We start from the raw sequence: 72,089 nt of genomic DNA, 5'->3' as shown, positions 1-72,089 counted from the left end.
GCGCCGATCGCGACTACTGGGATTAATATCCCAGCAAACCTTGCCGCAGTGGTTGCGAGCCCCGCAGTCGCAGCAACTCCAGCCTCTGCGACAGGAGGAATTGACCAAAGCATGCTTCTGCAAGCTTTAAAGATGCTCGAGCATAAAGGTACTTCTAACCCGATAGATTACTTAGAAAAATTCAATACTATAATGGAAGTAGACCAAGTACCGCAACTCGCGAAGTGCCGCATTCTTGCGGCAACACTCGAGGAAAATGCTCATGATTGGTTCACCCAATTACCTGAGGCATCGATATCGACGTGGGAAACCTTCGTCGACTTATTCCTCACGCATTTCCAGGCCACAATGACGTATAGGCCACCCTATACGACTTTGGCCAACATCAAACAAGAACCTGGTGAGTCTTTACAAGACTATTTCAAGCGTTTTAACGCAGAAGTAACAAAGGTCGAGAAGGCCCCCGAGTCTTCGCTTGTCTGTATGTTGATAACAGGTATCTTGCCGAGGACCGACTTCTGGAAGGAACTGCAAGCTCGAAGGCCGGAGTCCTTAGTAGAGTTCTTCGCCATGGCCGAACCTCACAAGAGAATTGAGAACTCTCTAGCCGAGTTAGAGAAGGGGAAGGACAAACGTCGGTCACCCATACCGCGGTCACGATCTCGCAGTCCGCGAGGGAAGAATTCCAGGGGCCGAAGCCCGAGAAGACGTAGCCCGCGCAGACAGCGAAGCCCGAAGTTGGCTAAGTCACCCCCAAAGAAGGAGTCCTCGCCGAAAAGGAAGGGAGGACCTCGCTTCGTCAACTATACTGAACTTGCCGTACCTCGAGACCATATCTATGCGATTGAGGAAAGGAACGGGGTCTTCAAGAAGCCGCCCCCCATCAAGGGGAATCGCGACCGGAGGGATCCTAAAAAATTCTGTAAGTACCACAAAGACATTGGTCATACTACTCTTGAATGTTGGGTCTTGCAGGATGAAATAGAGGAACTGATCCGAAGAGGGAAGTTCGACAAGTATGAAAGAAGCGAGGAAAGTCATCCCCAAGCGGATGGCAAAGGAGAAACCCAGAACGCGAGTGGCTCCAGAACACCTCGCAATATCCTAACTATTATCGGAGGACCACATCGCAGGCGACTCTCGCAAATCGCAAGAAAGGTATGCCAGAGAAGCCAAGGAGAGGCCGCTAACCAATGTGAACAATCTTGGTGAACGGCCAGAGAAGCTCTTTAAGAAAGAATGCGACAACATCATCTTTATGGAGAGCGACGCGAGATGGGTCCATCACCCGCACTCTGATGCACTGGTGATAGTCGCCAATATTGGTGGAGACAATGTCCATCGTATACTGGTTGACAATGGGAGTTCAGTGAATTTGCTGAATTTCCAAGCCTTCAAGCAAATGGGGTTGCAAGAGAAGGATTTGCGACCTATGACATCAAGCATCTATGGCCTTTCGGGAGATGTCATAGCAATTAAAGGAATGATCAAGCTCTCAATCACTTTGGGAACTGCCCCAGTAACAGCCAAGTCGATGGCCGACTTCGCAGTAATCGACCAATACTCAGCGTATAACGCCGTAATTGGTCGACCAATTCTGAAGGAGATGAAGATCATAACCTCGATCTATCATCTGACGATGAAGTTCCCTACTCCCGCTGGAGTAGGTTCGGTGCGAGGAGTCCAATCCGACTCACGAGAATGTTATAACACAGCTGTTAAACTCGCAGAAAAAAGGACGGTAAATGTTATCTACCTTTTGGATGCACCACCGCCTTGCCAGGAGATCCTCAGGATCGAGGAGGTGCCGCACATGGACGAACCAGACTTGGATCCGAGAATCCTCGATCACACCGCCGTAGCCCAAGCCGCGGAAGACACAATCGAGGTACCTATAGATCCTATAGATAATAACAAGGTTTTAAAAATTGGTTCTAAATTAAATATACAGTTGGGAGAACAATTAACGACCTTTATAAAGCAAAATCTTGATATTTTTGCCTGGAAACATTCAGATATGGTCGGGATATCCCCGCAGGTCATGTGTCATCGCTTGAACATTGACCCCGAAGTGCGAGATGTCCGACAAAAGCGCCGTAAAATGGACCCCGCGAGGTACCAAGCGCTGAAAGAAGAAGTCGACCGCCTCCTTGCCTGCGGCTTTATACGAGAGTCATTTTACCCCAACTGGTTAGCTAACCCAGTACTCGTGCCAAAGCCTAATGGCTCATGGCGCACATGCGTTGACTTTACAGATCTAAACAAAGCCTGTCCCAAGGACAGCTTTCCTCTTCCTAGCATTGACCAGCTTGTCGATGCCACTGCAGTTCACGCGCTTTTGAGCTTCATGGATGCGTACTCGGGATACAATCAAATCCTGATGTATGAACCAGACCAAGAACATACCTCGTTCATTACTGATCGAGGATTATACTGTTACAAAGTAATGCCTTTTGGTTTAATAAACGCAGGTGCGACTTATCAAAGGCTAGTGAATATGATGTTCGCAGATCTTATTGGAAAGATAATGGAGGTATATGTTGACGATATGCTCGTAAAATCGCAACATGCGGAGGATCATATTACCCACTTGCAGGCCATGTTCGACATATTGCGGCGATACAAGATGCGTCTAAATCCGTTGAAATGCGTCTTTGGGGTGGGCTCTAGGAAATTCCTTGGTTTTATGGTAAATCAGCGAGGAATAGAAGCCAATACTGCGAAGATCAGGGCATTGGTAGAGATGCCATCACCGACTAAGCCAAAGGAGGTTCAAAGCCTCACAGGTAAAGTCGCGGCTTTAAACCGCTTTATATCCAGATCCTTTGATAAGTGTAAAGAGTTTTTCCAGACTTTGAAAGGCAACAAAAGGTTTCATTGGAACGAAGAATGCGAGCAGGCCTTCCAAGCTTTAAAAACGCATTTGGGGCAACCTCCAATCTTATCGAAGCCGTTGTCCGGAGAAGTTTTGTCTATCTATTTGGCCGTCTCCGAATATGCGATTAGTTCAGTACTGATACGCGAGGACCAAGGACGCCAATACCCGATGTATTACGTCAGTAAGCGATTACTAGACGCCGAGACGCGTTATCCTCAAATGGAGAAATTGGCTTTCGCCTTGATAATATCCTCAAGAAAATTGCGACCTTACTTCCAGGCTCACAGCATTGAAGTTTTGACAAACTTCCCCTTAAGACAGGTTTTAGCGAAACCAGAAGCATCGGGGAGATTGTTAAAGTGGGCGATGGAGTTGAGTCAGTTCGACATCAAGTATAAACCGAGAACTGCGATCAAGGGGCAAGCCTTGGCAGATTTTATACTTGAATTCCCAAGCACCGAGGTGACAGTTGTAGAGGATAGAAATGACATTGTCATGGCAGGCAAAGAAGTTTGGACATTGTACGTCGATGGAGCTTCAAATAACGAAGGTTCTGGCAGTGGGATCTTGTTAATCAGGCCCAATAATTTCAAGGTACACGCTGCTTTACGTTTTGAAATTTCTGCATCTAACAATGAAGCCGAGTATGAGGCTTTAATCGCAGGATTGAAACTGGCCCTCGAGATGAAAGTCGAGTATCTACAGGCTTTTAACGACTCTCAAATCGTGGTATGCCAAGTGAATGGAGAATACCTAGCAAGAGGCGGAAGATTAGTTCAATACTTAGCCATCGTTCGTGAAATAATGCAGAAGTTCAAAAATGTAGTTGTATCTCGAGTACCGCGTGCTCAAAATGCCCACGTAGACGCATTGGCCCGTTTGGCCTCAACTAGGGAAGCCGAATTACTCGATGTGATTCCGGTAGACGTATTGGCTCACCCAACCATAGATCGAGAAGTAATCATGGAGATCGATGATGTTCAGGAGATTACCTGGATGACTCATATCCTCGCATACCTTGAAAAGGGGCTCCTACCTGATGATAAAATAGAAGCGAGGAAAGTGCGAGAGCGAGAAGCCCGTTATGTGATATATGACCAAAGGTTGTATCGCAGAAGTTTTAGCCAACCACTTCTCAAATGTATCAGTGGAGAAGACTGCAGTTACATATTGCGTGAAGTACACGAGGGGATTTGTGGCAATCATACCGGAGGTAATTCCCTTGCCTTAAAAATTATGCGGCAAGGATATTACTGGCCAACATTGCGACAAGATGCTCTCGCGTTTGCAAAGAGGTGTGATAGATGTCAGCGAATAGCCACTTACACACATCAGCCTCCGAATAACCTCCACTCTATCACAAGTCCATGGCCCTTTGTAATATGGGAAATCAATTTAATCGGCGAGTTACCCAAAGGAAAAGGCGGAGTCAAATATGCGGTAGTCGCAGTCGATTACTTCACGAAGTGGGCTGAAGCCAAAGCACTCGCAACCATCACTGCAACGAAATTACGCGAGTTTGTCTATACCTCCATCATTTGTCGTTTTGGCATTCCGCATAAACTCATTTCAGACAATGGAAAACAGTTTGACTGTAAAGAGATGCGATAGCTATGTGACGATTTGGGGATTAAGAAGGCTTTCTCCGCAGTTGCTTACCCGCAGAGTAACGGACAAACTGAAGCCGTTAATAAAATAATTAAACACACCATAAAGGGAAAATTAGAAGATCGCAAAGGGGCTTGGCCAGACGAGTTATCGCAAGTCCTATGGTCCTATAATACGACCCCTCGATCTACAACTGGCGAAACACCCTTCTCACTTTCTTACGGGTGCGAGGCCATGTTGCCAGTTGAAGTTGGGGCAGGTTCCCTTCGCAGGGATATTTTCAACATCTCGCAGAACAACGAGAATCAGCTATTCTGCCTTGATCTTTTGGAGGAAAAGCGTGATAAAGCGCACCTAAAAAATGCGGCTTACTAACAGCGAACTGCAAGATACTTTAACTCCAAAGTGAAAGTAAAACCCCTGCGAGCAGGAGACTTGGTCCTTAGAAGAGTAATGCCAAACACCAAAAACCCGTCGCACGGGGTCTTCGGAGATAATTGGGAGGGACCATACCTCATCGCAGATAAAATTGGTGATGCAACGTATCGACTCGCAACACTCGATGGAATTGCGATTCCACGAGCATGGAACAGCGAGAGCTTGAAATTTTATTATCAATAGTATTCGCATTATTCGATTATGTTCATTCTTGTACTTATACTTAGATATTTTTCATTCAACAAGGAAAAATCCTAAGTATAGGGGGATATATGCCCGAATGTACTATTGATTATATGAATAAAATTACTTGTTAAATTTTCAAAAATTTTACCAGCTTTGCAAATGTTCCTACTTATTACACCAAGCTGTAATTGAAGTCGCAAATATATATATATAAAAACGCGAGTACCCGTGTACTGCGTAAATGTTAAAGGATAGCTATCCCCGCGAGGATAGAAATTTGTCCAAAACAAAAAGTAAATTCATCCAAGTACATAAGCGCGAGTACCCTTGTACCGCATATATAAAAAAAAGATAGAAGTAAAATTAAAAAAAAAAACAACATAAGGATAACTAAGCATCTGAAGCAGCAGGAGTAGTCTCATCCGGAGCAGTCTCGTCCGCGACTTTGCTGATGACCTCATTCTCGACTTCTTCAGCTTGTGCGCCCTCGACCTCGTCAAGAAGGTTACCTCCCCCACCCTGAGTCTGAGTAGGCGACATGGCGCGAAACGCCTCGGCCATCTCAGCGGCTTCTGCTCCAAGAAGAGAAAAGTCGAAGTCTGGGACTTTGGAAAGAGTGGTATAGATATAATCAGACACTGCCTGATCATACTGCTTCTTCCAATTCTCTTTCTCAGCCTCCAAATCGCGGGCCATCTCCACGATCACTGCCTGCGACTTCTTGACTTCAAGCTCCGCCTGTTCCTTCGCCCTGCTGAGCTCTTCGAGCTCCTTCTCCTTGGCCTTGCTGAGTTCCTCGAGCTCTTTCTCCATCCTCGCCACTTCTTGCTTCAGCTTTTTTATATTCTCCTGAAAATGAGCGTTCTGCCTCTTCAGCGAGTCGGCTTCCTTCAAAGGAGTAGTCGCAGCTTTTATGAACAAAGCCATTGACTGCGCGGCCAGTTCAGCAGATCGCGTAACAAGATCCTCATAAGGAATCTCAGCCAGGAACTTCTCTTGCATGGCCAGGAATTCGCGAGCTCGAACAGGTGGATCAATTACGACTTTCTTCCCCTTGTCTTGTGTGGTCTTGGCCAGCTTCTTGGAAGAGTCCGCGACAAGTGTAGCTATCGCATCGCTCTTCCTCTTCTGAGCGACAACCGGCGAAGTCGTCGCTGTTCCACCCTTTGGTTTGATCTTCAGGACAGGGGCAGACTTCAGAAAAGTCATATCTGCGAACATAAATGAAAGATAAGTATAAGTCAAAATCCTACCTGTTAGTTTATAACGAGAGACGAATTACCTGAAATTTGTCGAGGAGTTTGCTTAGAAAGACGCTTGTCTATTCGTTCTTGCTGCTTCTCGGATGGTTCTTTGTATACTGGCTCCCTTTGAAGACTTGCGTTCTCAGGAATCAACTGATGTTCTCGCAACTTCGCAGTTGTACACAATAATCGTCAGTCGCGATCTTGTACCGGAAGGCTCCCGAGAATTTCAGCTGTCTCCTTGCTAGTCGCGTTAAGGGTCGGTCGAGCTGGTCTATCTGCGATGACAACAAAGAGCGAGTGAGCAAAATATTTCAAAAGTAATGCAAAAAAAAATGTCTAAGTCAAGAAATACGCGACATACTAGGTCTGCGATTAAAGTCAGTCCTAATCCCCGGAACCTTAAAGACATAATACCACTTCGATTTCCAATCACCCATGTTCGACACCATTCCCTCAACTCCGTTGATTTCAGAAGTCGCCCATTTGCTAAAGCAGTAGAAGCCGTTATGAAGACCTATGCTTTTTATGTCGTAGAAATAGCTGAATTCTTCTACTGAAGGAGCCCTATGGACATACTCCATGTACATCGCATAGAAGGCTAGGACAGTGCGATAACTGTTGGGAGTTAGCTGAAAGGGCGATACATCATATCGCCTGAGAATGGCAGCGACGAAGGGGTGAAAGGGAACCGATACACCACACCGAAGGATGGGTATTGAGACTACCACATCCTCTGTGGGAATGATCGCAGGGTTAGTAAATGGAAGGTGCGCTCTCTGAGACGGTTTAGGACGTTGAAACGCGAGTCGCAGCAAATTCAACCTCACAAAGGTGGTGAAGTCTGATTTGGCAACCCTCGAGATTAAATCCTCGCACGCGAAGGGCTCGTTCAGCTGGGAATTGTCGACCGAATCTGTCCCACTCCCTTCCGCCTCCTCCTCTTCCCCACCTGACTTGCGAGCTGGAGTCGTCCATTCCTCGTCCATCTCCTCGACCTCGACGTCGGGAGCATGCCTCGTATGTATAAGGTAGTCGCGTGCCGACACTGTGGACTCGCTGTCCCGGATATCGATGGTCCCAGGTTCTGCGAGTTCCTGCACCATCCTCTCGATGTCCACAGAAGACATCGGACCTAATTCTATTTGAGCGGCCTCCACTTCGGAAATGTCCGTGGGGAGAAAACTGTCCCTCTCCTGGTCAGTCTCACCGTCAAATGCATGGCCTCCCGAGCCGAGCTGTTGGCTATCCGATAGATCGCTCATCTGAAAGATAGAAGATCTTTTCAGCGTGATGGATGTGTGAAAAACAAAGTGAGTGATCTCACCCGCAGTAGATTATAAAGTCGCACTCGACAGAATGGTCAGCCTCCTTGCGAATACTGACCATCCCATCAATGTGCGAGAAGAGATAAAACTATCTTGGGCAAGTAATTCACGCATCCTCGGCTAAGCGGTATACCTCCAGAAACGGCTGGGAGTTTCCCAGTGACTCAAGGGGTATGCATTTTCGAGCATAATCCTGAAGTTACTGGGAGACCCCCACCGTTCCGAGACTACCTATCAACCAAAGAGTACGCTCATTCAAATATTAACGCATGTCACAAATGGCTGGGTGTATCACAGTATCTCAAGGGGCATATAACCGCGTATATGGCAATTAGAATACTGTGACACACCCACCATTTGGAATAGCGATTAATACCCTCGCAACTCAGCTCGCGACATATAAAAATCCTAAAAGATCTAGCTAACAGTCAAATGGAAATAAATCTTAGCAATATGCGAGTATTCAAGCTGTTCATCTGAACACCCGCGAACATTCAAGTTGTTCATCCGAATATCCACGAGTATTCAAGACGTGGAACAGTGCCTATGAATTGTGTGCGGTTATGTCAGTTTACAGGTCATATCCTACGAATTTACCCAGGTTTTCTTACCTAAAACACATAGCCTCATTAACACCCACTAGCATACATTCCTAAAAAAACCTTTAAAATACCCGAACCCAGAAAGGAAAGCATATTTTCTCCAAAACAACAAACGAAAGTGCAGTGATTTGAAAACTAACCTTTAGTTCTGACTTCTGCGATTGCTCTCGATCACTTCTGAGATTGAGAATGTTGTGGAAAAATGGTAGAAAATCTGGGAGTGGATTTTTGAAGTGTATGTAATGGAGGGAAAGAAGAAGTTAAGAGTAAGAGGGAAAAATGGGAATTTTAATTCGTATCAAAGTATTTAAATACCCATATCCCTTATTAATTGGGATTGTGACACGTGGCAGCCAGAATGCCTAAGGTCGCCCAATCTAACGGCCAACGATGGCCACGCCTACACGAAAACCAAAGGGTTTTGTGACGTGGCACCATAAAGGTAATAATTACTAATAATTACAGCCGTCATTTTTCGAAACCCTCGATGGGACAACCAAAAGGTCACCTCCTCGTGACAACCTTTCACCTGTCTCTCGAATAATAGTTTCCCTCAGTGACCGCTCCTGTCACGTCGCGAAACTAGGGGCATGTGTCATAGTGAGATTTCTCTCACCTAGAAACTCGAGACCAGACTCCTCTTTAAAGGACACGTGTGTTCAGATTTCCAATGAAAGCTGAAATGTCCGTGAGAGACTTCTCAAAGTTTAGACCTCGCTCAGGATAAAACCAGCGAGATATTGCGAGTGCGACCTAAGTCGAACCACGTAACCATAATTCTCGTTATGCAGGGTAGATCCAACTCGCATGTGTCAGAACATGTGCGAGTGTCCCCTCTATATTTCCGCGAAAAGCATAGAGACCAACTCTCTATGATGCAATTTGGTGCCAATGATCCAATAGCCCTGACAAGCCGATATAAATTCGCATGTCAAAGTTCTACCAGCTCAAACATGCGATGTATACAAGAGGCGATTACCTAAGGGCGCAGACGTTCCAAACATACTGATGACCCTGCGAGCTCAACAAACGGAACATGAACAGTCAACTCGCAGATGCAGAAGACGCATACGTTGATGAACTTAGTAACTGTTACGCATTTATTGATGTTAACGTTGTTTGGGTTTACTTATTGCAATTCAATATGTAAATAATGGATGAGCAATGAATGTGATCCTTGTGTAACCGATTGGACACCTACTTTGTATATAAAGGGGTGATCCACCATGAAAATGGCACCTACGAATCCTTTGCTACAGTGGACTAAGCAGATCACAATCTGACTGAACCACTATAATTCTTTGTCTTATTTACATTTTCCAGCCTTGTTGTTTGTTCTTGCATTCCCAGTCTAGTACTCGCCATTCTAGGTCGAATACTCGCACTTGTCACTTCCCTGAAAATTCTCTTTTATATTAATTAAATAATACATTTTGGTGTTGCGAAATTCACTCGACAACAGGTACCCTGCTGAAGGGAACCAAACAAAAAACCCTACCTCTACCCCGGGGCGAAAGAAAAAGGCGCAGGATCCGCGAAAGGTCCGCTCAGATTTCCCTAAAGGGAAAGGTGCGCAGAGGGGCAAGCCCCAAAAAGGGAGCTTTGGCCCTCAGGATCGAGAGGACCGAAAAAGCGTTTCCGTGCACCAAGAGCCCAGGGTAGAGGAAGAAGAGGACAGAGGTGTCCTCCCGTTGATCTGAGAAATCAAATAATTGGGAACCAAGGTGATCTCCGGGATCACCTTGACCAAAAAAGATACGGACCCGGGGTCTCCACGGGTACGTTAAATGAAGGAATTATGGCGGAACTCGCCATACTTCGAAAAGACATTGCCCAAGTCTCCCGAAGACAGAAAGGGGACGACTCCGACTCAGACAGCAAGGACCGGGAGCCATGTGCTAAGCACATCCTGGAGGCAGAACTCCCTAAGAACTTCAAGATGCCCGAAATGGCAGCTTATACCGGGAACTCCGATCCTAGCGACCACTTATCACGGTTCAACCGTGTCATGACGGTCATGAGAGTTAGCAATGACGCCAAATGTCTGTGCTTCCCACTTACTCTAAGTGGGTCCGCGGAGGAATGGTTCAAGAAGCTGGAACCAGGATCCGTGGGCTGTTGGAACAAGCTACAGACCAACTTCCGGAGACAATTTGTCGCCGCAAGAAAGGTCAACCTGGAGGTCAGTGCCTTGACTAATTTCAAGCAACTGCCCACAGAGACCTTGAAGAACTATATAAAGAGGTTCCGAGAGGAAGCCTCAAAAACTAAGAAAGTTGACGACGGACAACAGCTTGCGCTTCTCCAAGCAGGCATCCGTACGGGGACTCCTTTCTGAAATGAACTACAGCAAGAAGGAGCTGCTAGACTTCAGAATTTCCAGAAGAGAGTCCAAAAATATATCAACCTCGAAGAAGCCCAAATAGTGGCTTATGGAGGATACTATCCCACCGGGATAGCAGGGTACATGCCCGGAGTATCGCCCTCGGGTACTGCCCCAACCGCAACTCCACAAACAAGTGGCATACAATTCTCTGCTACCCCCGGATATAGTCAGGGACAGGCCTTAGCGCCAGCATCATCCCATTTCGGCAACCCGTCCAGAATGAATGGACAAACTCCTTCGCACTCGCTCCGCCGTGCACGCGTGCCCTTCCCAGGGCTCGAGGAGTAAAAGGTCCTCCAAGGGCAGCACCCAGACGGGGGAGAAGCGCCAGAAAAGGGGGTACACTCCCCAATACACTCAATACATGGAGCTGTCGGACTCCCAAGAGCGTGTGTACTTTGCTACTAGGCAAAATACACACTGACGGAGATCACAACCGTTGTACAAGGATAGCTCCCAGAGAGATCCGAGCAAAAGATGCGAGTACCACAACGACATTGGTCATAGCACCAATGAATGCAAGAATCTCAAGGACGAGATTGAAAACCTAATCCGGTTGGGCCACCTCTATGAGTGGATCAAAAATAGGTTGCCTCACCTTAATCCGGGCCAGGCGACTGTGGGTGTGCCTCAGCGAACACCGGGGAGTACACCAGGAGCGTTAGCTCCAACTGCTCCCGCGGGCGACGCCCAGCACATCCCCGGTCTGTCGCCTAGACCTAACGGGAGGGTAGCCATGATCTCCGGAGGTCCCCATATCGGAGGAACTACTCGCAAGGAGCTCAAACGATATGCAGGGGCCGTGAAACACAATGAGGTTTGGGAGGTTACTCAACTCCCAGCTCAAAGGCCCCGGCTGATGGACCAACCCATCACGTTCACGGAAGAAGACGCCAAGACAGTGCGCTTCCCTCATCATGACCCATTGGTCATAGAGACCCCCATCGCAAATAAAGTGGTGGCCAGAGTCTTAATTGACAATGGAAGTTCCGTGAACCTACTCTTCAAGGAGGCCTTCACCGCAATAGGCTTGACGGACCGAGACCTCTCGCCCAGTGGGTCCCAACTCACAGGGTTTAATGGGACGACACTTATCCCAATGGGAAAAGTAAGGCTCCCAGTCACCTTGTGCCCAGACACCCCCCAGAGCACATTTAAATACTGCACTTTCATGGTGGTGGACTGTCCGACCGCTTACAACGCGATCCTCGGTCGGCCTTGGTAGATTTTGGCGCAGTCACATCGATTCGGCACCTGTGCGTGAAGTTCCCTACCCAGGAAGCCGGGATCGGGACGGTGAGGGGAAACCAGGGGGAAGCAAGACAATGTTACAATGTCGCAACCCACCTGCCCGTACTAATGGTCCGGGAATCAGTTGAGCCAGAAGTGGCTGAAGAAGATGAGTTACACCCCCGTGTGGGGTCCGAAAGAATTGTGGAACTGATGGAGGATGTCGAGGAATTATCAGTGTGCGACCTCGACTCCACCAAAGTACACCGGCTGGGGAAGAACCTAGATCCGGAGGAAAAAGAGAAAATAATAAAAACACTGAAGGGCGCCATCGACATCTTTGCATGGCGCTAAGAAGACATGACTGGAATAAGCCCTCATGTCATCAACCACGTACTGAATGTCAATCCGGACATGCCCCCCGTCCATCAAAAGCGACGCCCGCTCGACTCGGTGAAAGCCAAGGCTCTGGAGAAAGAGGTGGATAAACTTTTAACTAATGGCATGATCCGCGACGTATACTATCCGGAGTGGCTAGCCAATCCGGTCCTGGTGCCCAAGCCGAACGGAACTTGGCGAGTTTGTATAGATTTCACTGATCTAAACAAAGCTTGCCCGAAGGACTGCTTCCCGCTGCCCAGGATCGACCAGATGGTAGACGCCACTTCTGGATTCAAACTACTATCCTTCATGGACGCCTATGCTGGGTACAATCAAATAAAGATGCATACGGCAGACCAGGAGTGCACTAGCTTCAGGACCGATAAGGGGGTATACTGTTACCTAGTCATGCCCTTCGGACTGAAAAACGCCGGAGCAACCTACCAGAGAATGGTCAACCGGATGTTCAAAGGCCTCCTGGGATGAAATATGGAGGTTTATGTAGATGACATGCTCGTCAAGTCCAAAGCATGCAACAGCCATGCAAGCGACTTAGAGGAATGTTTCAAAGTGGTCCGGAGATACGGCATGAAGCTCAACCCAAAGAAATGCACCTTTGGGGTCAAGTCAGGAAAGTTTCTGGGCTTCATCGTCAGTCAAAGGGGGATTGAGGCAGATCCGGAAAAAATCCAGGCTCTCCTGAGCATGCCATCCCCTAGAAAGCATAAAGATGTGCAGAGCCTGACCGGAAAGGTAGCTGCCCTAAGCCGCTTCATCTCACGGTCCACGGACAAGTGCATACCCTTCTTCAACATATTGAAGAAGTGTCAAAAGTTTGAATGGTCAGACGAGTGCGAGGAGTCATTCAAAAAACTAAAAGAGCACATGGCCAAGCCTCCTATCCTGTCAAAACCCGTTCTCGGAGAAGACCTATTTCTATATTTGGCTGTCTCCGAACACGCGGTCAACGCTGCCCTAGTCTGAGAAGAAGAGAAAACTCAGCATCCTGTGTACTATGTCAGTAAGCGCATGATAGGAGCCGAAGCGAGGTACCCAATCATTGAAAAGCTGGTCTTTTGCCTCCTGACGGCATCAAGGAAATTGAGGCCATACTTCCAAGCACATCCGATCAAGATACTGACCAACCACCCACTCCGTCAGGTCCTCCAAAAACCTGAAGCATCCTCAAGTGGGGAATGGAGCTAAGTCAATTTGACTTGCACTACATGCCCCGAATTTCTATAAAAGGCCAAGCCTTGGCGGACTTCATTACTGAATGCAACGAAGCCGAGGCAACCGCGAATATGCCGGTACCGCCAATCCCCACATGGAGAGTATTTGTGGACGGAGCCTCTAATGAAAATGGTTCCGGAGCAGGAGTGGCGATGATATCACCAACCGGACTGCGACTCCAGGCGGCCCTATGGTTCAACTTCGCAGCTTCAAACAATGAGGTCGAATATGAAGCCCTAATAGCAGGGCTGAAATTAGCAAAAGCTGTAGGAACCAAAAGAGTGGAAGTCTATAGTGATTCCCAACTGGTCGTAAACCAGATATCAGGAGAATACCAAACACGCGGCGAGCGAATGGCCGCGTACGTAACAATAGTCCGGGAGCTGCTCCACGAGTTCATGGACTACAAAATAGAAAGAATCCTCCGGGAAAAGAATGCTCACGCGGACTGTCTGGCTAAGTTAGCTTCAGATGGCGAAATCGAAGAGTTGGGGGTAGTACCAGTGGAACGCTTGGCAGAGTCAAGCATCAAAATAAAAGAGACCACAATAATGGTTGGGCAAGAACCCAGCTGGATGGTCCCCATCATAAAATACATAACAAAAGGTGAGTTGCCCCAAGAAAGGGCACTGTCTCGGAAGATTCAGTATCAGGCTCATCGTTATGTAATGATGGATCAAATTCTCTACCGAAGAGGACTCAGCATGCCTTATTTAAGGTGTGTATTGGACCCTGAAGCTAGACAAATCATGCTAGAGGTCCACGAAGGGTTCTGTGGAGATCATACGGGAGGACCCAGTCTCTCAAAGAAAATATTGAGACAGGGGTACTTCTGGCCAACAATGAAAAAAGATTGTATAGACTACGTCCAAAAGTGTGATTCGTGTCAAAGGTTCGCGAACATACCGAGAGCTCCTCCAAATGAAATCACCCTGATGACTAGTCCCTGGCCCTTCGTGGTATGGGGAATAGATCTTATTGGGTCCCTGCCAACAGGAAAAGGAGGAGTAAAGTATGCAATAGTAGCAGTAGACTACTTCACCAAATGGACGGAGGCTGAGCCCCTGAAGACCATAACTGCTAAAAAAGCACTAGACTTTGTTATCAAAAACATAGTGTGTCGATGTGGCTTGCCTCACAAAATAGTCTCTAACAATGGAAAGTAATTCGATTGCGAGGAATTTACTGACTTCTGCAACCAACACGGAGTAGTGAAAAGCTTCTCCGCGGTGGCCAGACCTCAAACAAACGGTCAAGCGGAAGCAGTTAACAAAATCCTAAAGGTCACCCTGAAGAAAAATCTGCTGGCCTACAAAAACAACTGGCCTGAAGAGTTACCAAGAGTGTTATGGGCCTACCGGACGACCCCCAGAACCACGACCGATCACTCGCCTTTTTCAATGGCGTACGGTTGTGAAGCGATGGTCCCGGTAGAAACGTTATTCCCGTCCCACAGGAGAACGACTTACGATCTAGCCATGAATCAGGCTTTGCTTCAAGAAGCCTTGGATCAAGTTGAAGAACTTCGGGACGAGTCTCAAATACGGATGGCAGCTTATCAAAAGAAGGTGACCAAGTATTTTAACTCTAAAGTTAAAAACAGAAAATTCGCTATTGGGGATGTGGTCTTAAGAAGAGTCTTCCCAGCCACCCAGGAACCCGGAGTGGGGGTACTTGGGCCAAATTGGGAAGGACCATATGAAATCGAGGACGAAATCGGCTCAGGCACTTACAAGCTAAAAAGAATGGATGGAACCATTGTGCCAAGGGCCTGGAATGCCGATCACCTTAGAAAATATTACCAATAGCCAAGAATGCAACTCAGACTTTGTTTAAAGAGTTTGTACCGTCCAAATGTATACAGCCTCCACATGTTGAATAAAACTGAGTGCCTTAAAAACAAAGTTTCTATGCCACTCAGGGGGTACTAGGGTATACCGCACGGACAGACAGAAAACAAACTAAGTAAAATATCCTGACCCAAAGGGCAGGTCAAAAAGAGTATGCACAAAAATAAAAAAGCATAAGTATAAACATCCTGATCCAAAGGACAGGTCCAAAAAAGAGAAATATGTGCATCAAAAAAGATCACGTATAAATATCCTAGCCCTAAAGGGCAGGTCAAAATATATACAAATGACCTGGGGAAAGGCCTTAGAAATTGTCTCCCCTTTAAATAAAAACAGCTATATAAATACTGTCTTAAAATAGTTGTATATAAACAAATATATATAAAGAAAAAAAAAGAAGTGGGTGAAATCCTGGTTGTACTGGGTTAATCTCGGAACGGCCTAATCGATGCGCGGATGGAGACGAGGTCCGATGCGTGCCTCCACCATGGCATCAAGCTTTTTCTTCTTCTCCCAAAATTTGGCGATCATCTCCTCAAGTTTGGGGTAGAAGGTAAGCTTGATGTTTTGGTCGTTGGTAGACCAAGCCATGAAGACGCCATCGTCAAAACGCTGGTGCACCGGCTGCAGGAAACAGGAGAAAGAAGCTCAGCTCTTTTTGCCTTCTTTAAGGCTTGTTCCTTGAAGTCCCTGAGCTCCTTCAGCTCCGCGGCCAGACTGGCCCTGGATTCTAAGTTTTCCTGGTGAGTTTCCTCTAAGGACCTCACCTTGGCAGCCATCTCATCCAAGGCTTCTCTGGCCTCCCGAAGCTCCCGCCTGGCCTTTGCAGTGACCTCGCCTTCCGCCCTCAGCTCCTCCTGGTGCCTGGCCTCCAGCCTGTCTCTCCGCAGGGCCTCCTCCCGGATCATCGCCTCCGCCTGGGCTTCCCTCCGCTTAGCCTCTTCCTCATTAGCTTTGGCAGCGGCCTCCCGGCGCTCAGCAGCCTCTTGATAAAGCCGCCTCTCAGCAGTAAGATCCTGAAGAATCTTCCTGACTTCGTCCATGTCCCCAAAATCAGACAGGACGAAGCCATGGTTGATTATGTTCTTGGAGAGACGGCCGGCCTCAGCAGCAAGCTAAAAAATAATGCAAGTATAAGTAAGAATCTCCAAAAAAGAAAACAATAAGGGGAAAAGCAAACTACAAAACACTTACCACAGTGAGGGAGTGGCTGAGATCCTGGACTTGGTAGATGGAGTTCAAGGATGCACAAGCAGCGAACCACTTAGGTGCACACCGAGTAAGCTGAGACGCAAACTCTCCAGTCATCTCCACAGCAAAGGGAGCTAATGTGGGCCCAAGGAAACGACCGAACCAGTCCGACAGGGGGTCCAAATTTGGGTCCCACGGATTCTGATATTCCGGGTTGTTGATGGTGTTTTGCATCTCAACCCGCAAGACCCTCCTAAGGGCTTCCACCTCAGCATACCCCCGGGAGTATTCGTCCATGGCGTAGTTGTGTTTAGCTATCCGGAGCTCCTGTCTCGCCTCATCTCCAGGAACCGGAGTTAGCACAATATTGGGAGGGGCAGTATGTTCTTCCATGGGAGAGACCCCACCATCGAGACCGTGGGCCGGAGTATCAGCTCTCCGAGGCCACTTGGGCTCCTCCTGGGCAATCATTTTCCCTTTACGTTTGCGAATCAGAGCAATTTCTTGCTCTTCTTCACCTTCTTCAACTTCCTCAGGAAGAGCCCGGAGCCCTCCTGCACCTTCTTCAACTTCCTCAGAAAAGCCCCATTGCTTTTCTTGACCTTCTCCCGGCAGCACCTCCTCGTCATCCACTAAGTCAATAGTGTCTGGAGGAGCACTGGAAGAAATCTTTAGAGGGGGGCCATCAGGGAAGAAGTAAAGGGAGGAGGAGCCTCAGGAGTGTGAACCCCGGCAAGTTCGGCCAAAATGGCATCCATAGGAGCACCTGCTACAACAAAAGAAAGCAAGTGTTAGAACACACGTGGAAAACCACCAACACAAGATATGACAAGCAAGTTAGTCCTACCCTGACTCTCTAATTCGGTCCTAGCAAAGTTCCGAATTTTGATGCTGGCAGCATCATCTCCGAGGTAGCTGTCCGAAGGCCGGAACCAGCTGGATGTAATATAAGCTGAAGGGCCTAAGGGAACGGGCTCCGGAGGACCGGAACCCATCCGGGACCGACCTAGGAAATCTCCTAAGTTGGAAAAATAAAACTCCTTCAAATGGTCTCCCCACCGGGTCGAGGGCATCCTAAACCTATAAAGACGCTCGTCGAACCCTACGGGTCTAAGACTGGCGTACTCGCCAACAGAAGGGACATAATGAACTGCTAAAGGAGACTTACCACCGGAGCCGGAAGTGCTGGCACCAGGAGCCCCAGTGTTCGGCTCCTGAGCCGAAGGCTGTGGCCTGGGAGCCCTTCTCTCCGCTGAGTCCCCAATGTGAAGGGACTTCCCAGCGATCGCCTGACTCCTTCTCTCAACCGGGCTCCCCACGCGAAGTGACCTCCCGGAAGCCGCCTGGGCCTTAGAGTATGCCTTCTCCTGAGCCTTCCGGTAGAGATACTCCTGGTACTTCTTCTCTGCAGTGGCGATGATCTCATCCCGGAAGGTCTTCTCCGCGACCGGCGCCCTCACGTTGGGACAGATAACCCGGGAAAGGTTAGAGTCCTCCACAGATTGGTGCGGAAGGATGAGTTTTGCCTTCCTGCAGTTCTCCGTAGTGACCAGGCCCCCGACGTCAAGATCAGCCCGGTCATAAGAGGCAAAGGCCTGGGCTCTCTGAAGAAAGACCTGAGTAGGTGCAGTCCGTTCGTAAGGAGGAATCCTGACCCACTCAGTGAGGAGCTCCGGATGGTCCACTGCCCGGAACCCGGAGGAGAAGAAAAAACGATGGCGATACTCCTTAACATGAGTTTGCCTATTATACGGGACCACCCCTTCATTAGCAGGGTGGGCCCGGAACCCGTAAAAACCGTCCTTAAGTTTGTCCCCCTTCTTGGGGACGGAAACAAGTTCGTAAAAATACAATATTTCTGCCGGGCGGGGAGAGCCCCATCCCCGGGCGGAATAAAAAATAAATAAGCCTGAAAGCAGGCGGTATGCTTGGGGAATAAGTTGGTATGGCGCAAGGCCGACAAAAACTAATAAATTAACAAAATAATCTTGAAGAGGAAGCATGGCCCCAGCCATCAAATGCGTCTGGCTCCAGGCCCCAAAGCCGCCGTAGTTATGACTGGGCGTCTCCGCGTCGCGAGGTGGCTGATGGTAGGTCCCTGATGTGGAAGGCTTGATTCCAGCTACCTCCACGATGTTCTCCAACTGATGGGGACAGGTTAGAGTGGAGTGAAGCTCGGCCGCCTCCCATCCGGTCGCCCGAGACTTGTACCCCTCCTGGGCAACAGGACCCAGGGAGACCTCCTCGAGGGTAGCCAGACGCTTACCGCTCTTCTTCGATGATTTTGAGCCAGAAGCAGACATTTTTCGATTCTGTAAAAAGAGTTAAGATTCCAGCAGTTAGGCCCCATACCAAACCCTAAACCAAGAAAAAGGGAATGGGGGTCCCCTAACCGCTGGAAAGAGGCCCCCTCCGGACACCTGTCATACAGGAAACCCTAGGAGGATTCCCTGGACAAGAGTCGGGTGCAATAAATTCACAGAAGACGGCATTGCGCACTAAAGAAAAAGAAAAGGCAGAAAATAGAAAGAAAACAGTCTATCCTATGCCCTAAGCGACCATTATACGACGAACGTATGGTCTTCTACAAAAGAATAACAACAAATGCGTGACAACAGTAATCCTATCACTAGAGCAGTAAACTCAAACCGGTTATATGAAGGATTTAAACACTTGCATTCCCGGAAACTTCGAATGCAAACCCAGAAAAGAAAAAATAGATAAGTAACAGCATGCCATGCATATTAATAATGAAGTAAAGGGTGCAAAGAACTTACAATGAAGTATTGAGACTGGGGGTCCTGCTGTGAATCGAATGAAGACAAGAAGGACTAACAGTAACAAACGAGGAAGAACTGGAGAAAACTGCAAAGTGCTTAAAGGTGTTTTTCTGGGTCTGAGAATTTTTCTCTCTGGGAAATTTGAGCAAAGTTGGCAAGAAATGGGAAGTAACCGAAATGAAGGAAAGATGGTGGCTTTTATAGGCAAAGCTGCATGCGGAACAGGCGTCATCACCTACCAATCGAACGGTGGGGGAAGCGCACGATTCGAATTCTCAGAAATCAACGAACAAGATTGATTTGCAATTAAGGCGGTGGAAACGTTTGAGTATCCGTCTGACACCATTAATGCGCTGTATCAATCAATGGGCGTGAAACGAATCGACCTCTGCAAAAAGTGAATCGCTGCATTAAAGGCCATCATTAAATACACCCTCACGCGCTCAAAGCTCGTGTCAGGAAACCGAGGAGTCAACCGAAAGCACTTGAGCAAGCCTTGTCTTATTTTTTCAAATAAGCAAGGCTTGGGGGGTAAATGTTGCCCCTGATTTTTCCCAATATACGTGGACCAACCGAATAAGGACACGTGGATCAAGCAATGTACAATCCAAAATATTTGCTAAGTCTTTATGCTGAAAGGTAGCTTCCAGGACATAGCTCCCGGAGAAGGCATATGGAACCCCATATGCTCCCGGAAGCTCGAAGTAACGTTAAGGCATCTCCGTGACGTGTCAGGTTTCTCCTGAGCAATCAAGTCGCATGTAATGCCGCATGGGAGGAAGCGTGTTGGGACTGCTACACGTAATAAAGTCTGACGGCACAACCTCCAACCAACAGCTACAAAGTAATGATCATTTAAGTCTAGCGACGGCTACACTGTGAAGAGTCACATCAGTCATAAGACAATAAGGACATTCCACATAAAAACCCTACAGCACCTAGGGATTTGACCATCCATTACCCATGGTATATTCATTGGGAATGCCCAACTTTATGGATACTTACAGATACATTTGTAAGGATAATTCTGGGGATCACCCCACCAAAAACACTATAAATACCCCCTCAAAGCTCATTAAATGGGATCGAGAATCTTGGGCTGCATTTGAGCAAGTAGAGTAAATACTCACCAAGAACATTCTCTGTATTTATAAGAGTGAAACACTCCCAAATACATTCTCTGTATTAAAGACATCCATAAATAACAAAGACTCGTGGACTAAGGCTCATTAACGCCCCAACCACGTAAAAATCCTTCTCTAATTTTCTTACAGCTCTCTAACTTTATAATATTTTATTAGTTGCCGAAAACCTCAGTCAACAAGTACTATTATCATCAAAAATTAAACTCAAGTATTTATCTGTAATCAAGAATTAAACTTAAGTATTTACGCCGCAAATTATTCTAAGTTATAATTATAAAGAAAGAAATTGTTTAAATAAATTTTTTAAAATGATTTTTTTAAAAAAAAAATGATTTTTATTTTAAAAATTAAAAGTTGAAATAATTTTACAAAACATGTTTTTTTTTTAAAAAAAAAAAATATATATATATAACTATATATATATATTTATACATTTTTTCACCTTTCTAATTCAAAAAATAAAAAATCAATCAAAAAATTATTAAAAAATGCACATTTAAAATGTTCTTATTAAATGCGACAAATTATTACAAGAATACGACAAATCCCATCTAGTAAGAGTATGGGCTAGTATTGTTGTTAATTATATTCACATCGCTCCAAGATAAGATTTAATTGGCGTGTATTATCATTAAATTTTATATTATTATTAATGTAATTAAATATTAAATCTCACATATTTTAATTTAATAATTATTATATAAAATTACTAATTAATCTTATGCAAAACGTGGCTTGCCTAATTACAACATCATTTACTAATAACTACAAATAATTACATATATTTAAGTTTGTGACTAAAAATAAGATATTTTAATAAGAGTAATGATTGGGACCTTTTCAATTTACACACTATGATGTATTTAATCTTAACAATAAATTTTAAGATAGTGTAGGCTCACACTTTATAATAGAAAACATTTCTTTGATGAATTCAATATTTTTTCTTATTCGAGATCTTTTGAAAATAAAAGAAAAGTAACTAGTAAATTTGAGCCTAATTTTTATTATTCAAATGACTTTAAAATACATGAAAAAAATTAATAAAAAAATTATTAAATTTTTTCTCATCATGCATTGGAATGATCTTTCCTTCTATTTCAAAATGGAATTGTCATTCCACCAAAATGGTGGAAAGGCCATTCTATTAGAATGACCTTCTAACACTTTAATATGCAACCAAAAGAAGAATGGAATGAAGATTATTTCCTTATCTTTCCATTTCATTTCATTACTTCCAACTAAAGACCACCAATGACAATTATTAACATTAATGACAAGATAATGATTTTGAGATTGTTGAGATTAAAGATTAGTCTATGGCTAATATCACTAGTGAAGTTATATATGATCAATGATGAAATTTTCACTTTATGAATAAGAAATTTAGATAGCATAAAATTATCATAAGATGGTGGTGTTTGGTTGGGAGGAATAAAAATATAGAAATAGGAATGAGAATTGGAATTGGAATAGAAATTGAATGGAATAAAATTTAAAATGCATAAAAAATTAATATAAAAAATTATTAAATTTTTTAAAATCTTGCATTGGAATGGTCTTTCCTTTTATTTCAAAATAGAATAGTCATTCCACTAAAATGATAAAAATGTCATTCCACTAAAATGATGAAAATGTCATTCCATTGGAATGGTATTCTAATACAGTAGAACCTCTATACAAGAATACACTTGGGACCAAGAAAATAATATTCTAATTGAGAGGTTATAACTGAATAGAGTTACACTTGAAAAAAAAAAATCAAAATATCAAAAAATATCAATGTAACAAAAATACCAATAAACAATTCTTAATACTATATTATATTAAAATTATTTTCGAGTACATATAATATTTATACATGTACTATAATTTGAAATAAAATTATTAATTCTACATAAATAAATTTATATAATATATGTATATATTTTTTTAAGATATAATTATTCTTATATAGAGGTATATTTTATTAATACGAGACTTAAAAAATGTATAACTAATTACAATATAGAGGTTATTCTTATTTATAACTGGCCCAAATTGGGACTTCATTTTTTTATAACAAATTAGAGGTTATTCTTCAATAGAGTATTTTTAAATAGAGGTTCTACCCCTGAAGCAAAGAATAAACAAGTGACCCACAACTCTGATGATAGGGGGACGGTAGCACAGTTCTCGCCAGGGTCGAATGAACAAGCACTACAGAAAAGAAAAAGAGGAAGACCAAGAAAGATCAACGATCCCTGCAAATCGCCATCGTCTTACACGAAGAAAGAGAGTATTATTACGCCCAATGAGAGGATTGGAGTCAAGACAAAAAGCTTGAAAAGGAGGAAAAGAGGGTCATCCATCAAAGGAAATAGTAGCCAATACAGAAATCTGTGGAATGTTAAAGGAATTGATCTAACTATTGATCTGGATAATCACTTCGTTGTTGTGGAAAAGGCAAAGAAGCAATACCCGGGGTGTGAAATAAACGAATTGAATGAAGGGGAAGAACTACTCATACGGGAGCACGATGACGAGCAAGACTTGGGCAAAACGAAAGAAAACCAGGATTTTCAATTTGGGGCTATGGAGACTTGCCCAGAAAAGTCTCCAAGGTCCCCATGAAGATCCTAGCTTGGAATTTTCGCGGGCTCGGGAATGCCGCGGCAGTTCGACAATTGACGAAGGTGCTCCGCCGTTCAAATCCCGATATGATTCTCCTATCTGAAACAAGGTTAGTCAAGGAAAAATTTGAAAAGCTAATGTACAAGCTTCAGTTTATTCATTTCGATTATGCCCCTCCCAATGGTCTCTCCGGGGGATTGGGAATCTGTTGGAAAGCAAGGGTAATTTGCAACATTCTTGAGTCGGGGAAAAATGCGATCTGTGGAACGATTGAGTCTGACCCTCCAGGAGTTAAGTGGACCTTTTTAGGGATTTATGGCCCCCCTTCAAATTCAGGAAAGGAGGTTTTCTGGTCTCGAATTGGGGACATGGTTTCTAAGAGTAGTACTCCTATAGTCCTTTTTGGTGATCTAAATGGTACACTGGCAGATTATGAATGCATCAATTATGTGAACAAGAATAATTCAGCAAGGTATTCGTTTGATCTCAGAAGGATGGTGAGTAGAACGAGGCTTATTGATTTAGGATGCCAAGGGGGAAATTTACGTGGTACCAAAAGGCTTCAACAACCCACGGAAGTGCTGCGATTAAAAGAGCCCGTCTTGATAGAGCTCTTGCCTCAACTGAATGGTGCATTTTATTCCCAAATGCGATTGTTGAACTTCTCACTATTAGTACGTCGGATCATAAACCTATAATGCTTAACACGGAGGGGGGCGCGAGATGTTCAAAACCACAGTTCAAGTATGAATTGATGTGGGGAAGAGACCTGAGGTGTTTCTGGGTAGTTCGAAATGCTTGGCGTGAGGAGCTCCATACCAACCCAATGATTAATCTGTATCGTAAACTTAAAAAGACAAAAGACCATTTACAGAAGTGGAACAAGACCCAGTTTCGGCACATTAGACATCAAGTCGACGAAGCGAAGTTAGCCTTGGAAAAAATAGAGTTAAAAGATCAAATTCAGGAAGAGGCCTTGGGGGAAGCCAGGGCGAACCTTAGCGAAGCTCTCACTAAAGAAGAGATTTTCTGGAAACAAAAATCCAGGGTAGCTTGGCTTCAACAGGGAGATAGATGCACGAAATTTTTCATGGCCTCAACAGCTATTCGACGAAGGAGGAATTACATTCAAACAGTGCGAACAGAAAACGGTGACTGGGTAACTGACCCGAGAATTATAGCCGATCTCTTCTCCTCAAAATTCAACAGCATCTTCACCTGCAGATAACGTTCAGACTTGGAGGGGAACTCTTTAATCAACAATCCGCTTATCGAAGACACTACAAACCAGACGCTTATCTCTATTCCTTCGGAGAATGAAATTCTGAAGTGTATAAGATCCATGGGACAAGATAAAGCACCGGGGCCAGATGGAATGTCGGTGGGGTTCTATATACACCATTGGAACGTGATCAAAAAAGACTTTGAGGACATGGTAACCCATTTCTTCAGGTACGCCGATCTTCCACAGTTCATTAATAACACTAACGTGGTTCTTATCCCTAAAAAAGATTGCCCCACAAGTGTTAATGATTATAGACCAATAGCTCTTTGCAATGTGGCGTATAAGTGCATATCAAAGATATTGGCTCTCAGGCTCAAGCCTTTACTACCCAACATAATCTCTCCGGCCCTGTCGGCTTTTGTTCACGGCAGGCTTATCGCGGAGAACACAGCTGTGTCTAGAGAGATTGTTAACTCCATGAGGCAGAAAAAAGGAAAGAAAGGGTATATGATGATAAAGTTGGATATGGAAAAAGCATATGATAAAATGGATTGGGGATTCATATTAGCTACACTCAAAGGGTTGGGTTTCCATCATAATTTTGTCAAATGGGTGGAAAAGTGTATTACTATTCGTCAGATGGGGTTACTAATCAATGGATCCGTGCAAGGCTCGATCAAACCAACATGTGGGCTTCGCCAGGGAGACCCTTTATCTCCGGCTCTCTTCATCATTGCAGCGGATGTTTTCTCGAGACTGATCACTACAAGGATGAATGAGAGCTCCATTCACGGTTTCAAAGTGTCCAGAAATGGCCCGCCTATAACACACCTCATGTTTGCAGACGACGTCATCTTGTTTGGCAAAGCCTCGGTGAAAGAAGCAAAGGGATTTCGAAAGTGCCTTGAGGATTATTGTTTGTGGTCGGGTCAAGCCGTAAACTACCAAAAGTCCATAGTCTTTTTTTCAAAGGGAGTCCCATCAAGACTTGCCGGGGAGATTGCGGAGATGTTGAATATGAGAAGGATGAGAAATGATGCAACGTATTTAGGCCTTCCTTTATTCAGATCCTTAAATAGGTCAAGGGATATGCACTTCTTGGTGGATAGGGCGCTTCAACGAGTTAAGATTTGGAAAACGAGACTACTCTCAAAAGCAGGGAAAACTTGCCTTATCCAATCGGTTGGCTCCTCCCTGGCAACTTATGTCGCGGCTTCGGAACCAATTCCCCTTAACATTGCAAAGAAAGTTGATAGATGCCTTAGGGACTTTTGGTGGGGCGACAAAGATGAGAAGCGAAAGATACACCTGCTGGCGTGGGACTCCATCTGTCAATCTAAATTCAGAGGAGGCCTGGGTTTTAGGAGGATTGAAGTCATTAATCAAGCCTTTATGGCAAAATGGGCTTGGAAAGCATTGACAGACAAAACAAGCATATGGAGTATGGTAGTGAATGCCAAGTACATAAAAGACAAGAACTTCCTTGATCTTGAAAAAAAAGGGAGTGAATCGGGCCTGTGGAAAGCTATTTTGGATGCTAGGAGTGTGTTGGGGAAAGGGCTCTGCAGGAAAATCGGGAATGGGAATTCGACGTCAATCTGGTTCGATCCCTGGGTCCCATCCTCCAATCGCACCCCCACGCCCCTAAAGGATGCGACTCATGGAGTGGCTTGGGTACACCAATTCTTGAACAACAATAACACCTGGAACACCCAAATGGTAAGAGAGTGGTTTGGAAAAGAAGATGCCAATGCTATACTAAACATTGATCTCCCAGAGGTTAACACAGATGACTCGTGGCAGTGGGTGGGAGAGTATAATGGTTTGTTTTCCATCAAATCGGCGTATAGACTTATTAAGTCAACAGTTTCGAGAACTAACGAGGAAGACGTTTGGAAGCTCATGAGGAATTCCCCAATTCATCCTCGGTTGAAGTTCCTCTGGTGGCAGGTCTATCGGGACATTCTTCCTACGAGAGGGAAATTAGCATCCATTCTCAAAGACATAAGTGATATCTGTCCGCTCTGTATGGCAGCGACCGAGACTACATTTCATCTCTTTTGGTCTTGTAGCTTCGTGAAAGAAATTTGGTTCTGCAATGGCTGGGGTATTCGTACTGAAAATTATGCTATAAGTGATTGGAAGAATTGGTTCGGTTGGTTTAGACAAGCGGCAAATCGTCCTCTCAATATTCCTTTTAATGATCTTATGGTCACAACCTTGTGTATCATTGAAGTGGTGTGGAGTGAAAGGAATAGAAGAGTCCATGGGGAAAAAGAGACTGACTTGATCCAGATTTTAAGACTAATTCGACTAAAGGTGAAAGAACATTTATTGGTAGCAAATCAGAAGGTGGTTAACATCCTGTCCTGGGCGCCACCTCCGCCTCAGTGGGCCTGCTGCAACTCAGACGTTGCAGTTCTCCCCAATGGTAGTATGCTGGCTGCGGTAATAAGGGATGATTCGGGATCGATATTATCCATTACAACCCAGGAAGCCAACTATACAGACCCTTTAGTTGCTGAAGCAAAGGCGGTTTGTTTTGCAGCGAAGGTAGCAGTCGAGGCAGGTGTGAAAAAAATTGTTTTCCAATGTGATAATCTCTGTGTGGTGAATTTCTTTATAGCCACAACACAATGCAATGTGGATTTTAGAATTGAAGTGGCAAAGATGAGGTTTGTGCAATATTGCTCAAAATTCGAAGAGTGGGAAATCACTCATATATCTCGAATGTGAAATTTCGCAGCACATAATGTAGCCAAGTGGGCAGCAGTGGGGAGAAAATCTGGAGCCTTTGTGCCTCATGATATGGATTCGGGAGTCTAGGATGATTTAAGAGAATGGGACCTGGGACCTCCAGACCAATTGTCAAGTATCTGAGCTGATGGAGTTTTCTGCTGTAGTTTTAGTTTCTTTTGCTGTTTCCAGTTTTTATTTTTCTTGCATCTTTAATTTGCTCTGCTTTGTACTCTGTTTTAGACTCTTGGGCGTTTTTTATGCCTTGTTTAATGAATGGGTGTCCTTGGGTACCCCCCCTTCATCAAAAAAAAAAAAAGTGATAGTGAAATTTGGAGATACTAGGTGGTGTTTAGTTGGAGGTAATGAAATAGAATGGAATGGAAATAAAATAATTTTTATTCTATTCTTTTGTTTGGTTGCATTTAAAATAGTAGAACCTCTATTTAAAAATACTCTATTGAAGAATAATCTCCAAATTTTACTATCACTTTTATTCTCCAACTATAGAGTAACAAACATATTGTAAAGAAAGTAAAGGGACAAAAATGTAATTTAGTGTTCAAAGGAGGAAGAAAGTGTCAAAAACATAAGCGTGTGCTTGAAATAGAAAATGACACCAAATAAAAAATAATAATAATTATTTCAATAATTAACATTAAAATTCAAAGCACTTATTTTTCTTACAATGAAATTGATTTCACAACATGGTCTGAAACGCGTGCCAATGTGTTGAAAATGAAATAACAATATGATATTTTTGCAAATTAGCTCAAATGTTAAATAAATTATTATTTTAAGGAAAAAAATAAAAATAAAACTTCACATTTGATTATTATACTAATATTTATTTAGCATATTAACTCCTTTTATTCCTAAATTTCCTTTCTTACACATTTATGAATTATTGTTTTTAGATAAATTAACAAAAAAAAAAAAAATCACATAAAAATATTATATAATGAGAAGTATAGTATTTATTAGGGATGTACATTTCTCTCATGGGATGGGCCTAGTAGGGATCTGCTCCTAATGGGGCAGCAATTTCCCATCTAAATGAGAAACAGGGCGAGAACGGAGATTATTTTTTGTCATTGAATGTTAAACGGGACAGGGATAGGGATCACATTTCTCGCTCCGACGGGGACCCGTTTAGTATTTTATTTTATATTTCTAGTAATATTTTATAATTTCTAATTTATGTTTCATTTTTATAGTATATTAGTATATTTTTATGACTTTTGAAGTTGTGGTTTGGTAATAATTAGTTTATTAAATAATAATTATTGTATCATGTTGCTCAAGAATTCGCCCAAAATACGTGGACCAGTCAAGAGGGGACACGTGGATCAGATAACTTGGAAAGATTTGCTAAGTCTTTTTATGCCACCAGGAAGCGCTATTAACATGGGTCCCGGAGGAGACACCCGGAGTATAAGTTACTCCCGGAAGCTAGTATAGCGTGAAGGCCCTCCGGGATGTGTCAGGTCTCTCCCGAGAAATCAAGTCGCATTTAATGCTGCATGGGAGGAAGCGTGTTGGGACTGTAACACGCAATAAAGTCTGACGGCACAACCCCCAAAATGAAGAAATACACAAGAATGATCATTTAAGTCTAGCGACGGCTATTCTGCGAAGAGTCACGTCAATCATAAGACAAAAAGGACATTCTCCATAAAAGCCCTACAGCACCTAGGGATTTGACCATGCATCACCCATGGTATATTCATCGGAAATGCCCAACTTTATGGATACTTACAGACACATGTGTAAGAACAATTCTAGGGATCATCCCACCAAAACACTATAAATACCCCCTCAAAGCTCATTTAATGGGGTCGGAGAATCTTGGTTGCGAAAGAGCAAGAAGAGAAAAAAAACTCACCAAGAACATTCTCTGTATTTAAGAGAAAAACATTCTCTCAAGTGTAGAATCTGTATTAAATACATCCATTAATAGCAGTGGCTCGTGGACTAAGGCTCATTAACGCCCCAACCACGTAAAAAGTCTTCATCTCACTTTCTTACAGCTCATTATTAGAATTATATTTTAACAGTTGCCGAAAACCTCGGTCAACATTTTGGTGCTTTCATTGAGAGCTGAGGAAAGCTACTTCACAACAAGCATTTAACTTCACGATAATGGTGGAGACAAGAGCTACACGTCATCCTCGCCCTCTAGAAGACGCTCAAGATCCCAATGAGGAAGATGTAGCCTCAAGGGCAGCAGAGGAGTCCGAGGAAGAAGAAGAAATAGTTCCCGATGAAAACCACGAGGAACACCTCGACGAGTATGCTTACGATGATGGAAGCTACCAAGAGCTGGTGCTCCTCAGACAAAAAGCTATCGATCATGAAGCTGAGATCGAAGCTCAGAAAGTGCAAAATCAAAAGATGCATGAAGTGATGCTAGCCATGCAGAAAGCCATGGAGGCAGCTGGCATTCACGTGCATCCTAAGGCGATGGCCGCTGGACTCGACGGGGAGCCAGCGACGTCTTCGCCTAATTCCCAGCAGCAAAGGCCTAGGGAACCTAGCCCTATAAGGCACCCTGCTGAGGAGAACCAAACAAAAAACCCCACTTCTGCCCCTGGTAGAAAGAAAAAGGCGCAGGATCCGCGAAAGGTCCGCTCGGATTTCCCTAAAGGGAAAGGTCCGCAGAGGGGCAAGCCCCAAAGAGGGAATCTTGGCCCTCAGGATCGAGGGGACCGGAAAAGCGTTTCCGTGCACCAGGAACCAGGGGGTAGAGGAAGAGGAGGGCAGAGATGTCCACCCATTGATCTGAGAAATCAAATCAATGGGAATCAAGGTGACCTCCGGGATCACCTTGACCAAAAAAGATACAGACCCGTAGCCTCCTCGGGTACTGTAAACGAAGGGATTATGGCAGAACTTGCCATACTCCGGAAAGATATTGCCCGAGTCTCCCGGAGGCAGAAGGGAGATGACTCCGACTCGGACAGTGAGGATCGGGAGCCTTGTGCTAAACATATCCTGGAGGCGGAGCTCCCTAAAAACTTCAAGATGCCCGAAATGGCGGCATATACTGGGAACTCCGACCCCAGTGATCACTTGTCACGATTCAACCGAGTCATGACAGTCATGCGGGTCAGCAATGACGCCAAATGCCTATGCTTCCCCCTCACTCTGAGCGGTTCGGCAGAGGAATGGTTCAAGAAATTGGAACCAGGATCGGTGGGATGTTGGAACAAACTCCAAACCAATTTCCGGAGACAATTTGTCGCCGCCAGGAAGGTCAACTTGGAGGTTAGTGCCTTGACCAACATCAAGCAACTGCCCACCGAGACCTTGAAGAATTACATCAAGAGGTTCCGAGAGGAAGCCTCGAAGACCAAGAAGGTCGACGACGGACAACAGCTTGCGCTTCTCCAAGCAGGAATCCGCACTGGGACTCCCTTCTGGAACGAATTACAGCAAGAAGGCGCTGCTAGCCTTCAGGACTTCCAGAAGCGAGTCCAAAAATATATTAACCTCGAAGAAGCCCAGATCGTGGCTTACGGAGGCTATTATCCCACCGGGATAGCAGGATACATGCCAGGAGTGTCGCCCTCGGGTACTGTCCCGACCGCGACCCCTCCGGTAAGTGGCATACAGTTTTCTGCTACTCCCGGATACAGCCAGGGCCAAGCTTTGCCCCCGGCATCTTCCCATTACGGCAACCCGTCCGGGGTGAATGGACGGGCTCCTTCACAGGCTGCCCCGACCGCTAGCTTGACAGGCCCTACCCAGGGGTCGAGAAGCAAAAGGTCTTCCAAGGGCAGCACCCGAACGGGAGAGAAGCGCCAAAAGAAGGGGTACACACCCCAATACACCCAGTACACAGAGCTCACGGACTCTCAGGAACGTGTCTATTTTGCCACAAGGCAGAATACGCACTACCGGAGACCCCAGCCGTTGTACAGAGACAGCTCCCGGAGAGATCCGAGTAAAAGGTGCGAGTACCACAACGACATTGGCCACAGCACCAATGAGTGTAAAAATCTCAAAGATGAGATTGAGAATCTGATCCGTTTGGGCCACCTCTATGAGTGGATCAAAAATAGGTTACCCCACCTTAACCCGGGGCAGGTGGCAGGGGGCATGCCTTCGGGAACACCAGGGGGTACAGCAGGAGTATTGCCTCCAGCTGCTCCCGCAGGTGACGCCCAGCATATACCCGGACTACCGCCCCGGCCTAATGGACGGGTAGCCATGATCTCCGGAGGTCCCCATATCGGAGGAAACACTCGAAAGGAGCGGAAGAGATATGCCGAGGCCGCAAGACACAGTGAGGTGTGGGAGGTCACTCAACTCCCAGCTCAAAGGCCTCGGCTAATGGACCAGCCCATAACGTTCACGGAAGAAGACGCCAAGACGGTGCGTTTTCCTCATCACGACCCGCTGGTCATAGAGACCCCCATTGCAAATAAAGTAGTGGCTAGGGTCCTGATTGACAATGGAAGTTCCGTGAACTTGCTCTTCAAAGAGGCCTTCACTGCGATAGGATTGACCGACCGGGACCTCTCTCCTAGTGGATCGCAGCTCACAGGGTTTAACGGGACAACGCTAATCCCGATGGGAAAAGTCAGGCTCCCAGTTACCCTGTGCCCGGATACCCCCCAAAGCACATTCAAGTATTGCACCTTTGTGGTGGTAGACTGTCCAACAGCCTACAACGCAATCTTAGGCCGACCGGCCCTCGTCGACTTTGGTGCAATAACTTCAATCCGACACCTATGCCTAAAATTCCCTACCCAGGAAGCCGGAATCGGAACGGTGAGGGGAAATCAAGGAGAGGCCAGGCAATGTTACAATGTTGCCACCCACTTGCCAGTACTCATGGTCCGGGGGCCCCCTGAAATAGAGAGGGCTGAAGAAGACGAGCTGGATCCTCGCATAGGATCCGAAAGGGTCGTAGAACCAATGGAGGACGTCGAAGAGATACCAGTGTGCGACGACGACTCCACCAAAGTACTCCGGATAGGGAGAAGCCTAGATCCGGAGGAAAAAAATAAAATAATAAAAACACTGAAGGGCGCCATCGACATTTTCGCATGGCGCCAAGAAGACATGACCGGCATCAGCCCTCATGTCATCACCCACGTACTCAATGTCAACCCGGACATGCCCCCTATACAGCAAAAGAGACGCCCGCTCGACTCGGTGAAAGCCGAGGCCTTAGAGAAAGAGGTGGATAAACTTTTGTCCAATAGCATGATCCGCGACGTATACTATCCGAATGGCTGGCCAATCCGGTCCTGGTGCCCAAGCCAAACGGGACTTGGCGGGTTTGTATAGATTTCACAGATCTAAACAAAGCCTGCCCAAAGGACTGCTTTCCGCTGCCCAGGATCGACCAGATGGTGGACGCCACGTCCGGATTTAAACTGCTATCTTTCATGGATGCCTATGCTGGGTACAACCAAATAAAAATGCATACGGCAGACCAGGAGTGCACTAGCTTCAGGACCGATAAGGGGGTATACTGTTACCTAGTCATGCCTTTCGGACTGAAAAACGCCGGAGCAACCTATCAAAGAATGGTTAACCGGATGTTTAAAAGCCTCCTGGGACGAAACATGGAAGTATATGTAGACGACATGCTCGTCAAATCCAAAGCATGCAACAGCCATGCAAGCGACCTAGAGGAATGTTTCGAAGTCGTCCGGAGATACGGCATGAAACTCAACCCGAAAAAATGCACCTTCGGGGTCAAGTCGGGAAAATTCCTGGGCTTCATAGTCAGCCAAAGGGGGATCGAGGCGAACCCGGAGAAAATCCAAGCTCTCCTGGACATGCCATCCCCCAAAAAACATAAGGACGTGCAAAGTTTGACCGGAAAGGTAGCCGCACTGAGCCGTTTTATCTCACGGTCCACGGACAAGTGCATACCCTTCTTCAACATACTGAAGAAATGCCAAAAGTTCGAATGGACGGATGAATGCGAGGAGGCATTCAAAAGGTTAAAAGACCATATGGCCAAACCTCCTATCCTATCAAAACCCGTCCTTGGAGAAGACTTGTTCCTTTACTTGGCCGTCTCCGAGCATGCGGTCAGTGCTGCATTGGTCCGGGAGGAAGAAAAAATTCAGCACCCCGTGTACTATGTTAGTAAACACATGGTAGGGGCCGAGACAAGGTACCCGGTTATTGAAAAGTTAGTATTCTGCCTCCTGATGGCATCACGGAAGTTGAGACCATACTTCCAAGCCCATCCGATCAGAATTTTAACCAATCATCCACTCCGGCAAGTTCTCCAGAAACCTGAAGCCTCCGGAAGACTCCTCAAATGGGCAATGGAACTGAGTCAGTTCGACTTACATTACGTGCCCCGGATTTCCATAAAAGGCCAAGCCTTGGCGGACTTCATCACCGAATGTAATGAAGCCGAGGCAACAGCCAATACACCGGAGCCACCCATCCCCACTTGGAGAGTATTTGTGGATGGAGCTTCTAATGAAAACGGTTCAGGAGCCGGAGTGGCTATGATATCACCTACTGGGTTGCGGCTCCAGGCAGCACTCCGATTCAACTTCACAGCTTCGAATAATGAAGCCGAATATGAGGCCCTGATAGCAGGGCTAAAATTGGCTAAAGGCAGTAGGAGCCAAGAGGGTGGAAGTCTACGGCGATTCTCGAGTGGTCGTAAACCAAGTTTCCGGAGAATACCAAACTCGCGGCGAGAGGATGGCCGCGTACGTAACAATAGTCCGAGAACTGCTCCACGAGCTCACGGACTATAAAATAGAAAGAATCCCCCGAGAAAAGAACGCTCACGCGGACTGTCTGGCTAAGTTAGCCTCGGACAGCGAAATCGAAGAGCTGGGGGTAGTACCAGTGGAACGTTTGGCAGAGCCAAGCATCAAAATAAAAGAGACCACACAAACGGTTGGGCAAGAACCCAGCTGGATGGTCCCCATCATAAAATACATAACCACAGGTGAGTTGTCCCAAGAGAGGGCACTGTCTCGAAAGATTCAGTATCAGGCTCATCGTTATGTAATGATGGATCAAATTCTCTACCGAGAGGACTCGGCATGCCTTATTTAAGGTGTGTATCGGACCACGAAGCTAGACAAATCATGCCGGAGGTCCATGAAGGGTTGTGGAGATCATACGGGAGGACCCGGCCTCTCAAAGAAAATATTGAGGCAGTGGATACTTCGGCCAACAATGAAAAAAGATTGTATAGACTATGTCCAAAAGTGTGACTCGTGCCAAAGGTACGCGAACATACCGAGAGCTCCTCCAAATGAGATCACTCTGATGACCAGCCCCTGGCCCTTCGCGGTCTGGGGCATAGATCTCATCGGGTCTCTACCTACGGGAAAAGGAGGAGTAAAGTATGCAATAGTAGCAGTGGACTACTTCACCAAGTGGACAGAGGCTGAGCCTATGAAGACAATAACCGCTAAGAAGGTGTTGGACTTTGTTATCAAAAACATAGTGTGTCGATACGGCTTGCCTCACAAGATAGTCTCAGACAATGGAAAGCAATTTGATTGCGAGGAATTTATCGACTTCGCAACCAACACGGAGTAGTGAAAAGCTTCTCCGCGGTAGCGGCCTCGGACAAACGGCCAGCGGAAGCAATCAATAAAATCCTAAAGGTCACCTTGAAAAAGAAGCTGTGGCCCGTAAAAATAACCTACTCGAAGAATTGCCAAGAGTATTGTGGGCCTACCGGACGACCCCCGTAACCACAACCGCCACTCGCCGTTCTCAATGGCGTACGGTTGTGAAGCAATGGTCCCGTGGAAACATTATTCCCATCCCACAGAGGACGACTTACGATCCGCCACCAATCGAGCCCCGCTCCAAGAAGCTGCGGATCAAGTCGAAGAACTCCGGGATGAGTCCCAAATACGGATGGCCGCTTATCAAAAGAAGGTGACCAAGTATTTTAACTCCAAGGTTAAAAACAGAAAATCGCTATTGGGGATATGGTCCTAAGAAGGGTTTTCCCAGCCACCCAAGAACCCGGAGTGGGGGTACTTGGACCAAATTGGGAAGGACCATATGAAATCGAGGACGAGATCGGTTCTGGCACTTACAAACTGAAAAGAATGGACGGAACTACTGTCCCAAGAGCCTGGAACGCCGATCACCTCAGAAAGTATTACCAGTAGCGAATTAAACTTAGATTTTGTTCAAAGGGTTTGTACCGTCCAAATGTATGCCTCCTTTATATTAAATAAAACTGAGTGCCTTAAAAACAAAGTTTCTATGCCACTCAGGGGGGTACTAGGGTATACCGCACGGACAAACAAAAACAATCTAAGTAAAATATCCTGACCCAAAGGGCAGGTCAAGCTAAGTAAAATATCCTGACCCAAAGGGCAGGTCAAGCTTCCCAACCAGTGGCGCGGGACTTGTACCCTTCCTGGGCAACAGGTCCCAGAGAAACCTCCTCCAGGGTGGCTATGTTTTTCCCTTTCTTCTTCGAAGATTTCGAGCCAGAAGCAGACATTTTATGTTCTGAGAAAAACAAAAAGAAAAAACCCAGCAGTTAGGCCCCATACCAAACCCTAAATCAAGAAAAAGGGAGTGGGGGTCCCCTAACCGCTGGAAAGAGGCCCCCTCCGGACACGTGTCACCTGGGAAACTCAGGAGAGAATCCCTGAACAAGTGTCGGGTGCAGTAAAATCGCAGAAAAGTGGTTTTGCAAAAAGAAAAAGAAAAGAGAAAAGCCTTCCTATGCCCTAAGCAACTGCTAAACGAAGAACACATGGCCTCCTTCAAGCAAAGCTGTATGCCTATGACAGAGGCATGACAATGGCGACTCTACAACTAACACAGTAAACATAAAGCATAACTCGAAGAACTCAAAAGTCTCTAAGTGCGAACCCAGAAAACAAACAAAGTAAATGTAAGCATGTCATTACTTAAAGATGCAAGAAACTTACAGTTGGTTGTTGAACTGGGGGTACTGAGTATGGTTGAATGAGAGTTGAGAGGCACTGGCAAAACCGAACACTGGAAAATTAAAAGAAGTGTTTAAGTGTTGAAGCAGTTTGTGCTACTTTGAAGAATTTTCTCTCTGAGAAATTCGAGCAGAAATGGCAAGGAATGGAAAGTAACCGAAATGAAGGAAAGGTGGTGGCTTTTATAGGCAAAAGTGCATGAGGAACAGGCGTCTTCACCAACCAATCGTACGGTGGGGGAAACGCGCGATTCGAATTCCCAATAAATCAACGGACCAGATCAATCTACCATTAAGGCGGTGGAAACGTTTGAGTATCCGTCTGACACCATCAATGCGCCGCATCAATCATGGGGCGTGAAACGAATCGACCTCTGCAAAAGTGAATCGTCGCATTTAATGCCATTATTAGACACACCTTCACGCGCTCCCAAGTCATATCAGAAGACCGAGGAGGCGGCTGGAAACATTCCTGCAAACAAACATATTGCTGCATTAAATGTCATCATTTAATGTGCCCCCACGCGCTCGAGGCTCGAGCTAGGGAAACGAGGGGTCAACCGGAAACACTTGATCAAGCCTTGGTTTATTTTTACTAAGTAAACAAGACTTGGGGGGTAAATGTTGCTCAAGAATTCGCCCAAAATACGTGGACCAGTCAAGAGGGGACACGTGGATCAGATAACTTGGAAAGATTTGCTAAGTCTTTTTATGCCACCAGGAAGCGCTATTAACATGGGTCCCGGAGGAGACACCCAGAGTATAAGTTACTCCCGGAAGCTAGTATAGCGTGAAGGCCCTCCGGGATGTGTCAGGTCTCTCCCGAGAAATCAAGTCGCATTTAATGCTGCATGGGAGGAAGCGTGTTGGGACTGTAACACGCAATAAAGTCTGACGGCACAACCCCCAAACAGCAGCGCTACAGTAATGATCATTTAAGTCTAGCGACGGCTATTCTGCGAAGAGTCACGTCAATCATAAGACAAAAAGGACATTCTCCATAAAAGCCCTACAGCACCTAGGGATTTGACCATGCATCACCCATGGTATATTCATCGGAAATGCCCAACTTTATGGATACTTACAGACACATGTGTAAGAACAATTCTAGGGATCATCCCACCAAAACACTATAAATACCCCCTCAAAGCTCATTTAATGGGGTCGGAGAATCTTGGTTGCAAAAGAGCAAGAAGAGAAAAAAAACTCACCAAGAACATTCTCTGTATTTAAGAGAAAAACATTCTCTCAAGTGTAGAATCTGTATTAAATACATCCATTAATAGCAGTGGCTCGTGGACTAAGGCTCATTAACGCCCCAACCACGTAAAAAGTCTTCATCTCACTTTCTTACAGCTCATTATTAGAATTATATTTTAACAGTTGCCGAAAACCTCGGTCAACATATCATATTTTAATTTTTATGTAATTTAATATTTTTATATATTTAAATTTTTATTAGAGAGTTTTTCGCCCCGTTCCTGTTTCTATTAGGGGATTCTTCGTCTTATCCTCGATAAAAAATAAGTGAAGAGCACTCCTCACTAATTTTCTGCTCTTCGTGCACATTCATAGTACTTACAATTTTTTAAGATTATTATAATGTGAAATGAAGTGAGCAAGGAAGACAAACGTTGTCCAATTTGGAGACTAATCCCATTTATTATATTTAAAAATAATATTTTATACGCGTAAATGAGCATCACAACATAATATAATAATAAAACAAATTATAAATGAAGTGAAGTGACAGATATATTTAATAAATTAAATCTCATTTAAAATAAATGTGACACTTATCTTACTGCTCTTTTATTTTAAAAAAAAATGTTATAGTCTTTTAGATAGTATGTTTTTTTAACATTATTTTATAACTCTACTTAAACTTAAATTTTATTTTATATTACTATGATTCTTGTAAGACTAGGATATATTAAATGCATTTATATACTTATTGTTATAGTGAGATTTCTCTCACCTAGAAACTCGAGACCAGACTCCTCGTTAAAAGGACACGTGTATTCAAATTCCCAATAAAAGCTGAAATGTCCGTGAGAGCCTTCTCGAAGTTTAGACCTCGCCCAGGATAAAACCAGCGAGATATTGCGGGTGCGATTTAATTCACACCGCATAACCATAATCCTCATCATGCAGGGTAGACCCAACTCGCATGTGTCAGAACATGTGCGAGTGTCTTCCTCTATACCTCCGCGACGAGTATGGAGACCGATGCCCTATGAGACAATTTTGGTCCCAGCGACCCAACAGCCCTAACAGACCAATATAAGTTCGCATGTCCAGATATTACCAGTTTTAACATGCGACGTCTATAACGGGCGATTACTTAAGGACGCAGACGTCCCAAACGTACGTGCGATCCTACGAGCTCAACAGACGGAACATGAACGGTCAACTCGCAGATGCGAAAGACGCATACGTTGATGAATTCAGTAACTGTCATACATTTATTAATGTTAACGTTGTTTGAGTTTAGTCATTGCAATTCAATGTGTAAATAATGGATTAACAATAAATGTGATCCTCATGTAACCGATTGGGCACCTGCTTTGTATATAAAGGGGTGATCCACCGTGAAAATGCACCTACGAATCCCTTGCTACAGTGGACTAAGCAGAACAAAATCTGACTGAACCACTATAATTCACCGTCTCATTTATTTTTCCAGCTTTGTTGTTTTACTCTCGCATTCCTATTCGAGTACTCGCCATTCTAGGTTGAATACTCGCATTTGTCATCTCTCAAATAATTCTCTCTTTTACCAGTTAAATTGTACTTTTTGGTGTTGCGAAATATCAGTAACAACATTTGGCGCCGTCTGTGGGAATTCGACTGTAAGATTCTATTCACCTCAAAGAACATCACTCAACATGGCTGGAAATCACGCTAACGGAGCTAACAATGAATCCATCAACATTGGAACGATGAGCGTACCATTGCCTGGATCCGGAGTGCCACCTGTAGACGTCATCAACGGCGGGGTAGGAAGGAGCAACATCAGACCACTCAACCTATTTCCAGAAACAACTGGTCCTCAAGTCGGAGGCACGTCCACACCACCAGCAACCATGCATTTTCCCCCTGTCACCCCGGCGGTCGTGTCCGAAGGAGTGGTCCAGCTCACGACTGATCAATACGCCGCAATCCAGGATCAGCTGCGAGCACTACAAGCCGAGGTGGATGGACAGAGCCGAGCTCGACGCCCTCCTCGGGTCCCTGCCGTTCGTAACGAAAACCCTCAGGTAACAGTTTCTCGACGTCAAACTAACCATGCACGCAGGGAACGAAGAACTGATCCTGAAATCTTGGACTTGAATCACCCGACGTCAAGAGACCAATACGCAAGGTTGCCTAACCAGAGCGCACAAACCGACGAGGATCCTGAGCGCCGCAACCCTCGCAGTCGTCACCCTCGAGATAACGACGCAGAGTCAGCCTCTTCATCCTCGCATGACCGTGCTCCAAGCAGGTATACGAGGTCTGGCTCTGTGCAAACACAGCAAGGAGGACGCTACCGTGTACACCGAGGTGATCTGCGTGATCATCTCAATGCAGTCTTTAGGGCGCGCTCCCGCGGCCCGCATAACACGGAGACGCTCCATGATCCCCATACGGGCGATCAGGGTGTCAACACAGTTAACAACCCGCCCATCGCGCCGATCGCGACCACTGGGATTAATATCCCTTCGGACCTTGCCGCAGTGGCTGCGAGCCCCACTGTTGTAGCAACTCCACCTCCTGCGACAGGAGGAATCGACCAAAGTATGCTTCTGCAAGCTTTGAAGATGCTCGAGCAGCAGCGTAAGCCCATATACAAGCTGCACGGCACCTCGCCTTTTACCGCAGAAGTACGGCAGGCCCAACTTCCAAAGGGGTTCCGTTTATCCGAATCCCTCAAATATAAAGGTACTTCTAACCCGTTAGACTACCTAGAAAAATTTAACACCATAATGGAAGTGGACCAGGTGCCGCAACTCGCGAAGTGTCGCATTCTCGCGGCCACACTCGAGGAGAATGCCCATGATTGGTTCACCCAATTACCAGAGGCATCGATATCGACGTGGGAGAACTTCGTCGATCTATTTCTCACACATTTCCAGGCCACGATGACGTATAGGCCACCCTATACGACTTTGGCGAACATCAAGCAAGAACCTGGTGAGTCTTTGCAGAATTATTTCAAGCGTTTTAACGCTGAAGTAACAAAAGTTGAGAAGGCCCCCGAGTCTTCGCTTGTTTGCATGTTAATAACAGGTGTCTTGCCAAGAACCGACTTTTGGAAAGAGCTACAGGCTCGAAGGCCAGAATCCTTGGTAGAATTCTTCGCCATGGCCGAACCTCATAAGAGAATCGAGAACTCCTTGGCGGAATTGGAGAAGGGCAAGAACAAGCGGCGATCGCCCATACCGCGGTCGCGGTCCCGCAGTCCGCGAGGAAAGAATTCCCGGGGCCGAAGCCCCAGAAGACGCAGCCCACGCAAACCGCGGAGCCCGAAGTTGGCTAAGTCGCCTCCAAAAAAGGAGTCCTCACCCAAAAGAAAAGGAGGACCTCGCTTCGTCAACTATACCGAACTTGCCGTACCTCGAGACCACATCTATGCGGTTGAGGAAAGGAACGGCGTCTTCAAGAAGCCGCCCCCCATCAGGGGAAATCGCGACCGAAGAGACCCCAAAAAGTTCTGTAAGTACCACAAGGATATCGGTCACACTACCCTTGAGTGTTGGGTCTTGCAGGACGAAATTGAAGAATTGATCAGAAGGGGAAAATTCGACAAGTATAAAAGGAGCGAGGAAAGTCACCCCCGAGCGGATGACAAAGGAGAAAACCAGAATGCGAGTGGCTCCAGAACACCTCGCAATATCCTGACTATAATCGGAGGACCACACATCGCAGGCGACTCTCGCAAATCACAAGAACGATATGCCAGAGAAGCCAAAGAGAAGCCGCTTACCAATGTGAACAATCTTGGTGAACGACCAGAGAAGCTCTTCAAAAGAGAATGCGAGGACATTGTCTTTATGGAGAGCGATGCAAGATGGGTCCACCACCCGCATTCTGACGCGCTTGTGATAGTCGCCAATATAGGTGGAGACAACGTCCATCGCATACTGGTCGACAATGGAAGTTCGGTGAATTTACTGAACTTCCAAGCCTTCAAGCAAATGGGGCTACAAGAAAAAGATTTGCGGCCAATGACATCGAGCATCTATGGTTTCACAGGAGATGTCATAGCTATCAAAGGGATGATCAAACTCCCAATCACTTTGGGAACTGCCCCAATAACTGCCAAGTCGATGGCCGACTTCGCAGTAATCGATCAATACTCAGCATATAACGCCGTAATTGGACGGCCGATTCTGAAGGAGATGAAGATCGTAACTTCGATCTATCATCTAACAATGAAGTTCCCTACTCCCTCTGGAGTAGGATCAGTGAGGGGAGTCCAATCTGACTCTCGAGAATGTTACAATGCAGCTGTCAAGCTCGCAGAAAAAAGGACAGTGAATGTTATCCACCTTTTGGACGCACCACCACCTCGCCAGGAGATCCTCAGGATCGAGGAGGTACCGCACATAGACAAACCAGACTTGGATCCGAGAATCCTTGATCACACCGCCGCAGCCCAAGCCGCGGAAGACACAATCGAGGTACCTATAGATCCTGTAGATAATAACAAGGTTTTAAAAATTGGTTCTAGATTAAACATACAGATGCGAGAACAATTAACAACTTTTCTGAAACAAAATCTTGATATCTTTGCCTGGAAACATTCAGATATGGTCGGGATATCTCCACAGGTCATGTGTCATCGCTTGAACATTGACCCCGAAGTGCGAGGTGTCCGACAAAAGCGCCGCAAAATGGACCCCGCGAGGTACCAAGCGCTGAAGGAAGAAGTTGACCGCCTCCTTGCCTGCGGCTTTATACGGGAGTCATCTTACCCCGACTGGTTAGCCAATCCGGTACTCGTGCCAAAGCCCAATGGCTCATGGCGTACATGCGTTGACTTTACAGATTTGAACAAAGCCTGTCCCAAAGACAGCTTTCCTCTTCCTAGCATCGACCAGCTTGTCGATGCCACCGCGAGACACGCACTTTTAAGCTTCATGGATGCATACTCGGGATACAATCAAATCCCGATGTACGAACCGCATCAGAACATACCTCGTTCATTACTGATCGAGGATTATACTGTTACAAGGTCATGCCTTTTGGTTTAATAAACGCAGGTGCGACTTACCAAAGGCTAGTGAATATGATGTTCGCAGACCTGATTGGAAAGACAATGGAGGTATATGTTGACGATATGCTCGTAAAGTCGCAACATGCGGAGGATCATATCACACACTTGCAGGACATGTTCGACATATTGCGACGATATAAGATGCGTCTAAACCCCTTAAAATGCGTCTTTGGGGTGGGTTCCGGAAAATTCCTCGGTTTTATGGTAAATCAGCGAGGAATAGAAGCCAATCCTGCGAAGATTAGAGCGTTGGTAGAAATGCCGTCTCCGACTAAGCCAAAGGAGGTTCAGAGCCTCACAGGAAAAGTCGCGGCCTTAAACCGCTTCATATCCAGATCCTCTGACAAGTGTAAAGAGTTTTTTCAGATCCTGAAGGGTAACAAGAGGTTTCAATGGGATGAGAAATGCGAGCAGGCTTTTCAAGCGTTAAAAACGCATCTGGGGCAACCTCCAATTCTATCAAAACCGTTGCCCGGAGAGGTTTTGTCTATTTATTTAGCAGTCTCCGAGTATGCGATCAGTTCAGTACTTATTCGCGAGGACCAAGGACGTCAGCACCCGGTGTACTACGTCAGTAAGCGATTATTGGACGCCGAGACGCGTTACCCTCAGATGGAGAAACTAGCTTTTGCCTTGATAATATCCTCAAGAAAATTGCCACCTTATTTCCAGGCTCACAGCATTGAAGTTTTGACAAACTTCCCCTTAAGACAGGTCTTGGCAAAGCCAGAGGCATCGGGAAGATTATTAAAGTGGGCTATGGAGTTGAGCCAGTTCGACATCAAGTATAAACCAAGAACCGCGATCAAGGGGCAAGCCCTAGCAGATTTTATACTTGAGTTCCCGAGCACAGAGGTAGCGGTTGTAGAGGGTGGAAATGACATCGCCATGATAGACAAAGAGGTATGGACATTGTATGTTGATGGGGCCTCAAATAATGAAGGTTCTGGCAGTGGGATATTGTTAATCAGTCCCAATAATTTCAAGGTACACGCTGCTCTACGTTTCGAATTCTCTGCATCTAACAATGAAGCCGAATATGAGGCTTTAATCGCAGGTCTGAAATTGGCTCTCGAGATGAAAGTCGAATACCTACAAGCATTTAGCGACTCTCAAATCGTGGTATGTCAAGTAAGTGGAGAATACCTAGCGAGAGGCGGAAGATTGGTTAAATACTTAGCCATCGTTCGCGAAATCATGCAGAAGTTCAAACATGTAGTTGTGTCTCGAGTACCGCGTACTCAAAACGCCCATGCAGACGCCTTGGCCCGACTGGCCTCCACTAGAGAAGCCGAATTACTCGATGTAATTCCGGTAGACGTATTGTCTCATCCAACCATAGATCGAGAAACAATCATGGAGATCGATGACGTTCAGGAGATTACCTGGATGACTCCTATCCTCGCATACCTTGACAAGGGGCTCTTACCTAATGATAAAATAGAAGCAAGGAAATTGCGACAACGAGCCGCCCGCTATGTGATATATGACCAGAGCTTGTATCGCAGAAGTTTTAGTCAACCACTTCTCAAATGTATCAGTGGAGAAGACTGCGGTTACATACTGCGTGAAGTACACGAGGGAATCTGCGGCAATCATACTGGAGGTAATTCCCTTGCCTTAAAAATTATGCGGCAAGGGTATTACTGGCCAACATTGCGACAAGATGCCCTCGCATTTGCAAAAAGGTGTGACAGATGCCAGCGAATAGCCACTTACACACACCAGCCCCCGAGTAACCTCCATTTTATCACGAGTCCCGGGCCCTTTGCAATATGGGGAATTGATTTAATTGGCGAGTTACCCAAAGGAAAAGGCGGAGTCAAATATGCTGTAGTCGCGGTTGACTATTTCACAAAGTGGGCTGAAGCGAAAGCACTCGCGGCCATCACAGCAACGAAGTTGCGCGAGTTCGTCTACACTTCCATCATCTGTCGCTTTGGCATTCCGCACAAGCTCATTTCAGATAATGGGAAACAGTTTGACTGTAAAGAGATGCGACAACTATGCGATGATTTAGGAATTAAAAAAGCCTTTTCTCGCGATCGCTTACCCGCATGAGCAATGGGCGGGCGAAGCGATCAACAAAATAATTAAGCACACCATAAAGGGAAAATTAGAAGACCGCAAAGGGGCATGGCCAGATGAATTACCGCAAGTCCTATGGTCTTACAATACAACCCCTCGATCTACAACTGGCGAAACACCCTTCTCACTTTCTTATGGGTGCGAGGCCATGTTACCAGTAGAAGTTGGGGCAGGATCCTTGCGCAGAGATGCTTTCGATATCTCGCAGAACAGCGAGAATCAGTTGTTTTGCCTTGATCTTTTAGAAGAAAAACGTGATAAAGCGCAACTACAAAACGCGGCTTATCAACAACGAACAGCAAGATACTTTAACTCGAAAGTAAAGATAAAACCTCTGCGAGTAGGAGACTTGGTCCTTAGAAAAGTAATGCCAAATACTAAAGTCCCAGCCCACGGAGTCTTTGGAGACAATTGGGAGGGACCATACAAAATCGCAGATCAAATTGGTGATGCCACTTATCGACTCGCAACACTCGATGGAACCGCGATTCCACGAGCATGGAATAGCGAGAGCTTGAAATTTTATTATCAGTAATATTCACGTTATTCAGTTATGATAATTCGAGTACTTATACTTAGATATATTTTTTGTTCAAAATACTTCCTAAGTATAGGGGCATGGTACCCGCATGTATTACTGATTGCTTGAATAAAATCACTTATTAAGTTTTTTCGAGTAATTTAATTTACCGAGTTTTTCCTACTTTATTACACCAAGCTGTAATTAAAAGTCGCATATATATATAATTGCATTCACACCAAGCTGTGATCAAAGTTAAATATATATAAAATCGCAAGTACCCGTGTACTGCGTAAATATTAAAATGTAAGCTATCCCTGCGAGGATAGAAATTTGTCCAAAAAGTAAGATAAATTTCTTTAAGTACAGAAATGCGAGTACCCGTGTACCGCAGATAAAAAAAAAAGTAAGATAGAAAATAATCAAGCATCAGGAGCAGCCTCGTCTGCAATCTTGCTCACGACTTCATTCTCGACCTCTTCAGCCTGTACTCCCTCGATTTCATCCGGAAGGTTACCTTGAGTCTGGGTAGGAGACATCGCGCGAAAGGCTTCAGCCATTTCAGCAGCTTCAGCTCCAAGCAGCGAGAAGTCGAAGTCAGGGACCTTGGAAAGAGTAGTGTAAATGTAGTCAGACACAGCCTGATCGTACTGTTTCTTCCCTGTCTCTTTCTCAGCCTCCAAGTCGCGAGCCATCTCAGCGATCGTGTCCTGCGACTTCTTGAGCTCGAGCTCCACCTGTTCTTTTGCCCTGTTGACTTCCTCGAGCTCCTTCTCCTTGGCCTTGTTAAGCTCCTCCATCCTCGCCACCTCCTGCTTCAGCTTCTTTATGTTCTCTTGAAAATGGACGTTCTGCCTCTTCAGCGAATCAGTTTCCTTCGAAGGAGTAGCCGCGGCTTTCATGAACAAAGCCATGGATTGCACGGCCAGTTCAGTAGATCGAGAAGCAAGATCCTCGTAAGGAATCTCAGCCAGTAATTTTTCCTGCATGGCCAGAAAGTCGCGAGCACGAACAGGAGAGTCGATGACGACTTTCTTCCCCTTGTCTTGAGTAGTTTTAGCCAACTTCTTGGAGGAATCTGCAGCAAGCGAAGTCATCACATCGCTCTTCCTCTTCTGGGCAACGACCGGCGAAGTCGCCGGTGTTCCACCCTTTTGCTTGATCTTCAGGACAGGGGCAGACTTCAAGAAAGTCATGTCTACAAACACAAAGAACAGATAAGTAAAAATCACAATCCTACCCGTCAATTTATAGCAAAAGGACGAGTTACCTGAAGTTTGTCGAGGAGTTTGCTTAGAAAGACGTTTATCTATCCGCTCCTGCTGTTTCTCAGATGGTTCTTTATATACTGGCTCCCGCTGAAGACTCGCGTTCTCAGGGATCAGTTTGTGTTCTCGCAATTTGGCAGTCGTACACAGTAATCGCCAGTCGCGATCTTGTACCGGAAGACTCCCAAGAATTTCAAATTTTACCCCCCTTCTTATTCGCGTCAAGCGTTGGTCGAGCTGGTCTATCTGCGATGACAACAAAAAACGAGTTAGCAAAAGATCTCGGAAAAACGAAGTAACAGATTTTATCTAAGTCAACAAATATGCGACATACTGGGTCTGCGATTAAAGTCGGTCCTGATCCCAGGAACCTTAAAAACATAAAACCATTTCGACTTCCAGTCGCCCATGTTCGAGACCATCCCCTCAACACCATTTATTTCAGAAGTCGCCCATTTACTAAAGCAAAAGAAGCCATTATGAAGACCCACGCTCTTTATGTCATAAAAGTAACTAAACTCCTCTACTGACGGAGCCCTATGGGCGTACTCCATGTACATCGCATAGAATGCTAGCACAGTGCGATAACTGTTGGGTGTTAGCTGAAAAGGCGATACGTCATAACGTCTGAGAATGGCTGCGACGAAAGGATGAAACGGGACCGATACACCACATCGAAGAATGGGTATTGAGATGACCACGTCTTCTGTAGGGATGATCGCAGGGTTGGTGAACGGAAGGTGCGCTCTCTGAGAGGGTTTGGGACTTTGAAACGCAAGTCGCAACAAATTCAACCTCACGAAGGTGGTGAAGTCAGATTTGACGACTCTCGAGACTAGGTCTTCGCATGAGAAAGGTTCGTTCAATTGGGAGTCGTCGACCGAGTCCGTCCCACTCCCTTCCGCTTCCTCTTCTTCCCCATCTGATTCGCGGACCGGAGTAGTCCATTCCTCCTCCACCTCCTCGACCTCGATGTCGGGAGCGTGTCTCGTATGGATGAGGTAGTCGCGCGCTGACACTGTGGATTCGCTATCTCGGATATCGATTGTCCCAGGTTCAGCGAGCTCCTGTACCATCCTCTCGATGTCTACGGAAGACATCGGACCTAACTCTATCTCCGCAGCCTCCATTTCGGAGATGTCCGTAGGAAGAAAACTGTCTCTCTCTTGTGACGACTCCCCGTCAAAAGCGCGACCTCCTGAGCCGAGTCTGGCCGGCATCCGATAGATCGCTCATCTGAAAGATAGAAGATCTTTTCAGCGTGATGGATGTGTGAAAAAATAAAGGTAAGTGATCTCACCCGCAGTAGAGTATAAAAGTCGCATTCGACAAGAAAGTCAGGCTCCATGCGAACACTGACCCTCCTATCAGCATGCGAGAAGAAATGTAACTATCTTTGGGCGAGTAATTCACGCATCCTCGGTTGTGCGGTATACCTCCAGAAACGGCTGGGCGTATCCCACTGACTCAAGAGGTATGCATTTTCGAGCATAACCCTGAAGTTACTGGGAGACACCCACCGTTTCGAGACAACCTACCAACCAAAGAGTACGATCATTCGAGTATTAACGCACGTCAACAAATGGCTGGGTGTATCTCAGTATCTCAAGGGACATATATTCGCATATATAGCCATTAGAATACTGTGACACACCCACCATTTGGAATGGCAATTAATACTCTCACCACTCAGCCCGCGACATGTAAAGATCCTAAAAGGTCTAGTCAACAGTTAAGCGGAAATAAGTCTTGGAAATATGCGATTATTCGAGTTGTTCAAACGAATACCCGCGAACATTCAAATTGTTCATCCGAATGTCCGCGAGCATTCGAGACATGGATCAGTGCCTATAAATTGTATACGGTTATGTCAGTTTACAGGTCCTACACTATGAATATTACCCAGTTTCCTTGACCCAAAACACACAAATACCCACTAGCATACACTCCTAAAAGTTTTCAAAAACATCCAAACCCAGAAAACAAAGCACATTATCTCCAAAAACAGAAAGCGAAAATGCAGTGATTTAGAAGCTAACCTTTAGTTTTGATTCCTGCGGTTATTCTCGATCACTTCTGAGAATGAAAATGTTGTGGAAAGTGGCAGAAAATCTGGGAGTGGATTTTGTCTGAAGTGTATGCACTGGAGGGAAGTTAAGAGAAAAGAGGGAAAAATGGGAAATTTGATTCGTATCAAAGCGTTTAAATACCCATATCCCTTATTTATTGGGATCGTGACACGTGGCAGTCAGAATGCCTAAGGTCGCCCAATCTAACGGCCAATTATGGCCACGCCTACACGAAAACCGAAGGGTTTTGTGACGTGGCATCCTAGAGATAATGAAAATTAATCATTACAGCTGTCATTTTTCGAAACCCTCGATGGGACAACCAAAAGGTCACCTCCTCGTGACAACCTTTCACCTGTCTCTCGAGCAATAGTTTCCCTCAGTGACCGCTCTAGTCACGTCGCGAAACTAGGGGCATGTGTTATAGTGAGATTTCTCTCACCTAGAAACTCGAGACCAGACTCCTCGTTAAAAGGACACGTGTATTCAAATTCCCAATAAAAGCTGAAATGTCCGTGAGAGCCTTCTCGAAGTTTAGACCTCGCCCAGGATAAAACCAGCGAGATATTGCGGGTGCGATTTAATTCACACCGCATAACCATAATCCTCATCATGCAGGGTAGACCCAACTCGCATGTGTCAGAACATGTGCGAGTGTCTTCCTCTATACCTCCGCGACGAGTATGGAGACCGATGCCCTATGAGACAATTTTGGTCCCAGCGACCCAACAGCCCTAACAGACCAATATAAGTTCGCATGTCCAGATATTACCAGTTTTAACATGCGACGTCTATAACGGGCGATTACTTAAGGACGCAGACGTCCCAAACGTACGTGCGATCCTACGAGCTCAACAGACGGAACATGAACGGTCAACTCGCAGATGCGAAAGACGCATACGTTGATGAATTCAGTAACTGTCATACATTTATTAATGTTAACGTTGTTTGAGTTTAGTCATTGCAATTCAATGTGTAAATAATGGATTAACAATAAATGTGATCCTCATGTAACCGATTGGGCACCTGCTTTGTATATAAAGGGGTGATCCACCGTGAAAATGCACCTACGAATCCCTTGCTACAGTGGACTAAGCAGAACAAAATCTGACTGAACCACTATAATTCACCGTCTCATTTATTTTTCCAGCTTTGTTGTTTTACTCTCGCATTCCTATTCGAGTACTCGCCATTCTAGGTTGAATACTCGCATTTGTCATCTCTCAAATAATTCTCTCTTTTACCAGTTAAATTGTACTTTTTGGTGTTGCGAAATATCAGTAACAACACTTATTGATTTGAAATTAACTTGCATACTTCTTCAATAAATAAAAAATAAAAGTAAATATTTTAAAAATAATATTTCACTATCTACATTTTAAGTTTTTAACCCTATTTTAACTTATGAGAGACTTATATTGGACTTAAATAAAGACCCTTTAAAAAAAAAAAAAATTATTTTTTCCTTTTTGTTTTTTAAAACAAATAATTTGAGTGTAATAGTACCAATAGTGAATTGCGATAAAATCTCAAAACTTTTATTTTAGTTACAACTAATTTCTAAAACTCATTAATTAGTAGCAAAATTCTTAAAATTCGTATTTTGTTAACATTTAGTCATTTCAATCTAATTTTTGTTGTTCAGTATCATGTGGGCATGTCCATATATACACAGAGTATTATTCACGTAGACATATTATACACATAACACAATTTTATTGGCACACTTAAATAAATATTTAATAATAACTAAAATCTAAAACGAAAAATAAATCATAAAAAAAAGAATAAAAATAAAAAAAACCCTAATTTCCAAAAAATTATATCCCTTCTTTTTGTGCTCTCTCTCATTGCCCTAAACCTAGCCGCCACCCACCACCCACCACCATTCCCTTCCTTCCCAACCATCACCACCATCTTCCTTCCACCACGCCCCAGACCTTACCACCTGAGCTTCTTCCTTCTCGTCCAGACCCTTCGTCGTGAAGTTCAACCCAAGTCGTCGAAGCTATTGACTTAACACCCGGGTCTCAACTTTCTCCCAGGTAGTTGTGAGGCAGAAATGATCCATCCCCGTCGAAGCTACCAACATTTTATCATTTCAGTTCTTATAAATTCCATCCCCTACAAGAAAAAGAACCCCCCCCCCCCCTAAAAAAAAAAAATCCCGAAATCAACCTAGAAACCTCACACGATGAGAAATATTTTGGACCAATTTCATAAAATGTTGGGTTTCGGGTGATGGGGAAGCCATTCATGGCTTTCATTTTGGTCGTAGATGGATGAATACAACTCTTCGATGTTGGGTCGACCTAACGTAGAGAGAGAGAGAGAGAGAGAGAGAGAGAGAGAGAGAGAGAGAGAGAGAGAGAGAGAGAGAGAGAGAGAGAGAGGGGATCCAAGTTGGGATTTTTTTAGGTCATGGGGTTTGATTCCAAGGTCGATCTAGCCTAGGGCTGGTCGGAGAACCGTTGAGAATGAAGTTAGATAGAAAGAACAACTCTGCGACCAATAAAGGTTTGAGGAGGGGGAGATCAATACTTCGACTCCGTTTGAATCAATGAAAGAAGCTATAAGTCGTTTTGTTAGAATTGGTTAATGGAAACCCTCTCATTCTTCTAAGCTCTTTCAACAACATCATGAGTGAGTGAGTGGGACAGTGCGGTTAAGTGAGAAGAAAGAATTAGGGTTTCTAATTTTTAGAGTTTTGCCACTAAAAAAATAGAATTTAAGGGTTAACTGCAACTAAAATAAAAATTTTAAAAATTTTGCCGCAATTTGAAGGTACTAACTATAAAATAACCATAGTTATGGAACTTTTAACTTTTATTCAATTGATTGTGCTTAGGAGACAGAAAGCTATGATATAATCTTCCCCTTTATATATCTCACTCTCGTATAACAAACTTATATGTATATATATGCATTTTAAACTATGTCTCTACACTTTAATGCAATGAACAATCTTATATACTAAGCTACCTACAAGCAAATTCTTTTAACAAAATTTCATTTCTTTTGTTAAACAAGGTTAACCCATTCGATCAGAAAACTATAACAATTGCAATGTAGTACTCGAGAGTACCAGTTGAGACTCGAAGAGGCTGCATCTGCTTGTAGTCTAGCCAAAAACACAAAAGGGTGAGCGCCTCACTTTTGATCTGAATGTAAGAGAATCGACGATGCCTTTTCAGAAGCTAAAGGCGATGGCCCTGCAGTTTGGAACGACGAAAATGAAGACTGTGCTGGAGCTGCTGATGTTGCAGTAGTTGATAGAGCACTGGCATTGCTGCTTGCATTTCCCGAAATAGACACTTCCGGGGCTGCTTTTGGTGCTGGGGGTCTCTCAATTTCCATGATACCTTCGAGCATTTGAACCACTTTTCCCATCATAGGTCTATGAGACGGTTGCTCTTGTATGCACCAGAAGCTCACCTGAACCGCCCTCATAACTTGATCCATATCGATATCTTCATCAACAACAAGCCTTTTGTCAACAATATTCCTAATGTTGCCATTAAGAAACTCCTCATAAGCCCAAACAGAGAATTTCTTGTGGTTTGTTTCAGCAGACACTTCAAAGTTTCTTTTACCACTAACAATTTCCAATAGAACCATTCCATATGAATAAACATCAGATTTTGAGGTTACTGGGAGATTTGCAAGCCATTCTGGTGCCAGATAACCTCTAGTACCTCTTACACTCTTGAGAGTTCTATACCGATGATCCTTCGGGTTAACAAGCTTTGCAAGGCCAAAGTCTGAAACTTTAGCACAATAGTTTTCATTTAAGAGAATGTTCTCTGGTTTGATATCACAATGCACAATGCAGTCTCTACACTCTTCATGGAGGTAAGTGATTCCTCTTGCAGTACCGAGAGCAATGTTGAAACGATATTCCCAGTTCAACAATCTTCCCGAATTGTTTTCGTCTGTATTGAAAAGGAATGAATCAAGCGATCCATTTTTCATGAACTCGTAAACTAACAGTCTGTGACGGCCTTCAGAGCAAAACCCGATCAGCCTCACCAAATTCAAATGGTGTGTGCTGCTTATAGTAGCAACCTCCATCCTGAACTGTTTCTCACCTTGCTCGATCCCCTCAAGTTGTTTAACAGCAGCCACTGTTTTATTCGAAAGAACAGCTCGATAAACCGCCCCAAATCCACCAGCTCCAAGCTTCTCCTTGAATCCCTTCGTAGCACGCTGCAACTCCTTATACGAGAACTGAACCGGTGCACCAGAAGCATACTCAAGAAGGGCGTAATGAGCAGACAATCCACCGAAATTACGCCTATTTCGACAGAACCAAAACCACAAACCACCCTCTAATGCCATCAAACCGAAAAGAGTAGCCAAAACCACAACAGCAACAATCCAAGGACGAATCTTCCACACCTCATTCTTACCACCATTCTGTGAAGAAAGCAAAGGGTTCGGACTCACCGGACCACAAACTTTGATATAAGAGCTACTAGACATAGATGGGCTTGAATATCCACTAAGAAAACCAGGTGTTTTATACAAACAAAGCCCTGTACCATCAGACAATGAAGTTGAAGCATCACAAGAACCACTCACAAGACAATTCAATCTACAAGCTGATATCCCAACAAAGAAAACCTGGGATTCATACTCAGGAGGATAAGTCAAGAACCTAGTATGATCCAAATCCAACATAGTAGCATTACCGGGACAATCAGCAATCTCAACTTTTCTCTTACACCCTTTTCTACTATCTTTAGCATCAACTAATTCAAAATTCTGAGAAGGGCAACTACAAACAGGAAAAGACTGATTATAACTACAAATTCCCATATCACCACAGTAACCAAAAACTTGACACTGATCAATAACAGCAGCCCATCTCTCAGTTTTCGTACCACTACCCCTAGCAGAGCTATAAATCCTTAAATTCCCATCATTATCTAATTTCAAAAACCTCAAAATATCACTACCTTCAGCATAATCACTACTGTAAGCAACAATGGCAGCAGTAGCTAAATTTCTATCAGAAATGGAAAGAATCCCAATGGGTTGTAAACCCAAACTAGGTGAACTCAAATTAGTACTAATCGAAGAATTCAACCCTTGAGTCCAATAAACTATGCTATTATTCCACCTAAGAGTAAGGTTTCCAATCTTAGTAACCCCAAATGAGTAAAGCCCAGATCGCAAAACCTTATCTTGACTGAAGTTCTGAGAAGGAACCATTGAATCCGTTGGATGATCGAACGAGGACCAAACGGTGGAAGAAGACCCATTTTTCAAAACCAAGTTTCCATCGTCCCCAACATCGAGCGAAGACACACCACGCCCACCGGTGTCGGAGCTCCAAACAGCGGCACCGGAGCCGTTGACTAGTCTGAGATTTCCATTCGACTCGAAGTGAAGCGCGCCACCGGAGTTTACGGCGGTGTTGGATATTCCACCAGCTGACCAGATGGAAACGCCACCGGCGTAGGCCACGGCGGCGATGTAAGTCGGCGGCGAAGTGGGTGGATCGGCGGGAAGAAAGCCGAGAGAGTATGTGCTGTTTGGGGAAGCCCAAGTTTTATTTGGGTTGCTTGCGTAGAGAGATGAGCCAGGGTTTATGGCGGCTGTAACGGTAAAGAGAAGAAGAAGAAGAAGAAGAAGAACTGAAATTAGGAAGTGGGGTTGAGAATCCGCCATTTTTGAGATCTGGGTTTGGTTTGTTTGGTTGTGAAAGTGAGTAAAGGAGTTGTCTTTAGAGGTTTTGTTGAAGCTACATCTATGGTGGTCTGTAACTCCGCAGATTGCGGGAGAAGAAGAAGAAGAGTTTCACTACAAAAATGGTGAATGAATACTTATATATATATATGTATAATTACAGAAGAATTCAAAGCATGTGTGGCGAGTAGGTCACGGCATCAGATGATAACCAGTAATAGTGAGAAGAATGAGATATTGCAACAATTTTTCTTTTGGTTTTCTTTGTTGAAGGTGTGTACTTTTCTTCTTCTATCGCCATTGGAGCACCATTTGACCTTTATCAAATATTTGAATGTTGACCGTTTCTTCTACATAATATGACCATTTCTTACATTAGTAATATATTGTAAAAGTACTAAAAAAAAAATAGGGTTATTTGCGGCAAAACCTCTTAAAGTGGACAGGTTTTTGCAACTAACCTCCTAATCTAAAATTTTGGTGGTAAAACTACCTAAACCACTAGTCCGTTAGCCGTTAGCCCTTTCCATCTATTTTTGGCTATTAAGTACCAGGTTGGAATGTCCACGTGTACACAGTGTACACGTGGCACAATTTTATTAGTCCACGTAAAAATTTATTTTAAAAAAAATAAAAAAATAAAAAAAATTATTTTAAAATTAAAAAAAAATTATAAATAAAAAATTAAATAATTTTTTCTTTCTTTCTTTTTTTTTTTTCCTTTCTTTCTTTTTTTCTTTCTTTTTTTCTTTTCTTTCTTGCAAACAGTCTTTCTCGATCCCCCTCTCTCTCAGCACTCGATCCCCACCTCTCTCAATCTCAGCCATCACTCTCGCTCTATCACTCTGTCCAGACCACCGCCCACACCACAACCACCCTTACTCTGCCCAGACTACCCTTCCTCCACCCAGACCACCGCTGCCCACCACAACTGAACTGCCCACACCACCAAAACCACATCTACACACCAAAACCATCACCGAAACCTCTTTTTCAGATCCAAACAAAACCCCACATCCAGATCTAAACACATCAAAGAGACCTCAGATTAAAGAGAAATAAAATCGCAACTAACGGAGAAAGAAATTCGCAAGGGCGAGAGAGAGGGCTTACTGAACACGAGGCTCGTGAGGTGTGGGGTTCTGCAATGGGGCTCGTGAGATCGGAGATCTGTCGATCTCCTCCTTGGTGTCAGGCGAGGCTTGTGAGGGTGGAGAACTGTGGTGGCCGCCCAAGGGGGTTTTGAAAGCCCTAGATTGAAAACGAGAAAGAGAGAGGAGATCGAGAGAGAGTGATGTAGAGAGAGAGAGGGTTTGTGTTTGTTTCAAACGAAAAAAACAGAAAAAAAACAGAGAGGAGATCGAGAGAGAGGAGATCGAGAGAGAGTGATGTAAAGAGAGAGGGTTTGTTTCAGACAAAAGAAAAAGAAAAACCAGAAAAAAAAAGAAAGAAAAAGAAAAAGAAAGAAAGGAAGAAAAAAAAAAGAAAGAAAAAAAAATTATTTAATTTTTTATTTATAATTTTTTTTTAAATTTTAAATATATTTTTTTTATTTTTTTAATTAATTTTTTAGGTGGACCAATAAAATTGTGCCACGTGTACACTGTGTACACGTGGACATTCCAACCTGGCACTTAACAGCCAAAAATGGATGGAAAGGGCTAATTGCTAACGGACTAGTGGTTTAGGTAGTTTTACCACCAAAATTTTAGATTAGGGGGTTAGTTGCAAAAACCTATCCACTTTAGGAGGTTTTGCCGCAAATAACCCAAAAAAATAATATATTGTAAAACTCTTTATTTTTCTTTTTTTTTTTAGCAAAAATAAAAGAAAAATAAAGAGTTATTTTATTGTTGTTATTTTAATTATAATATTTGATTATTTTAATAATATTTTATTGTTTGAATTTATTAAATATAAATTAAAATAATGAAAAAGTAATAATAATTTTGATTAAAATACTATTAAAAATGTTTAGCAAAAAAATAAACAAAGAGTTACTTATATTTAGAGAGCTTTTTTTATGTTAGGGTGTTCATCAAACTGTCGACACTGCACAAATTGCCCACACCGTACTATGTCGTATAAGAAATACATTTTGAAATTTTTTGCAATGCAGTTGTGATTTGCATTTTTTGCCAAACCGAGCGGTGCGGTGCAGTACAATTTGCAGTTTTTAATTTAATAATTACAATTCAAATAGCATCTATATATTACAAAGTTACCAATTTTTTAATATTATTTTTATTTTTTTTCATTTAAAAACAAATATAAATAATATATGTGTATACTTTATTTTTAGAGACAATTCAATATAATGATTTGATGATTATTATACATGTTATAATGTTAAAATTTTAATAAATTTTTTTATTTGTATGGTTAAATCTTTATTAGTTTAATTTTTAAGATCTCGCGATGCAGTTGCGGTTTGAGAAATTACAAAAATCGTATATGCAGTTTGGTTTGAAAAAATGCTACAACCCGCACCGCAAACACCCCTAGTCTATACATTCTCTATTATAGAGTTATTATTTTTTATTTATTTTTTATGATTGGAGCTCATTTTTTAAGTCTCATTCTTTATTTTATCTAAGAAGTGTGTTTAGAAAACATACTTGGAGATGATTTTAAAAAAGTTTCATTGATGCATTTCTTATCTGTTTCAACATCGAAAAAAAAAACATTCAGTCTAATTTTTTTATGGTCATGTATATTGTAATTATTTAAGATATCTTGTTAAATATTAAGAATTTTAAAAAAAATTAAACACGCTAAAAATATGTTCAAACAGTCTATTTTACACGTGTATAAAATAAAAAGAATCTCACATGCAACAAACTCTTTGAAAGCTAATTTCGTCATGTTATGTAAATGAATAAAGAATTTTCTCAAATATCGAAATAAATAGAGGATGCATTTATAGACCTCTTTTAGGGATGTATTGTAGAAGCACCCTAAAATATTAACCACTTTATTATACGAAAAATACTAAGTGGTGACTAACATCACCTAAAGGTGTCATATAGCTCTCGAATTCCTTTATAAATTGAAAGTAAGAACGAATTCTTCTGTTTTTCAATCAAAAACTTTTCCATTTGTTAGAAAGTTTTATTGTAGTTTATGCTTCATAATGAGATTAATTAACGATATTGAGAGTCATCAGCCTATTATCCCCAGCACCTTTAATTTGTTGAGCGAGAGCCCTTCCACACAGGATTCCTGGATCACTATGGTTGACTTTTGTCTCTGTTCGACCAGTTAGTCTCACAGTCAGACATGCTTATACCATTATGCTCATGAGTAGAATCTTAGCTTGAGCCTACCTTCGCATTTTTAAATAGATACATCAATGCACTCTTATAGAATTAGTGTATGCACATTGACACAAATGACACCAATGACACATACTATTGAACAATGTAAACATTTTTCTTTTGAAACCAACAATATAAACATTAAACTTAAAGTAATTATACTTATTTATGCATAACTCTTAATTAGAAGCAATATTACATATACCAATTGTAAGTTTAAGTAATATTGTGACACCAATTTATAACACAATCTATATATCTATATAAAGGAAAGCACACAAGTGTATAGGTGGCTCTCTAGAATTTTTTTTTTATTTTTCTAATTTTGTGAGAGTTTCATATTAATGTGCTAAAAAACATGATAAGTCACTAATCATACTTTTGTTAATAATCCCACATTGTTTATAAAGTAAAGTGGAACATTACATATACACTATAAAATAAATTCTATCTTTTGTTATTTTTATTTGTCCCAAAATTTATTTTTTTCTTCTTGGATAATTGATTAAATTAATCTTATTTAATTAATTAGTTAGATTTTTTTTTTGAAAAAAAAAATCATCTGATCTATAGTGTATAATTATATATTTTATTATTTATATATATATTTATAGAAAAAGTATAATTTTTTTTTTTTAAATTTTTAAATTTTGTGAGAATGTCATATTATTTTTACATGACTTTTTTATTTATACAAATACACTATAAATAAATAATTTTTTTTTGTCATTTTTATTTATTCTAATCTATATATCTATAAAGAAAAAATATAAAAATATGTGACTGCCTATATTTTTTTTATATTTGTCAAATTTTATGAGAATTTCGTATTTATGTCATAAAAAATTAAAATTATTTACTAATCTTATTTTCTAAAAATCTCACATTATTTAGAAAGTATAGTTAATCTTTTTTTTTTTTTTTTAATAAATCAGTTAAAGTTGTATTATTTCAAAACAATACAATTTAGTCATTTACAAACTATACAACATCTTTTAAAAGCTCAACTTTTAATTATTTACAATGACTCAAACCAATCTAAAATAAATAAATTCTGTAATTTGCTTTTTTATTTATCTAAAAATCTATATATTTATATAAAGGAAAGCACACAAGTGTATAGGTGGCTCTCTAGAATTTTTTTTTTTTTTTTCTAATTTTGTGAGAGTTTCATATTAATGTGCTAAAAAACATGATAAGTGACTAATCATACTTTTGTTAATAATCCCACATTGTTTATAAAGTAAAGTGGAACATTACATATACACTATAAAATAAATTCTATCTTTTGTTATTTTTATTTGTCCCAAAATTTATTTTTTCCTTCTTGGATAATTGATTAAATTAATCTTATTTAATTAATTAGTTAGATTTTTTTTTTTTTAAATAAAAATCATCTAATCTATAGTGTATAATTATATATTTTATTATTTATATATATATTTATAGAAAAAGTATAATTTTTTTTTTTTAAATTTTAAATTTTGTGAGAATGTCATATTATTTTTACATGACTTTTTTATTTATACAAATACACTATAAATAAATAATTTTTTTTTGTCATTTTTATTTATTCTAATCTATATATCTATAAAGAAAAAATATAAAAATATGTGATTGCCTATATTTTTTTTATATTTGTCAAATTTTATGAGAATTTCGTATTTATGTCATAAAAAATTAAAATTATTTACTAATCTTATTTTCTAAAAATCTCACATTATTTAGAAAGTATAGTTAATCTTTTTTTTTTTTTTTAATAAATCAGTTAAAGTTGTATTATTTCAAAACAATACAATTTAGTCATTTACAAACTATACAACATCTTTTAAAAAAAAAACTTTTAATTATTTACAATGACTCAAACCAATCTAAAATAAATAAATTCTGTAATTTGCTTTTTTATTTATCTAAAAATCTATATATTTATATAAAGGAAAGCACACAAGTGTATAGGTGGCTCTCTAGAATTTTTTTTTTTATTTTTTCTAATTTTGTGAGAGTTTCATATTAATGTGCTAAAAAACATGATAAGTGACTAATCATACTTTTGTTAATAATCCCACATTGTTTATAAAGTAAAGTGGAACATTACATATACACTATAAAATAAATTCTATCTTTTGTTATTTTTATTTGTCCCAAAATTTATTTTTTTCTTCTTGGATAATTGATTAAATTAATCTTATTTAATTAATTAGTTAGATTTTTTTTTTTTTTTTGAAAAAAAATCATCTAATCTATAGTGTATAATTATATATTTTATTATTTATATATATATTTATAGAAAAAGTACAATTTTTTTTTAAAAAAAATTTTTAAATTTTGTGAGAATGTCATATTATTTTTATATGACTTTTTTATTTATACAAATACACTATAAATAAATAATTTTTTTGTCATTTTTATTTATTCTAATCTATATATCTATAAAGAAAAAATATAAAAATATGTGACTGCCTATATTTTTTTTTATATTTGTCAAATTTTATGAGAATTTCGTATTTATGTCATAAAAAATTAAAATTATTTACTAATCTTATTTTCTAAAAATCTCACATTATTTAGAAAGTATAGTTAATTTTTTTTTTTTTTTTAATAAATCTGTTAAAGTTGTATTATTTCAAAACAATACAATTTAGTCATTTACAAACTATACAACATCTTTCAAAAGCTCAACTTTTAATTATTTACAATGACTCAAACCAATCTAAAATAAATAAATTCTGTAATTTGCTTTTTTATTTATCTAAAAATTTATATTTTTCTCCTTCTTTGGTAGTTGATTAAATCAGTCTTATCTAATTAATCATTATTTAAATTTATCTAATCTTGTGAGAATTTCATATTAATGTGCTAAAAAAATATGATTAGTCACTAATCTTACTTTTGCTAATAATCCCACATTATTTATAAAGTAAAGTGGAACATTACATATACACTATAAAATAAGTCATTTCTTTTGTTATTTTTATTTGTCCAATTTTTTTTTTCTTCTTGGATAATTGATTGAATTAATCTTATTCAATTAATTACTTAGATTTTTTTTTTTTTAAAAAAAAATCATCTAATCTATAGTGTATAATTATATATTTTATTATTAATATATATTTATAGTAAAAATACAATTTATTTTTTTTATTTTAATTTTTAAATTTTGTAAGAATGTCATATTATTTTTATATAATTTTTTTTTATACAAATACACTATGAATAAATAATTTATTTTGTCATTTTATTTGTTCTAATCTATATATCTATATAAAGAAAAATATAAAAGTGACTTTCTTTATTTTTTTTCTTTATATTTGTTAAATTTTATGAGAATTTCGTATTATGTCATAAAAAACTAAAATTATTTACTAATCTTACATTTTAAAAATCTCACATTATTTAAAGTATAATAAATCTTTTTTTTTTTAATAAATCAGTTAAAGTTGTATTACTTCAAAACAATACCATTTAGTCATTTACAAAGTTGTAAAGTTTTATATTTTATCCTAATTAAAAAAAAATTATTTGATTCCTTAATCACTCTACTTTTTTTTAAAAAAAAAAATTCTCACATGATTTATAAAGTGTGTGAGTCTTTTAAGTAAATAGTATTATAAAATAAAAATAATTTTTTTTTTTGTTTATTGTATTTGTCTAAAAATTAGTATTATCTTTTTTTTTTCTTTATTTTTTGATTGATCTATATATTTCAAATAATTTCTAAATAAGAATTGTAAGATATTATTTATTTAAATGATAATATTGAATTAATTTTTAATTTTTATATTCTTTGTTGCAAGATAGTCTCATTCCTTAAGTATTTTAGTTTTAATTTTTCTAATTTTATATTATATTAATAATTTGATTAAATATTAACAATTTCAAAAACTTAAAATTACATTGAAAGACCGCGCGAAGCGCGGCTTAGTTCCCTAGTTATATATATATAGGAGGTTCTAATGGTTACATTTTTATTGTAACCACATGGTTACATTTTTTTTTAGCCATTGGATCACTATTAAATGGTTGTGATTAATTTGGAAATTAAATAAAAAAAATTAAAAATGACCTGTAACCTGATATTAACCTGTTAATTTATTTCCTTTTAAAACTTTAATTAAGATTAATTATATTTTAAAATTAAATTAAGTATAATTATTAATTAATTTTTTGTAATTTATTATTAAATAAGGATCTTTTAGCAATTTATTTTTTTTACACTTAATTAATTATTTTAATTTATATAACAAAACTCTTAATAATTTAAAATTATACACATATAATTTCATAATTAAAATTTTATTATACTTATAATATTAATTTAAAATGATTACACTTCCTTATACTTCTTGTATTTCAATGTATCTTAATAATATCCTCTTTTGTATTGTCAATATTGTACTTCATCTAGGTTCTGACTATATTTGTTATCTTATTCTTGTTTAGATTTGTTTCATCATCAACTATATGTGCTTGAAAAGTATGTTTTTTTTATCGATCCAGCTTGAGTACAGTTTATAATTGCAAGATAATGTGCCATAGGAATGAGAGTCAATTTTAAAAGTTATTGCTGCTGCTAGCACTTTCTTTCTAGAACTAGTTTCCATTGATGAGTGCCTTTCAATGTAATTTTAATTAAAGATTCGAGCTCAAGGCTGAATGGTATTTCATTATGTACAGGGCGGCAAAAAGGTTAAAATTCCAATATTCCTTGTCCCAGCTACCCAAAAGGTTTGTCTCCCAAATGCAATGCTAAAATAATTAGTTGCTTAAAGTTGTCCATAAGAGGAGAAAAAATTGTCTAACACATCCTAATCAATAGGTGTGGATGGACTTATATAGTCTTCTAAATTTTTATCAATCTGCAAAAAATTTAAAAAATTACTCCAAACAGCTACATCAGGATCAATCCATATATGGCTAACATCTTCAGTGTCATGCTCAATTCCATAGTTACTCATGTCAAAGACATCTTCTTCACATTTTTTTTCTTCACAAAACTCATGAAATTAAAAAAATTATCTTCATCTTCGGACAAATTTGCTATAGGTTCTATGTTTTGTTGTCAATCATTTTCAATGTAAGTGTGGTGGAGAGTGAATGAAAGAAGATAATTGCGAGTAAGACTTTAGTTAATTAGAATTTATAATTAAAAAAATAAAAATCAAGACTTTAAAGATTAATTAGGTTTTAATTAAGTGTCAATATAATATCATGTTTTTTAATTTATAAGGACACATCCTGCAAAAAAAAAAAAAAAAAAAAAATAAAGAAGCAGGGTGTGTTCTTATAAAAAAAATTCATTATAAGGATACAATTTTAATTTATATAAAAATAATTTTAATTTTTGTAAAAAAAAATTGTAAATATTATAATTAAATAGTTTAATTGTTAAAATAATTAAGTTAAGGGATTTATATATAAATAAAAAAAATTATTTATAAATTTTAATTGCTAATTAAGATCTTCTTAAATATTTATTTAATTACTTAAAATATAATAAATTATAATTAATTAAATCTAAAAATGGAATTTTTACTTATTGGTAACCTTCTATTATAGGTAAAAAAAAATGTAACCATATGGTTACAATAAAAATGTAACCATTGAATAGTCACCCATATTTATATATATGATTTTGGATACAATTCTAATCACTAATCAAAATTGTAAACCACTATAATCTTATAATTATCCATCATAACCATATATTTAAATAAGCCATTTGATCACATTACATACTTATAGTAAGACTTTGATATATTTATTAAATGCACTGGGAAAAGTATTCTTTCTTTAATTTCGATTATTATAAGTATTAATAATAATTTAAAATTGAGAGAGTTGTTGGACATTAATTGGAAAAACCATAAGTTTGTTATGAGAAGCATAGGCTTGATTTGCAATGAGAACATTTACAGCCTCAGTTGGATGCAAGGCATCAAAGTACACATATTTATTCCTATCTTCACATGTTTCTCCACCTCTTTCACATACAACTCCATTTATTCCACCTGCACACACACACACACATATATATATATATTATCACTTCCATTAAATATATTTCTCTATTAAAAATATTCTTTCCAATTGATAAAAATATTAGAAATTAAGAAAAAAATTTAGGTGGGAGCAACACTTTAGTAGAGATATTTATTTTTTGTTTTTTTAAGGGTAACCGTTATAAATTAGAAAAAAAATATTATATATATTATAGACATTTGGTATGTTATTGACAAATTTTATAAAATCTACAGTATAAAATATAATATTCAAATAATCAGTTGTATTTATGTTTGTTTTATTTTATACTCATATAACATAACCATTTTTAATTTTATTGTTGCGGTTTGTAAATTATACAAAAATTTTCGAAAACATATCACATGTTTATTATAACTATAATATACACTAAAAAATTTGAAATATAATTTATCTAGGTATCAAAAAAAAAAAAAAAAAAGAATGTTCTTGCATTATGGGCAGAGTAACGCCCCTATTTAAGAATTTTTTTTTATATATATATAAATATACCTATATATATATATGAGTAATTGGTACCGAAATTTTCTTGTATTAATTTTTATACATTTAACTTCTTTTTTTTTGTAATAAAATTTCTTTAATTTTTTTTTTTTTTACAAATTTAAATAGTCAATTAAATATTACCGTTACGTGAAAGTAAAACTTTGAAAGTAATGTAGAAAGTAAACATAAGTGAGTTTTTAACAAAAAAGATTAAAAAGTTAAATGTATAAAACCAAAATATAAAAGTGTTTCGCTACAAATAATCTTATATACAATTAATCACTAACTAAATAGTAGTAGTTAATGAAATTGATAATGATGAGAACCTTGAAGGCGGGACAAGACTTGGCAACAACTATTTGTTGTGTTTATAAACCCTGCAATTCAATATAATCCACAACTTAATTAGAATAATTAATTTAATTTCCATAACAGTCAAGACTCTCAACACCAACTCAAATATTTAATAATTAATGTATCTTATATATATTCTCTCTATTATATATATATTATTATTATCAAAACCTCACATTTAAGCTACCAAGCTTGACAAAATATGAGGTATTTGACAAAATTTGTTTCTATAATTATTTTATATACAATAGCAAAATATGAAATATTTTGTCAGAAATTCTCCACACACCATGGATTTCAAACAAAGAGCACAATTTTGCAAAAAAAAAAATATATATCAAAATAATGTTATTTACCAAATGATATATAATCATTTTGCATACAATAGTCTTATTTTAACAATTCTTTAAAAAATGATATTTCAAACACTTAATAATTCTATTAAAATTATCAATACCCTATCTACATCTTATTTAGAGACTGTAGACAAAATATTTTATACATTAAAAAAAATTCTTAGGATGCAATTTTCCTATATAATATATTCAAATTGTAATTATATACCTTCAGGAGCGGGATCGGATAAGATTTGATTGAGAATGTTATAAGTATTGATGATAACGAAGTGAGAACCGGGCATTTGGGTTCTTAATTGTGCCACCATTGAAGCCAAATTGGTGTTGAAGAGTTGAGCAGCTTGGTTTAGGAGAGTGACACAAAAATCACAATTAGGCATGTTAAGCTTTACCAATGGATAATTTCCCAATGGAAATACTCCTGTTAATACAAATTTCCTTCCTCCTAAATTGTACAGCTTCTGCATTAATTCATTATTAATTAATAAAAATTAAATAATTATTATTTAATAGTAGAAAAATGTACTTTGTTAAATAAAGAGTATTGCTATTAGGTACCAGTGGTGCCTAGCACCTTCTCGACATGTCGCGTTGCGATTGGTTAGCGATATTCTCTAAAACCTATTACATTAAATAATATGAGACTCGATACTTAGTTGGACCAATAACAATATTGACACGTAGGAGGGTGCTAGGCACCACTAGTGTCCTTTAACATTTCTCTGAAATAAACACATATATTGTTAAAAGAGTTTTCATTGTGAGCATTAATTATTATGTGTTATTAACTTATTAGTCTAATTAGATATCTTTCTACATATTTTAATTTAATATTTTTTTATAAAATATTATTAATAATTAATTATTCTTAAAGTGCCAAATGTGTGTCTAAGTAAACAATGCTCATCAAATATTCTATAATTTATTTATTCATTATATATAGAAATATCAACAACAATTATACACAATCTAATTAATTCATTTTCATTAGAAAAAAACTTAGCTGTCAATTTCTCTATTCTATTATTATTTGTTTGATTTGAATTGATAGGATTTTATTAAATTAAAAAAAATAACTATTTTTTCCACACAATTTTGCTTTATTATATAAAATCTAAGATCTAAAATAATAATCATTAATTAATATATAGTAGCATCCCATTTTAATAAATCAATTATGTACTTTAGATTATTTTCAACTTTATTATAATATATATATATATTTGTTATAATTATACTAAACTCTTACTTACCTGAATATATTGAGCTAAAACAACAGTGAGATTTTTGGTGAAGGTTGGAGGATCCATAGTGAGATAAGTTTTCCTAAGAAAATAATTGAAAACGATGTCGTTTCCTCCAACTCCAACCACAAACAGGTAGTTTGGAAGTGAATCATTGGTTGTGCAACCCAATACATTTTCCAATTCTGGTAAACTCTCCTCTTCAAAGTCTTTTATTTGTTGCCTCAAGCTTGTTACATTGCCCTAAAATTAATTATTAACACACATATATAATAAGTTAATTAATATAAATATATATTCAATTATAGGAGTGCTTGGCAAAATAATTACTTTGTATATATATATATATGCACATACACTTTTGAAATATATGAATATTGTAAAAGCTGTAATTATAGGTTAGAGATTCCATCCAATTCAATACTTAAAAAATCACCATCCTTAATTAAACCTCAATCATCCGATTTAATTTAATTAAACCCATTATCCAATTTAATCTAATTAAACCTCAAAATTTAATTTAATTTCAAATTTTTAATATGACTGTTTATTTATGTTTAATACTCGATAAAAATATTATTATTACAAGTCTAATGTAACTAAAAATTTTAAATAACTAAAATAACAATATTGTCATATAATTAAATAGAACAAAATATAATAAAAATAAACATACAAAACAATTAAGTATTGCAAATTAAAAAAAAAATCTACTAAAATTATAATTAATATATATTTTTATCATATAAATAAATACAGTATAAATATTTTTTTATTATATATCGTGTGATTGGATTTGATCGATTTTTAATTAAATTTTGAGATTAATATCCAATAACTAATTCAATCTAATTAAGTTTTAATATTCAGTCCAATCTAAATAAATTTAGATATCTATTTTTTTTGTAATTAGATTATATTAGATGGATTTAGTTCTATTTAATCTTTTTTTTTTAGGTATAGGCGTATAGCATATGATATAAATTCTGTTGACTACGTACACAATTTTATATTTTGAAATTAAAAAGAAAATATATCTTATCATAATTACATCATCATTAATAATATATTAAAAAAAACTATATATAATAATATCAACAACTATTTGAGAATAAAAATACTAATTAGTTATACAACCATAATTAATTGTAATAACTAAAGTTTGATTTAATCACAAATAAATATTAATATATTATGATGAAAATATTTATCATAAAATAATATTTTCACTATTTAATATTTAATAATAATGAGCTTTTTCCGTGATTTTTGTTTTATTAATATTACAAAGAACTTGTGAATAAGTTACTTTAATTAATTCTAATCTCGTGGTGTGATCTCACTTTTTGTCTCTAAATTTTAATGTGTGACATCTAACAAAAATGAAGAAAATATTATAAAATAGTAACTCCAAAAAAAAAAATTATCAAAAATATCTTATCACTAAAAATATTGCTGTATTATATATTAAAATATTACACTTCTAATTAAATATTAGAGGTATTTGATTAAATAATTTTTTAAAAATTTTTATATAGTTTTGCACAATATTTTTGTTTTTATAATTTTTTACAAAGTGACAATACTTCTTTCATAAAATAATAGAAACACTCTTTGAAAATTTGACACTCAATTTAAATTCCAAACAAATATCATTTTGCAAAAAGAAAAATTATAAAATTAAATAAGTTTTCATTTTACAAACATTATAAAATTAGTCTAATTTTATCAATTTTACTCATATAATTTAAGTATTCTATATATAATTATAATATTTATATAAAACTTACTGCAATGATGCCAGTGTCATCTAAAATGCCAGAAGAAGCAGAAGCATGATTAACACCATTAACAATTTTGAGTCCTTTAGTAGAAGGATCTTTAAAAGAAGGAATGAAATCAATCGGTAACTTAAGATGTTCGCCGAGCAAATCGATTATGTTCTTCCCATTTGTGAATCTCCCAGATGGGCCATTTGGGAAGTCCATTCCGTAGGGCAAATAATCTGCTTTTGCCCTATTTTCGAAGAAATTATTGTTGCCATTATCAACCAAAGAGCTTCCAAACACAAACATGCCACTAGTCTTAGCCTTACCACACTCCTTAGGAAATGAACACTTATTATGATGATCATAATAAGAGATGCTTAAAGATAAGTAAGATAAGAGAAGAGAGATAGTGAAGATGAAATTTTTATGGTATTTAGCCATTTTTTTGAAGAAGTTTAGGTACTCTTCTTTTGTGGGGTGTTTTTGTGGAATGTGTTGAAAGGGATAGAGGGGAGGTATGTGATATAAATAGAGTGTATACGTGTATAAATATATATGTATATGCAAGTTGTAACATGATTTCATATTTAATATATAAATGTACATGTTGTAATAACTCTCTTGCTCTTGCATTGATTTTTTTTGGTAGGCGCCGCCAAAAAGCAATTGGAAGTTAGAAAAAGTATGGGTTAAGTACTGCTCTTTTATAACCATGTGAGGCTAGCTCAAGTGGCCATAGGTGGGTGTGTGAGTGTTGGAGGTCCTGGGTTCGAGTCCCAGGTAAAACATGTTGTAATATATAAACGCTTAAATCAAAAAGTACTACTCTTTTATATTTATATACATGCATATAATAAAGGTAAGTCTACAGTCACTAAATGAATATTTTGGTGATCACTTATTTGTTGTGTATGTTATATTTATTTAAAATTATTTGTAAAAAATTACGAGTAAGTTATAATGTTAAAAATAAAATTTATATATGTTGTTGCATGTGATTGTTTTGTTTTTATATGTGTGATAAGTAACTATTTAAATCTTATTTTAGAATTGAGAACTATTCAGAATTTTTAGAAATTTATTAGTGATAAATAGTTATAACGTACACTATCATAAAAAATTAGATTAAAAAAGCATTTTAAATGCCAAAACGGATAAAAGAATTTACTATAACGATCATTTAAGCAGGGTCAGTCTTGAGTTGAAATGGGTCATAGGCCAAAAAAAAAAAAATAGACATTTATTATAAAGATAAATAATATTTTTAAATTTTTTTTTTTTATTTAGACTCTTAAAATGAGTAGGCCTTAAATACAGGCCTAATCTAACTATGCTTAAAATTGGCCCTGGCTTTAAGAGGGTCTATTACAACAGAAATTTCTAAAATGTTATGATTTATAGATATAGATATTGATCATGACATATACTGATATTGATATACATATGCATGTGTTATATGATAAGATATTAATTGATGATGAAATATTTGGATGTGTTATGATATATAGGGTTATGGTCAATATGTAATTGTGTAAATGTATTATGGAGGCATATTGATGGGTATAAGTTGTTATTACAAATAAATTATTGAAGTTGGAAATTGTAATTTATATACTTGTACTCTCTCTCCTAAGTCAACTTGTATTGATTATCATTATTGTGTGAAGTATGTGACATTAAATATAATATATAGAATGTAGGGCATATACTCAAAAGAATGATGTAAGTGATGATATTATTTGTTAATTACATTTTCAGTATATTTAATTGATAAAAATATTTTCTTATTTATTATTATTTTTTAGCTGGAGTATTTAAAATAGTTTTCTTATTTTGTGTATTCAAATTTGGAAGGAAAGTTGTCTAGCTTTCCTATTTATAGAAATTGAGGTAAAAATGGTAAGTTTGGTTACTCAATTATTTCTTATCTAACCAACTGTATATTCTGATCTTGTGTGAGTTTCCTATTTTCTTAAATCAGATTTTTTGAAGAAAAAACCGGAGCTAAAATTTCCTTTTCTATAAAAGGAAAGTTGTATTTACTACCCACGATTCTATAGGTACATAAATGAAAATTCCTGGACTGATTGAAAAATTATTTTAGGGAAATTTCTAGTGGGCTGGGGTCTTGTTCAGACCGTGTGTAAGCTGTCAATAAGGTGTATATTGATTATAAATACACCTTATAGCAGCTATATTTTGTATCTCTTTCATACACTTAGAATTGTATTCATATCTTAAGGAAAGAGTGTATTTGTTTAGTACCTCTCTTGTATTTCACTCATATCTTTAGAAAAGAGAGTCTTTGGTTTGTAGAGAAGAGATGTTCAACTCTTACTCTGTTTATTTGTAGTTTGTATTGTCTTGAGTCTGCATTCAAATCTAAGAAGAACATCAGTGCAACCTTCAGGAAGATTCAAGTATTCAACCTTCGGGAGAAGGTTTACAAAGCTTTCGATTGCTTTTCAAGTCTTGCATTGGGAGGATTCAAGCACACAACCTTCGGGAGAAGGTTTTTCAAAGCTTTCGGGAGATTGCTTTTCAAGTCTTGCATCGGGAGGATTCAAGCACTCTTCAAGGTGATCGAAGGGATTTCGAGCTCTTGGAGTTTTATCAAGATTTGGTTAGTAGGTGGAATACATCAAGCTTGCGACATACAATAAGAGGGAGTCTATTTATGCATAAGTCAATTACTTTGCATTATTGAGACCGATCTAATGAATCTTATCTCTTGGCGTGGCCCCGTAGACTAGTAACAATCTGAAAAGATTGTTGAAACCACGTACAAAAACCTTGTGTGTTTTTACTTTTTTGCACTGTTTGTTTTTCTGGTTTATTCTGGAGTTACAGAATTGTCTTCTGTAGCTACAAAAAAACTGTTTCAGTTCCAGTTTCATTATTCCGCATTTAATTAAATAATAAAACTGAAAATATTAAAATACGAAATTTCATTATCACTACTATGTTTTAACTTCGAATTTTTTCAATAATAATAATAATAATAAAAAAGTGAAGACATAACCTTTCAGTAGCGTCTCTCGTCACAAAAGTAAAAATAAGAAATATTTGGTCACCTTATATCTTTGATTATTTTCAACTAATAACTAAAAGTCTAAAACTATATAGTATATACACGCAAGGGTAACTATTCAATGGTTACATTTTTATAGTAACCATCATGGTTATATTTTTCTTTGACCTGTAATAGCAGGTTACTAATAGGTAAATATTCCTTTTTTAGAATTTGTTGCCCCTGATTTTGCCCAATGTACGTGGACCAACCAGACAAGGACACGTGGACACAGAAGTTTTAGCACTTAAATTAATAGCTAAGTCTTTGTAAAGAAAGGCATTATCTTGGATATGCCTCCCGGAGAAGGCATGCAAGGTTCTATATGCTCCCGGAGATCAAGATGGCATCAAAGCATCTCCGGGAGGTGTCAGGCTTCCTCTGAGCAGTCATCTCGCATTTAATGCCGCATGGGAGGAGGCGTGTTGGAACTGCCACACGCAATAAAGTCTGACAACACAACCCCCGATCTGCACCTACAAGACGATGACCAATAAAGTCTAATGACGGCTACTCTGTGAAGAATCACATCAGTCAAAAGAGAATAAGGACAACCCACATAAAATCCCTACAACACCTAGGGATTTGACCATGCATTACCCATGGTATATTCATTGGGAATACACATATTTATTGATAGTTACAGAAATACATGTATTATAATTCTGGGGATCACCCCACAAAAACACTATAAATACCCCCTCAATGCTCATTAATGGGGGTCAAGAATTCTGGGTTGCATAAGTGCAAGAAGAGTAAATACTCACCAAGAACATTCTCTGTATTAAACACAATCATAAATATACAGACTCGTGGACTAAGGTTCATTAATTCCCCAACCACGTAAAAATCTCTCTCTTAATTTCTTACAGCTCTCTAAACTCTTATTATTTTATTGGTTGCCGAAAACCTCGGTCAACATTTTGGTGCTTTCATTGAGAGCTGAAGAAAGCTTCTGTAAACACACAATACATTACAACAATGGTGGAGACTCGAAGCACTCGTCAACCTCGCCCTCTTGAAGATGCTCAAGACCCAAATGAGGAAGACGTGGCCTCAAGGGCAGCTGAGGGTTCCGAGGAAGAAGAAGGAATTCCTGATGATGATTACGAGGGAAACCTCGATAAGTACGCCTACGATGAAGGTAGCTACTCGGAGTTGGTGCTCTTAAGACAAAAGGCTGTCGATCATGAAGCTGAGACCGCAGCCCAAATAGCACAAAATCAAAAGATGCAAGAGGTAATGCTGGCCATGCAAAAAGCAATGGAGGCAGCTGGAATCCACGTGCATCCTAAAGCCATGCCTCCTGGACTTGGAAAGGAACCAGAGGAATCCTCGCCAAGTACCCAAAGGCAAAAATCTAGGGAACCAAGCCCTATAAGGTATCCCGCTGAGGAGAACCAAAAGAAAAACCCTACTTCTACCCCCGGGAAAAAGAAAAAGGTGCAGGATCCGCGAAAGGTCCGCTCAGATTTCCCGAAAGGGAAAGGTCCGCAGAGGGGCAAACTCCAAAAAGGGAGTCTTGGCCCTTAGGATTGAGAGGACCAAAAAAGCGTTTCCGTGCACCAGGAACTCGGAG

At 40.2% G+C, this 72,089-nt stretch overlaps 2 protein-coding genes across 2 annotated transcripts; both read right to left on the bottom strand.

Moving 5' to 3' along the window:
• Positions 1-50,992: 50,992 nt before the first annotated feature.
• Positions 50,993-54,228, bottom strand: LOC115705193 (G-type lectin S-receptor-like serine/threonine-protein kinase At1g34300). Its single transcript, XM_030632453.2, has one exon. It carries the CDS (start codon positions 53,855-53,857, stop codon positions 51,335-51,337), a length of 2,523 nt encoding a protein of 840 aa, XP_030488313.2. The 5' UTR covers positions 53,858-54,228; the 3' UTR covers positions 50,993-51,334.
• Positions 54,229-62,880: 8,652 nt separating this feature from the next.
• LOC115702450 (GDSL esterase/lipase At1g29670-like) lies at positions 62,881-68,172 on the bottom strand. Its single transcript, XM_030629903.2, has 5 exons — positions 67,462-68,172; positions 65,681-65,914; positions 64,636-64,888; positions 64,044-64,094; positions 62,881-63,200 (listed from the first exon to the last, which is right to left on the bottom strand). The coding sequence occupies exons 1-5, from the start codon at positions 68,152-68,154 to the stop codon at positions 63,016-63,018; spliced, it is 1,416 nt and encodes a 471-aa protein (XP_030485763.2). The 5' UTR covers positions 68,155-68,172; the 3' UTR covers positions 62,881-63,015.
• Between the last annotated feature and the right edge of the window lie 3,917 nt (positions 68,173-72,089).

This window comes from Cannabis sativa, chromosome X (assembly GCF_029168945.1).
Source record: "Cannabis sativa cultivar Pink pepper isolate KNU-18-1 chromosome X, ASM2916894v1, whole genome shotgun sequence".
Classification (NCBI taxonomy): Eukaryota; Viridiplantae; Streptophyta; class Magnoliopsida; order Rosales; family Cannabaceae; genus Cannabis; species Cannabis sativa.
The sequence above is the reverse complement of the archived record's forward strand: the minus strand, read 5'-3'. Positions and strand labels throughout refer to the sequence as shown.

Bases quoted from the DNA above. Each gene is read 5' to 3' on its own strand.
- LOC115702450 (XM_030629903.2), bottom strand. From the start codon at position 68,154: ATGGTTATAAAAGAGCAGTACTTAACCCATACTTTTTCTAACTTCCAA. The intron at 64,889-65,680 runs GTAAGTAAGAGT...GAATTAATGCAG, and splicing joins TTTTAGCTCAATATATTCAG to AAGCTGTACAATTTAGGAGG. The intron at 64,095-64,635 runs GTATATAATTAC...ATTGAATTGCAG, and splicing joins ATCCGATCCCGCTCCTGAAG to GGTTTATAAACACAACAAAT.
- LOC115705193 (XM_030632453.2), bottom strand. From the start codon at position 53,857: ATGGCGGATTCTCAACCCCACTTCCTAATTTCAGTTCTTCTTCTTCTT.